The 71840-nt window shown below is 52.4% G+C and overlaps 1 protein-coding gene across 1 annotated transcript; it reads left to right on the forward strand.

Moving 5' to 3' along the window:
* Positions 1-18475: 18475 nt before the first annotated feature.
* On the forward strand, positions 18476-21728 carry LOC121819168 (uncharacterized). The gene is given in 3 exon segments (XM_042247292.1): positions 18476-19468; positions 20150-20326; positions 21639-21728. Coding segments are annotated over 3 exon segments (1260 nt in total).
* Positions 21729-71840: the final 50112 nt, after the last annotated feature.

Genomic DNA, 71840 nt, shown 5'->3' on the forward strand with positions numbered 1-71840 from the left:
CGGGAAAGGAATCCCGGTGTTCCTGCAGCACCTCACGAGGAGGTGGTCTCAACTTGACACTCGAGAGGAACTCCAGGGGTCGTGTCACCATTTCAAAAGATGCCGATTTCCCAATGCACTCCAGATACACCTGACTCCCCTGCACTGACTCGACGGTCACCGCGAGGATCAACTCAAAACACGATGGCAGGTGTGACAGCCCTGTGGCACCTGGAGAGTAAGCCATCGAACCCTATGTCAACTTGTCAGGAAGCCTGACACTGCTTTTCCAGCTCAAGAGGAGAGCGGACTTGCATCTCTCCACACGAGGCGAGGCCTGACTCTCCTTTGGAATTTCCAGAGGAACCCCGAGATCCTTGTTAGCACTGGAGAGGAAACCTGAGGTTCCGGCCTCAAATCCAGATGAGGACCTCTGCCCCGGCAGCTACTGGAGAGGAATCCCGAGAGGCCCTTTGCAACTCGCATGGAGACTGGAGTTTCCTGAGGCAACACGAGCATGTCCCTGAGGTCCCCATCATAATTTGAGAGGAACCCCAAGTTTCCTGCAGCAACTCGAGAAAAACCAGGAGATTCTCCCCTCAAGCAAGATAAGGCCGTTTTCTGCTGTGGCGTCTTGAGAGAAATCCCACCTTCCCTCTTGAGCCTTGAAAGTGTCCTTGATACCTTTGAAGCAACTCAAGGAGTTCCCCAAAATACCCGTCTCCACTTGAGAGGAACACCGCCAGTCCTGCCACAACTCACGAAGAGTCCCGGTTTTCCGTCTCATCTCGAGATGAGAGTCCTTTTCCCTGGTTCGTCGGGAAAGGATTTCTGGCATTCCCATTGCACCTCAAGATGAGGCGGTCTCAACTTGACACTCGAGAAGAACTCCAGGGGTCGTGCCACCATTCCAAAAGACCCCGATGTCCCAGTGCACTCCAAATACACATGACTCTCCTGCACTGACTTGATGGTCATCCCCAGGATCGACTTAAAACACGATGGCAGGTGTGACAGCCCTGTGTCACCTGGAGAGAAAGCCACCAATCCCTATGTCAACTCGACAGGAAGCCTGACACTGCTTTTCCAGCTCGAGAGGAAAGCAGACTTGCAAGTCTGCACACGAGACGAGGCCTGACTCCCCTGTGGAAACCCCAGAGGAACCCCGAGATCCATGTCAGCACTGGAGAGGAATCCTGAGGTTCCAGCCTCAACTCCAGATGAGGACCTCAGTCACGGCAGCGACTAGAGAGGAATCCCAAGAGGCCCTTCACAGCTCGCCTGGAGACTGGACTTTCCTGAGGGCAGATGAGCAGGTCCCTGAGGTCCCCATCGTAACTCGAAAAGAACCCCAAGTTTCCTGCCGCAACTCGAGAAAAACCAGGAGATTCTCACCTCAACGTGAGATTGCCGGGTTCCAGCCCCAGTGGATTCAGGGAAATTCGAGGTGTGAACGGTATAGGTGAGGAAAGCTTATTTATTTAGAAATATAAGATTAGATTAGGAAAAAATAATATAGTAGGAAAATTTGGTGGAGACAAGAGGCTCAATAACTTGGTTTATGTGAAAAACCAATAAAACTTCAGGACAAGAATTTTGCACCATCTACGTTAGGACACATGCGCTCTTTGAATAGCAGAGGGTTCCCTGCCTTGGGCTCCCTGTCTCACGGGACTTAAAAGCCTGGGCAAGTAAGTAGACATGGCGAGCCTCCACACCCCAGATTGCAATTCAGCCTAAAAATAGAATAAAGAGGAGACATGGCGGAAACCAGTCCAGCGACTGGCTCATCCCCTATTGTTCAGAAAGGCTGTTTAAACCTTTTTCTGTACATAGACATCAATGGATAATGTAAAATAATTCAGCATCAGCAGTTCTGACTCTTATGAAAACCAGGCTTTCTTTTTGCATCCCTAATTGTATACACAAATGTTAGGTGATTTACATCATCTTCTGGCCATAGGGCCAATTAATATTAATATTTTACAGCTCTTTTCTGATAAGGGTTTGCCAACCAGAAGACTTATTTGTCTTGTTCTTCCAAAAACCTGGTGCCTCTCTCAGAAAGCACTAAATAAAGTTATATTCTTACATAGCAAGGACACAAGAAGAGTGCAGTGATATATAACAAAGAAAAGTAATTAACTCAAAACTCTGGTTTTGCTAACATCAAAACTACTATATTCCTTTTTCTATATCCCAATTACATTGATTAATATCCCTCAGGTGCCTAAAAGATAAAAAATATGGAGGCCTGGCAGCAGTCATGGACTCAACAGTGAAAACCCATCACCAATATGATTTTTAGCGCTTTAGAAAAGGCTGTGCATCTTTAACAAGCTTTAAACTTCATGCCTCCCGCAGTTACGGGGCTGTAAACAACTCACAAGTTGTAAAAGTCCTCAACTGCTAGGCAAGTTAGAGAGCCATCAAAGGGGTTTGAGCTGAAACATTCATTTTATATGCAGGAGACTGTTAACTGAAGCCCTGATTTAACTTTTTTCCAGAGAAAAGGTGGTAATGTCAAAAGAATATAGTATAACAGAGAGTAAACAGACAGATGTTGGTTCTGGGGTAGATGCTCAGACAGAGGACCCCTTGAGACCTAACTCGCCTTGCCCATCAGGCCTTTCCGCATGACCTTGTCATGGTTGGGGTTTCTCCTGCTGGCTCCCGGCACGAAATGAGACCCTTTTCCACTGTGGCGTCTCGAGAGAAATCCTACCTTCCCTCTTGAGCCTTAAAATGGTCCTTGACAACCTTGAGTCAACTCAAGGAGTTGCCCAATATACACGTCTCCAATCGAGAGGAACACCGAGGTTCCCATCACAATTCAAGAAGAGCCCCGGTTTTCCCTCTTCAACTCAAGATGAGGGTCCATTTCCCTGCTTCGTAGGGAAGGAATCCCAGCATTCCCATTGCATCACAAGAGGAGGCGGTCTCAACTTGAAACTCGAGAGGAACTCCAGGGGTCGTGCCACCATTCCAAAAGACCCCAATGTCCCTATCCACTCCAGATACACTGACTCCCTTGAACTGAATCGACGGTCACCCCGAGGATCAACTCAAAACACGATGGCAGGTGTGATAGCCCTGTGGCACCTCGCGAGAAAGCCACAGATGCCTATGTCAACTCAACAGGAAGCCTGACACTGCTTTTCCAGCTTGAGAGGAAAGCGGACTTGCATGTCTCCACACAAGACGAGGCCTGACTCCCCTCTGGAATCTCCAGAGGAACCCCAAGATCCATATCAGCACTGGAGAGGAAACCTGAGGTTCAGGCCTCAACTCCAGATGAGGAACTCGGCCTTGGCAGCCACTGGATAGGAATCCCGAGAGGCCCTTCACAACTTGCATGGAGACTGGACTTTCCTGAGGCAACACGAAAAAATCCCTGAAGTCCCTGACATAACTCGATGGGAACCCTAAGTTTCCTGCCGCAACTCGAGAGAAACCAGGAGATTCTCCCCTCAATGCGAAGTGAGGCTCTTTTCCGATGTGGCGTCTCGAGAGAAATACCACCTTCCCTCTTGTGCCTCGAAAGGGTACATGACACCCTTGAGGCAACTGAAGAGTACCCTGACATACACGTCTCCACTCGAGAGGAACACTGAGGGTCCCGCCACAATTCAAGAAGTGCCCTGGTTTCCATCCTCATCTCGAGATGAAGGTCCATTTACCTGCTTCGTTGGGAAAGGAATCTCAGCGTTCCTGTCGCACCTGGAGAGGGAGCGGTCTTAACTTGACACTTGAGAGGAACTCCACGGGTCGTGCCACCATTCCAAAAGGCCCCAATCTCCCAATTCACTCCAGATACACCTGATTCCCCTGCACTGACTCGACGGTCACCCTGAGGATCTATTTGAAACACGATGGCAAATGTGAGAGCACTGTGGCACCTCAAGAGAAAGCCACCAATCCCTATGTGAACTCGACAGGAAGCCTGACACTCTTTTTCCTGCTCGAGATGAAAGCGGACTAGCATGTCTCCACACGAGACGAGGCCTGAATCCCTTCTGGAAACTCCAGAGGAACCCTGAGATCCATGTCAGCACTGGAGAGGAACCCTGAGGTTCCAGCCTCAACTCAAGGTGAGGATCTCAGCCCTGGCAGCGACTGGAGAGGAATCCCGAGAAGTCCCTCGCAACTCACATGGAGACTGGACTTTCCTGAGGCCAACCGAGTGGGTCCCTGTGGTCCCCGTTGTAACTCGAGAGGAACCCCAAGTTTTCTGCCGCACTCGAGAAAAACCAGGAGATTCTCCACTCAACGCGAGATGAGGCCCGTTTCTGCTGCTGCGTCTCGAGAGAAATCCCACCTTCCCTCTTGAGCCTGGAAAGGGTCCTTGACACCCTTGAGGCAACTCAAGAAGTTCCCTGACATACACGTCTCCACTCGAGAGGAACACCGAGGGTCCCGCCGCAACTCAAGAAGAGCCCTGGTTTTCCCTCCTCATCTCGAGATGAGGGTCCATTTCCCTGCTTTATAGGGAAGGTAATCCTGGCGTTCCCGTCGCACCTGAAGAGGATGCAGTCTCAACTTGACACTCGAGAGGAACTCTGCCGGTCGTGCCACCATTCCAAAAGACCCCGATGTCCCAATTCACTCCAGATACACCTGACTCCCCTGCAGTGTTTCAACGGTCACCACAAGGATCTACTCAAAACACGATGGCAAGAGTGAGAGCCTTGTGCACCTAGAGAGAAAGCCACCGATCCCTATGTCAACTCGACAGGAAGCCTGACACTCTTTTTCCCGCTCGAGATGTAAGCAGACTTGCATGTCTCCACCAGAGACAAGGCCTGACTCCCCTGTGGAAACTCCAGAGGAACCCTGAGATCCACGTCAGCACTGGAGAGGAACCCCGAAGTTCTGGCCTCAACTCCAGATGAGGATCTCAGCACTGGCAGCGACTGGAGAGGAATCCCAAGAGGCCCTCTGCATCTCGCATGGAGACTGGACTTTCCTGAGGCCACACGAGCAGGTCCCTGTGGTACCCGTCTTAACTCGAGGGGAACCCCAAATTTCCTGTCACAACTCGAGAAAAACCAGGAGATTCTCCCATCAACGCGAGATGATGCCTGTTTTGGCTGCAGTGTCTCGAGAGAAATCCCACCTTTCTTCTTGAGCCTCGAAAGGGTCCCTGAAACCCCTGAGGCAACTCAAGAAGTTCCCCGACAAAGCCATTTCCACTCAAGAGGAACACCGAGGGTCCCACCACAACTCAAGAAGTGCCCCGGTTTTCCCTCCTTGTCTCGAGATGAAGGTTCATTTCCATGCTTTGTTGGGAAAGGAATCCCGGCATTCCTGTTGCAACTGAAGAGGAGGTGGTTTCAACTGGACACTCAAGAGGAACTCCACAGGTCGTGCCACCATTCCAAAAGACCCTGATTTCCCAATGCATTCCAGATACACCTGATTCCCCTGCACTGACTCAATGGTCACCCCCAGGATCGACTCAAAACACCATTGCAGGTGTGACAGCCCAGTGGCACCTCGAGAGAAAGCCACCGATCCCTTTGTCAACTCGACAGGAAGCCTGACACTGCTTTTCCAGCTCGAAAGGAGAGTGGACTTGCATATTTCCACATGAGACGAGGCCTGACTCCCCTGTGGAAACTCCGGAGGAACCCCGAGATCCGTGTCAGCACTGGAGAGGAATCCTGAGGTTCTGGGCTCTACTCCAGATGAGGACCTCGGCCCTGGCAGCGACTGGAGAGGAATGCTGAAAGGCCCCTCGCAACTCGCATGGAGACTGGACTTTCCTTAGGCCAGACGAGCGGGTCCCTCAGGTCTCCGTATAACTCAAGAGGAACCCTAAATTTCCTGCTGCAACTCGAGAAACACCAGGAGATTCTCCCCTCAATGCGAGATGAGATATTTTTCGGCTGCGACGTCTTGGGGGAAATCCCACCTTCCCTCTTGAGCCTCGAAACGGTCCTTGACACACTTGAGGTAACTCAAGAAGCTCCAGGAGATACCCGTCTCCACTCGAGAGAAACAGGGAGGGTTCCGCCACAACTCAAGAAGAGCCCCGGTTTTCCCTCTTCATGTCTAGATGAGGGTCCATTTCCCTGCTTCATCCGGAAATGATTCCCGGCATTCCCGTCGCACCTCAAGTGAAGGCAGTCTCAACTTGACACTAGACACTCGAGAGGAACTCCAGGGGTTGTGTCACCATTCCAAAAGACCCCGACGTCCCTACCCACTCCAGATACACCTGAGTCCCCTTCATTGAGTCGACAGTCACCCCGAGGACGACTCAAAACACTATGGCAGGTGTGACAGCCCTGTGGCACCTGGAGAGAAAACCACCGATTCCTTTGTCAACACGACAGGAAGCCAGACACTGCTTTTCCAGCTTGACAGGAGAGCGGACTTGTGTGTCTTCACACGAGATGAGGCCTGAATTCCCTCTGGAAACTCCAGAGGAACCCCGAGATCCATGTCAGAACTAGAGAGGAACCCTGAGGTTCCAGCATCAACTCCAGATGAGAACGTCTGCCCTGGCAGCAACTGGAGAGGAATCTGGAGAGGAATCCTGAGAGGCCCTTTGCAACTCGCATGGAGACTGGACTTTCCTGAGTCTACACAAGCGGGTTCCTAATGTCCCCGTCTTAACTAGAGAGGAATCCCAAGTTTCCTGCAGCAACTCGAGAAAAACCAGGAGATTCTCCCCTCCACGCGAGATGAGACCCTTGTCTGCTGAGGCGTCTCGAGGGAAATCCCATCTTCCCTCTTGAGCCTCGAAAGGGTTCTTGACACCCTTGAGGCAACTCAAAAAATTCCCCGACATACACGTCTCCACTTGAGAGGAACACCGAGGGTCCCGTCACAACTCAAGAAGAGCAACGGGTTTCCCTCCTCATCTCCACATGAGGGTCCATTTCCCTGCTTCATTGGGCAAGGCATCCTGGCGTGCCTGTCGCACCTCAAGAGGCGGTGTTCTCAACTTGACACTTGAGAGGAACTCCAGGGGTCATGCCACCATTCCAAAAGACCCCAATATCCCAATCCAACCAGAAACACCTGACTCCCATCCACTGACTAGACGGTCACCCCAGGATCAGCTCAAAACATGATGACAGGTTTGGCAGCCCTTTGCACCTCTAGAGAAAGCTACCGATCCCTATATCAACTCAACAGGAAGCCTGACACTGCTTTTCCAGCTCGAGAGGAGAGCGGACTTGTGTGTCTCCACACGAGACGAGGCCTAACTCCCCTGTGGAAACACCAGAGGAACCCCGAGGTCCTTGTCAGCACTGGAGAGGAAGCCTGAGGTTCTGGCATCAACTCCAGATGAGGACCTCGGCCCCAGCAGTGACTGCAGAGGAATCCCGAGAGGCCCCATGCAACTCGCATGGAGACTGGACTTTCCTAAGGTCACACGAGCGGGTCCCTGACGTCCCTGTCGTAACTCAAGAGGAACCCCATGTTTTCTGCCACAACTCGAGAAAAACCAGGAGATTCTCCACTCAACCCGAGATGAGGCCCTTTTTCACTGTGATGTCTCGAGAGAAATCCCACCTTTCTCTTGAGCCTCGAAAGGGTCCTTGACACCCTGGATGCAACTCAAGAATTTCCCCCAAAGACCTGTCTCCACTCAAGAGGAACACCAACGGTCCTGCCACAACTCAAGAAGAACCCCGGTTTTCCCTCCTCATCTCGAGATGTTCGTGCATTTCCATGCTTCATTGGGAATAGATTCCCGGCATTCCCATCACACCTCAAGAGGAGGCAGTCTCAACTTAAAATTCGAGAGGAACTCCACCGGATGTTCCACCATTTCAAAAGACTCCGATGTCCCATTCCACTCCAGATACAACTGATTCCCCTGCAATGACTCACATGTCACCCCAGCAATCGACCTTCAACACGATGGCACGTGTGAGAGAAAGCCACTGATCCCTATGTCAACTCGACAGGAAGCTTGTCAACTGTTACAGCTCGAGAGGAAAGCAGACTTGCATGTCTCCACAGGAGACGAGATCTGATTGCCCTGTTGAAACTACAGAGGAATCCCAAGATCCATGTCAACACTCAAGAGGAACCCTGAGGTTCCAGCCTCAGTTCCAGATGAGGAGCTCGGCCCTGGCAGCGATTGGAGAGCAATCCCGAAAGGCCCCTGGCAACTCGCGTGGAGACTGGCCTTTCCTGAGGCAACACGAGCGAGTCCCAGAGGTCCCCCTCGTAACTCGAGAGCAACTTCAAGTTTCCTGCCGCAACTCGAGAAAAACAAGGAGATTCTCCCCTCAATTTGAGATGAGGTTCTTTTATGCTGCAGCATCTCGAGAGAAATCCCACCTTCTCTCTTGAGCCTCGAAGGGTCCTTGACACCCTCTATGCAATGCAAGAATTTCACCGATATACCCATCTCCACTTGAGAGGAACACCGAAGGTCACCACACAACTCAAGAAGACCCTCGTTTTTCCTTCCTCATCTCGAGATGAGGGTCCATTTCCCTGCTTCGTCGGGAAAGAAATCCTGGCCTTCACATCGCACTGCAACTGGAGGCGATCTCAACTTGAAAGTCGAGATGAATGCCAGGGGTCCTGTCACCATTCCAAAAGATCCCAATTGCTGGGAGCCAGCACAGGAGATCCCACCCTGGAAAAGGTCATGAGGAGAGACCTGACGGGGCAAGGCGAGTCAGGTCTCAAAGGGTCCTTTGCCTGAGCATCTACCCTGAAACCAAAATTTGTCTGTTTACTGTCTGCTATACTATACTGTTCTGACATTACAGGGGCCTATCCCCAACCACCTTTCTCTGGAAAAAGTTAACTTAGAGCTCCAACTGGTCTCCTGCATATGAAAGGAGTGTCTCAGCTCAAATCCCTCTGATGACTCTCTAACTTGCCTGACAGGATCCCCCGGACTTTTACAACTTGTGATACAGGCCCCCCCCCCCCCCAACCATGAGAGGTGATGCTTTCTAAGGCCCACTTGACTTCACTTTCCAAGATGTCTGGCTCTAGATTGGTGATCAAATCATCATGATTATCTGGATCGTGAAGATCTTTTTTGTATAGTTCTTCCATGTATTCTTGCCACCTCTTCTTAGTATCTTCTGCTTCTGTTAGGTCCATACCATTCTGTCCTTTATCGAGCCCATCTTTGCATGAAATGTTCCCTTGGTATCTCTAATTTTCTTGAAGAGATCGCTAGTCTTTCCCATTCTGTTGTTTTCCTCTATTTCTTTGCACTGATCGCTGAAGAAGGCTTTCTTATCTCTTCTTGCTATTCTTTGGAACTCTGCATCCAGGTGCTTATATCTTTCCTTTTCTCCTTTGCTTTTCACCTCTCTTCTTTTCACAGCTATTTGTAAGGTCTTCCCAGACAGCCATTTTGCTTTTTTGCATTTCTTTTGCATGGGGATGGTCTTGATCCCTGTCTCCTGTGCAATATCACTAACCTCATTCCATAGTTCATCAGGCACTCTGTCTATCAGATCTAGGCCTTTAAATCTATTTCTCACTTCCACCATATAATCATCAAGGATTTGATTTAGGTCATACCTGAATGGTCTAGTGGTTTTCCCTACTTTCTTCAATTTTAGTCTGAATTTGGTAATAAGGAGTTCATGATCTGAGCCACAGTCAGCTCCTGGTATTGTTTTTGTTGACTGTCTAGAGCGTCTCCATCTTTGGCATAGACTATAATCAATCTGACTTCGGTGTTGACCATCTGGTGATGTGCATATGTAGAGTCTTCTCTTGTGTTGTTGGAAGAGGGTGTTTACTATGACCAGTGCATTTTCTTGGCAAAATTCTATTAGTCTTTGCCCTGCTTCATTCTGCATTCCAAGGCCAAATTTGCCTGTTACTCCAGGTGTTTCTTGACTTCCTACTTTTGCATTCCAGTCCCCTATAATGAAAAGGACACCTTTTTTGGGTGTCATTGGTCTTCATAACACCGTTCAACTTCGGCTTCTTCATCGTTACTGGTTGGGGCACAGACTTGGATAACTGTGATATTGAATGGTTTGCCATGGAGATGAACAGAGATCATTCTGTCGTTTTTGAGATTGCATCTAAGTACTGCATTTCGGACTCTTTTGTTGACCATGATGGCTACTCCATTTCTTCTGAGGGATTCCTGCCCGCAGTAGTAGATATGATGGTCCTCTGAGTTAAATTCACCCATTCCAGTCCATTCTAGTTCTCTGATTCCTAGAATGTCGACGTTCACTCTTGCCATCTCTTGTTTGACCACTTCCTATTTACTTTGATTCCTGGACCTGACATTCTAGGTTCCTATGCAATATTGCTCTTTACAGCATTGGATCTTGCTTCTTTCACCAGTCACATGCACAACTGGGTATTGTTTTTGCTTTGGCTCCATCCTTTCATTCTTTCTGGAGTTATTTCTCCACTGATCTCCAGTAGCATATTGGGCACGTAATGACCTGAGGAGTTCCTCTTTGGTATCCTATCATTTTGCCTTTTCATACTGTTCATGGGGTTCTCAAGGCAAGAATACTGAAGTGGCTTGCCATTCCCTTCTCCAGTGGACCACACTCTGTCATAAATCACCTAAGACTTGTGTATACAGCTGGGTATGCAGAGAGAAAGCTTGGTCTCGATAAGAGTCAGGGCTGCTGATGCTGCATAGTTTTGTATTATCCATTGATCTCTATGTACAACCAAAAGTATAAAAAGCCTTTCCGGACAATAGAAGATGGCCCAGACACTGGATAGACTGGTTTCTCCCTTGTCGACTCTCTCTCTCTCTCCCTCTCCCTCCCTCTCCTTTTCAGGCTGAATTCGCATCTGGGGCGTGGAGGCTCACCATGTATACTTATTTGCCCTAGCTTCTAAGACCCACATGAGAGGGAGCCCAAGGTGGGTCACCCTCCGTTATGCAAGCAGGTGCTGATGGCCTCGTGGATGGTGCAAACCTCTTGTCTCGGGGTTTATTAGCTCTCCACATACCCCAAGTTATTCAGCCACTTTTCTCCACTAATTTTCCTACTATACTCTTCTATCCTAATCTTTATATATCTAATTAAATAGTTTTTTCTAAGATGCCAACTCCATCTCCCCTTCAAATTCCCTGGATCCACCAGGGCTGGAGATGCCAACTCCATCTCCCCTTCAAATTCCCTGGATCCACCAGGGCTGGAGCTCAGCACCCGATATCCCAATCCACTCTAGATACACTGGATTCCCCTATATTGACTCGACTGTCACTCCGAGTATCGACTCATGACATGATGGCATGTGTGACAGCCCTGTGGCACCTCGAGAGAAAGCCACAGATCCCTATGGCTACTCGACGGCAAGCCTGACACCACTGTTATAGCTCGAGAGGAAAGTGGACTTGCATGTCTCCAAAAAAGACGAGGCCTGACTCCCCGGTTGAAACTCCATAGGAACCCCAAGATCCATGTCAGCACTCGAGAGGAACCCTGAGGTTCCAGCCTCAGCTCCAGATGAGGACCTAGGACCTGACGCCGACTGGAAAGGACTCCCGAGAGGCCCCTCGCAACTCGCATGGAGACTGGACTTTCGTGAGGCAACACGAGCTGGTCCCTGAGGTTCCCATCATAACTTGAGAGAAACCACAAGTTTCCTGCCGCAACTCGAGAAAAATCAGGAGATTCTCCCCTCAACGCGAGATAGGGCCCTTTTCCGTGGTGGCCTCTCGAGAGAAATCCCACCTTCTCTCTTGAGCCTCGAAAGGGTCCTTGACACCCTTGATGTAACCCAAGATGTTCCCTGACATACACGTCTCCACTCCAGAGGAATACCGAGTGTCCCGCCACAACTCAAGAATAGCCGCGTTTCTCACTCCTCATCTCAATATCAAGGTACATTTCCCTGCTTCATCGGGAAAGGAATCCCGGCGTTCCGTCACACCTTAAGAGGAGGCGGTCTCAACTTAAAATTCGAGAGGAACTCCACGGGATGTGCCACCATTCCAAAAGACCCCGATGTCCCAGTTCACTCCAGGTACACCTGATTCACTTGAATTGACTCAAATGTCACCCCGATAATCGACCTTCGACATGATGGCACGTGTGACAGCCCTGTGGCCTCTCGAGAGAAAGACACCGATCCCTATGTCAACTCGACAGGAAGCCTGTCACTACTGTTACAGTTCGAGAGGAAAGCGGACTTGCATGTCTCCACAAGAGATGAGGCCTGATTCCTCAGTTGAAACTACAGAGGAACCCCGAGATCCATGTCAGCACTGGAGAGGAACCCTGAGTTTCTGGCCTCAACTCCAGATGAGGACCTAAGACCCGGCAGGGACTGGAGAGGAATCCATAGAGGGCCCTTGCAACTCGCATGGAGACTGGACCTTCCTGAAGCAACACAAGCCAGTCCTTGAGGACCCCGTCGTAACTTGAGAGGAACCCCAAGTTTCCCTCTGCAACTTGAGAAAAACCAGGAGATTCTCCCCTCAACGTGAGATATGGCTCTTTTCCACGGCAGCATCTCGAGAGAAATCTCACCTTCTCTCTTGAGCCTCGAAAGGGTCCTTTACACCATTGAGGCAACTCAAAATGTTTGCCCACATACCAGTCTCCATTTGAGAGGAGGGTCCATTTCCCTGCTTCGTCGGGAAAGGTATCCCTGCGTTCCTGTCGCACCTCAAGTGGAGGCGGTCTAAACTTGACACTCGAGAGGAACTCTAGGGGTCGTGCCACCATTCCAAAAGACCCCGATGTCCCAATTCATTCCATATACTCCTGCCTTCCCTGTACTGACTTGACAGTCAACCTGAGGATCACCTCAAAACACGATGGCAGGTATGACATCCCTGTGGAAAGACAAGGCCTGACTCCCCCATGGAAACTCCGGAGGAACCCAGAGATCCATATCAGCACTGGAGAGGAACCCTGAGGTTCCGGCTTGACTCCCCATGAGGACCTCGGCCCCAGCAGCAACTGGAGAGGAACCCGGAGAGGCCCCTCGAAACTCGCATGGAGACTGGCCTTTCCTGAGGCCACACGAGCGGATCCCTGAGGTCCCTGTCGTAAATTGAGAGGGACCTGCTGCAACTCGTGAAAAACCAGGAGATTCTCCCCTCCAGGCGAGATGAAGCCCTTCTCCACTGCAGCATCTCAAGGGAAATCACACCTGCCTTCTTGGACCTCGAAAGGGTCTTTCACACCCTTGTTGCAACTCAAGAAGTTCCCCGACATACCTGTCTCCACTCGAGAGGAACATCGAGTGTCCCGCCAAACTCAAGAGGAGCCCCGTTGTCCCCTCCTCATCTCGAGATGAGGGTTCCTTTTCCTGCTTAGTCGGGAAAGGATTCCCGGCATTCCTGTCACATCTCAGGAGGAGGGGCTCTCAACAGGAAAGTCGAGAGGAACCCCAGGGGTCGTGCCACCATTTCAAAAGACCCCCAAATGTCTCAGTTCACTCTAGATGCACATGATTTCCCTGCACTGCCTCAACTGTCACCCTGAGTATCGACTCACACCACGGTGGCACTTGTGACAGCCCTGTGGCACCTCGAGGGAAAGCCACAGATCCCTGTGTCAACTCGACGGGAAGCCTTACCCTGGCAGCATGTCGATGAGGGTCTGGTAATCCTCCTAATGAGGGTGATTCCAGAATGGCCTCAACTGCCGTTCATCTGCACAGGGCCCTAGGGAAAGCCCTGGCATTGTGTGGATGCCAGTGGCAGCCAAGATTTCCTCTAAGAGGCTGGGTGTGCCGGGAAGAGCTGGTTGTTGCACTGCAACTGCAGAGGCCCCCAAGGAAGGCCCCAGCGAGGCCAGGATGCCTGTGGCTGAAAAGGGCTTGTCTAGGAGGCTGGGTGCACCTGGGAGGGCAGGGTCCACCCCTTGGTTGGCAGTGGCCCCCTGGGAAGGCCTCGGCGAGCCCGGGAAGCCCGTGGCCGCCAAGAGCTCATCTAGGAGTCTCATCGAGCTTGGAAGGCTGCGGGATGGAGCTGTGGCTCTAGCGGAGTGGCCGTGCCTTCACAGTAGGGTGACTCCAGCCAGCGCGGGATGTGTGCCTCTGGCTGTCCAGGCGGAAGGATGGCCCCTTGCCCAGGCTGCCTGGGGGCCGTGAAGGCAGGGGAGCATGCGGCCCAGGGATCTGCTACCTGGGGAGGAGGTGGTAGCTTCCCACTTGGCTGGAGAGCCACTGGGCTGGGCTGGACCATGAAGATCATCAACGGCTGGCCCACACAGACCCCAGAGGCAGTCCCTGGCACCCAGAATGTGGGGGCCCCAAAAGAAGCAGCTGCGGCCACCAAGGGTGGCATGCTCTCCTGTGGCGGAGAGGGGCAAAGGGGAGGAGAGGTGCTCTGGACAGCGGGTGAGGCCCTTCAGTCCTCCCGAGCAGGAGTAGTCGTGGCTGCTGTGCCACCTGGCCCTTGGGCCCGGCCACTGCCAGGCCTGCTTGGGCTCTGCTGGGAGTGCTGAGCTCTTCGGTTTTGAAACCATATCTAGGGGAGCAAAAGGCAGACAGACACATCAGAAGTCGTGACCATCCAGATCACTGTGCTGGCACCTCCACGGTGCCCATTTGACAGCCCACCTGGCCGCCCTGTCTGTGGTCTGTCAGGCCCAGTGCAGCTCCTGCAGGGCCGTTTTCTGCAAACGAGTCCCTTGGCCCTGGGAAACGAGGGGGTGCCCGCATGGCCACAAGAGACCCCAAACCCTCCACTCAGCCCACTGACATTTGGCCCCCTCCCCCTAAGCCCCAGCCCCAGCCCCAGACCAAGCCTACGTGTATCCAGCTCCAAAAGCTCGGCAGGGCTGAACCCGCCTGACTCCTGGGCCACATCCTGGGCCCATGTGCTGACTGGAGACCTTACCTGGATTCGAGATTCTGGGATTCCTGTCTGACGAGCCAGTTCTTCCCTGGCGGCAAGCCCCGGGATGCGATCCCTCATGAAGGCTTGCACAAGGATCCTAGTTTGAGAAGGAGAGATGACTGCCCTCTTTCTCCAGGCCTCTCTGGCCGAGTCTCCTACCAAAGAAAGAACACACCGAGAGGAGAGGACGTTATGGCCTGTGGAACGGTCACAGCACACATACCCTAGATGGTGTGGAGGGGAGGGAGATTCCCAAACATCTGAATCAACACAGGTGGCTTTGCAACCAGGGCAGGGCTCTAAGGAATACACCCACAGATGGATCGGGTGCCTGGATCCATCGTGGATGCATGTGTGCGCATGCACATGCACACACTCCGCACACATGTGTGTTTCTGTGTGTCTCTTTCCTCCTCCGGTCTTGCTGCTGAGTGCCCTGAAGCATGCCCCTCGGCCAAGGTTGCCTGGGCAGCTGGAGCCTATAGTTCCTGATGGGGGCTGGGGAGGGGGTGCCAAGGGGACCCAGTGCTGCCTGCCCACGCCAACTGGGGGCGTCGTGCCCCGATCTGGGACACTAATGGGGGCAGCAGCAACCAGATAGCCCTGTTTCCTCCTCTTCCCCGAGCCACGCCCTCCGCCCCCCCACAAACCCCAGCCCCCTTGGTTTTTCTGGGCCTCCTGTGGCCATCCACCAGCAGAGAGAATTCTCTGGCAAGAGGGGGAGGGTTCGAGACCCCCTCTGGGGGATTCACTTTCGGAGAATGCTGGCTAAATTACCTGTAGAGGAAGACCGAGGTCGAGGTGGGGGCGACGGTGGCATGGGCGTGGACGTTGGACCCCCCTTCCCCTTGTTGGTGCACACATTCAGATGGCAATCGGCTCTGCTTTAACCATCTTCTTTGCTGGTTTCGAAACCAGACCTGGGGCAAACAGAGAGAATTCCTTCTCAGGAGAAAGGCCACCAGGTGCTTTCAGCTGACTCGGATTGGCATGGAGAGCCTGAAAGGGAGAGCGGAGGCAGAGATGGGGGCCTACCTGAACTCTGCTTTTGGCAATGCCAAGCTCCCTGGCCAGCCATTCTCTTGTCGCTATCCCAGGATAGGGGTTCTGTTGAAAGAGCACTTGCAGGGCGTCCTTCTGGCTCAGATTCAGAATGAGTCTCTTCCTTCGAGATCCTGTGGCGACAGGGCCTGTGGAATGTTGGGACCTGACCTGAGCCATGACAGGCTCAACAGGCCACACTAGGCCTAAGCCTCAGGTTCTTGTAAGCATGAGTCATAATTCTAGGAAGCCCCAACAAAGTCCCCGATGACACCAAGGTCCCCGATGATGCCAAGGTTAAGTCAGTCACCATGATGACCCAAGATTGAGTCAATCACCACACTCCAACTACACTATTGCTGAGACAAAAGACCGCCTGTATATAAGCAGCTATGATTCAGAGCTTGGGGCTATCGTCAAGACTCCACTGTACTGGATGAGACTTGAGCCCTATCTCGAGCTAGCAATAAACCCCTTTATGCTTTTGCATTGCTGTGGACGTCTTATTCTCTCAGTTTTGGGGACTCGGACACTGGGCATAACATTTGGGGGCTCGTCTGGGATTTCTTTTAACTAAGGGGAATAACACCCTCCCAGCAGAAGGGGTTCCTTAGCCTGAAGGAGGTCAACCTAGCCGGCATAAGGCCAAGGCCCAGCATCGTGGTGGGAAGGCAGCTGGCTTTGTAAGGGGATTAAACCTAGCTGGCATAAGGCCGAGGCCCGGCATTGTGCTGGGAAGGTGGCTGGCTCTGTGGACACCTTGTTGGTAAGATAACCTCAAGGGAAAGGAAGTTTCAAGGGGGGTGCCAAGAAGACCTAGTGCTATGTTCTTGGCCGATGTGTATTTGTTATCCATTTGTTGTGTCTGTGTGAGTGCTGGCATTGTCTTTGCTCTTTGTGTGTTCATTTTGTCTCCTGTGTTCTTCCCTGTAATCATGGGGCAAGCAACTTCTACTCCTTTGTCCCTTATGACTGATCACTTCTGATTTTAAGTCTAGAGCATGAAATCTATTGGTGTTGGTGAAGAAGAACAAACTAATGATTTTTTTGTTCCGCTGAGTGGCCTGCCTTTAATGTCAGCTGGCTGCGAGAGGGAACCTTCAGCCTGCCAATTATTCAAGCAGTTAGAGAGAAAGCGCTCGCTCTTGGCCTGTCTGGCCACCCAGACCAAACTCCCTATATTTTGGTCTGGCAGGATTTGGTAGAAAATCCACTGGCCTGGCTGAGACCTTTTATTCCCCGGCCCTTTACTTCCCCTTCCCCCACTTCACCGATCCCACAGGTACTTGTTGTGGAAACATCCAAAGAGGAAGAATACAAAGAGCGCAACGGCTGAGTGAAGCCGATGTTCCAGGAATCCTCACTATATCCTAACCTAATTGACCTAGAAACCGATCTCTCCCCACCCCGACATGTGCATCCACCTTTGCCCCCTCAGGTACCTCAGATTTCGTCTGGAGGAACACTAAGGGATACTGAACCTTCGGCCCCAACCCAGGAAGGGGGCCCCGCCCAGGGAACTCAAGGAAGAACTAGGGGAGTCCCCAATATGGCAGATGAAGATAACCCGGAAGCACCCACCTCCACAGTCCGGGCACTTCCTGTTCGGGCGGGGCCAGCCCGCCTGGACAGGGAACAAATGTACCAATACTGGCCCTTTTCCACTAGTGATTTATATAATTGGAAAACTCAAACCCCTTCATTCTTGGAAAAGCCTCAGGGCCTCATTGACCTTTTAGAATCCAGTCTTTTCACCCATAATCCCACTTGGGATGATTGTCAGCAGCTATTACAAGTGCTTTTCACCACAGAGGAATGCGAATGGATATTGTCAGAAGCATGGAAAAATGTTCCAGGGGTAGATGGGAGACCTACAACTCAACCTAATCTGATTGATGAGGGATTCCCCCTGATGCGGCCCTGATGGGACTTCTAGCGCACTAAAGGTAGGGAGCATCTCCGAGTGTACCGCCAGACTCTTATTGCTGGTCTCTGAGCAGCTGCCAGGAAACCAACAAATTTGGCTAAGGTAAATCTGGTTAGACAGGAGCCAAATGAGAGCCCAGCAGCCTTCCTTGAGAGATTAACAGAAGCTTTTAGGCAGTATACCCCCATGGACCCACAGGCCAATGAGTCACACGCAGCAGTTGTGCTAGCATTTGTGAATCAGGCAGCCCCGGATATCAGGGAGGAAACTGCAGAAAATAGAGAGGTTAGGGGAACAATCCATACAAGACCTGGTGAGGGCAGCAGAGAGGGTTTTTAACCATAGGGAAACTCCAGAGGAAAGAAAAGAATGTGTTAGATGGGAAGAGAGAGAGTTCAGGGCTGAGGAAAACTGCAGGAATCAGAAAGAATTAGCCCAGATATTCATTGCAGGGGTGAGACAGGGAGCTGATTCTCAGGGAACTAATGAAGTCAGGCCGAGAGACGAAGGAAAGCAAGTCAGACAGAGACTAAGAAAGGACCAATGTGCATATTGTCAGGAGCGAGGGCACTGGAGAAGAGAGTGCCCTAAAAGAAAACTGGGGAAAAACCCACCAGGGAAGAAGCACCTTCCCTGGGGGCCCACGTCTTATATGCAGGAGATGATAGCGATTGGGGGGTCAGGGCTCAGCCCCCCTCCCCGAGTCCTGGGTAACTATACATGTGGAGGGGAAACCAGTCAGCTTCATGGTGGACACGGGGGCCCAATACTCAGTCCTTAACCAGAAAGATGGACCAATGTCCGAGAAGACCAGCTGGGTACAAGGGGCCACCGGAACTAAAAGATACGGATGGACTACTAAACGTCAGGTGGACTTGGGGGCCCAACGAATGTCCCACTCATTTCTTGTGATACCAGAATGCCCGGCTCCCTTACTAGGGAGGGATTTATTATCTAAGGTCAATGCTCAAATCCACTTTGACCATGGAGGGATATCAGTTATGGATGGGACCAGACACCCTATACAGGTTTTGTCCTTGGCACTGAGGGACGAATATAGACTGTACCAGCCGAGGCCTCCCATGGCTATTGATCCTAATGTGCAGCCTTGGGTTCAAAAATACCCTCTGGCCTGGGCAGAAACAGTGGGAGTAGGACTAGCCAAACAGAGACCTCCCATCATTGTTGAACTGAAAGCAGATGCCACCCCTATATGGGTGAAACAGTACCCTCTGAGTCTGGAGGCCTAATGAGGAATCACACCACATATCCAGAGGCTCTTGAAGGCAGGGATTCTCAGAAGGTGTCAATCTCCGTGGAACACTCCCCTGTTACCTGTGAAAAATCCTGGGGGAATGGACTTTAGACCGGTCCAAGATCTTCATGAAGTCAACAAACAGGTGAGTGACATTCATCCCACCGTCGCTAACCCATACACCCTCTTGAGTGGCCTGCCACCAGACTATGTCTGGTATACGGTCCTGGACTTGAAGGATGCCTTTTTCAGTTTGCCGCTGGCCCATTCGAGCCAAGAGATCTTCACTTTTGAGAGGGCCAAGGAGGGCAGCCAGACCACAGGACAACTAACCTGGACTCACCTCCCGCAGGGTTTCAAAAACTCACCAACGCTATTTAATGAGGCTCTGGGTGAAGACCTCCATGAGTACCGGGCTGATCACCCCAACGTTGTCTTGTTGCAGTATGTGGATGATCTTATGCTAGCCGCTGCTACCAAGGAGGCATGCCTAGAGGCGACAGGCAACCTCCTCCAAACTTTGGGGACATTGGGATACCAGGCTAGTGCAAAGAAAGCGCAAATTGCTAGACAGGAGGTCACCTACTTAGGATATAAGATAAAGCAGGGGTGGAGATGGCTGACACAGGCTATTAAAGAGACTATTTTGCAGATCCCTGAGCCAGCAACTCCTCGTCAAGTGAGAGAATTTCTTGGGACAGTTGGGTATTGCAGGCTGTGGATCTTGGGGTTTGCTGAAAAGGCCCGGCCATTGTATGAAGGGAGCCAGGAAAGTAAAAACTGGACTTGGACTGAGCCAATGAGACAGGCATTTCAAGATATTCGGCAGGCTCTGCTGAAAGCCCTGGCCCTTGCTCTCCCTAACCCGTCTAAGCCCTTCCAACGGTTTGTGGATGAAAAACAGGGAGTAGGAAAGGGAGTCTTGATGCAGCAATGGGGGCCTTGGAAGCGACCTGTAGCCTACCTCTCTAAAAGACTGGACCCAGTAGCCACAGGGTGGCCACCCTGCCTCTGAATCATCGAAGCCACTGCTCTCCTGGTCCATGATGCTGACAAGTTAACGTATGGACAACAGCTCCTGGTCTACACTCCCCATGCCATTGAAGGGATTCTCAAGCAGCCACTGGGTAAGTGGATCTCCAATGCCTGCTTAACCCATTACCAGGCCTTGCTGCTGGATACGCCCCGGATACACTTTCAGACGCCCTGCTTCCTGAACCCGGCCACTCTCCTGCCCGTCCCGAAGAAAGATGCCCCCCTCCATGATTGTGGTGAGATATTGGCCGATGTGATGGCCATACGGAAAGACCTAAAAGATGTGCCCTTAAAATACAGTGAACTGGTATGGTTTACAGATGGAAGTAGTTTTGTAAAAGATGGACAAAGAAGGGCAGGGACAACCATTGTAGATGACTCTGGGAGGGTCATCTGGGCTAAAGCTCTGCCCCCTGGGACATCCGTCCAGAAAGTGGAATTAATAGCCTTGATACAGGCACTGGAAAGGGCAAAAGGAAAGAAAATCACCATTTATACCGACATCCGGTATGCATTTGGAACAGTGCATATTCAGGGCCCAATATATAGAGAGTGGGGTTTACGACAGCAGAGGGAAAAGAAGTTAAAAACCTACTTGAGATCCGCAGACTCCTAGCAGCAGTCCACCGACACCGAGCCGTGTCCGTAGTACATGTCCCAGGACACCAAAAAGGAGATGAGGGTCCATTTCCCTGCTTAGTAGGGAAAGGAATCTCTGCGTTCCCTTCACACCTCAAGAGGAGGTGATCTCAACTTGAAAGTCGAGAGGAACTCCAGGGGTTGTACCACCATTCCAAAAGACGGCGATGTCCCAATCCACACCAGATACACCTGATTCTCCTGCACTGCCTCAACTGTCACCCCAAGTATCGACTCAAAACACGATTGCACGTGTGACAGCCCTGTGGCAATTTGAGGGAAAGCCACAGATCGCTATGTCAACTCGACAGTAAGCCTGATACTACTTTTACAGCTCAAGAGGAAAGCGGACTTGCATGTCTCCACACGAGACGAGGACTTTACCCTGTTGAAACTCCATAGGAAGCACGGAATCCAAGTCAGCACTGGAGAGGAAACCTGAAGTTCCGGCCTCAGCTTCAGATGAGGACCTAGGACCCGGCACTGACTGGAGAGGTATCCCCAGAGACCCTTGCTACTCGCATGGAGACTGGACTATCCTGAGGCTACACAAATGGGTCCCTAAAGTCCCCATTGTAACTGGAGGGGAACCCCAAGTTTCCTGCCGCAACTCAAGAGAAACCAGGAGATTCTCTCCTCAACGTGAGATGAGGCCCTTTTCTGCTTCGGTGGCGCAAGAGAAATCCCACCTTCCCTCTTGAACCTCGAAAGGGTCCTTGACACCCTTGATGCAACTCAAGAAGTTCCCAGACATACTCGTCTCCACTCCAGAGGAACACCGAGTGTCCCGCCACAATTCAAAAGTGCCCCGTTTTTCCCTCCTCATCGCGAGATGAGGGTCCATTTCCCTGCTTCGTCAGGAAAGGAATCCTGGCGTTCTATCGCACCACAAGAGGAGGCAGTCTCAACTTGAAAGTCTAGAGGAACTCCAGCAGTCGTGCCACCATTCCAAAAGACCCCTATGTCCCAATCCACTCCAGATAAACCTTATTACCCTGCCTGAGTTGACTGTCATCCCAAGTATCAACTTAAAACACAATGGCAAGTGTAACAGCACTGTGGCACCTTGAGAGAAAGCTTCAGATCCCTATGTCAACTCCACAGGAAGCCTGACACCACTGTTACAGCTTGAGAGGAAAGCGGACTTTCATGTCTCCACACGAGATGAGGCCTGACTCCCCTTTTGAAACTCTGCTGGCATCCAGCCACGGTGGGTCCAGGGTAATTCGAAGGGGTGTAGGCATGGGGAGGAAAAGCTTACTTATTTAGAAATAGAAAAAGAGATTAAGAAGAAATAGTATAGTAGGAAAATTAGTGGAGAAAAATAGGCTGAATAACCTGGTGTATGCAGAAACCTAATAAAACTTTGAGACAAGAGGTTTGCACCATCTATGTTAGGCCACCGGCACCTGCTTGAATAGTGGAAGGTGCCCCTTCTTGGGCTCCATCTTGCATGGGTCTTAGAAGCCATGGCAAGTAAGTACAGATGATGAGACTCCATGCCCCGAATGGAAATTTAACCTGAAAAGGAGACGGAGGGAGAGGGAGAAAGAGGGAGGGAGAGGGAGAAAGAGAGAGAGAGAGATTCGACAAGGGGGAATCCAACCTTTCCAGTGACTGGCCCATCCTTTATTGTTCAGGAACGCTTTTATATTTTTGGTTGTACATAGAGATCAGTGGATAATACAAAATGATGCAGCATCAACAGCCCTGACTCCTATCGAGACCAGGCTTTTTCTCTGCATACCTAGCTATATACACAAGTCTTAGGTGATTTACATCCTCTTCTGGCCAGAAGGCCAATTAACATTTTACGGCCCTTTTCTGATTAAGTGTCTGTCAACCAGGAAACGTAAAAGTGTTGTTCTTTCCAAAGTCTGATACTGCTTTCAGAAAGCACTAAATAAAGTTACATTCTTACATAGCAAGGACAAAACAATTTATAACAATGAAAGAGGAGTACAGTGATTTATAAGAAAGAGAAAATTAACTAGCTCAAAAGTCTAGTGTTGATAACATCAAAACTACTATATTCCTTTTTATATATCCCAATTACATTGGTTAATATCCTTCAGGTGCCTAAAAGATAAACAATAGGGAGGTCTGGCAACAAATATTAACTCAAAAATGAAGCCCTTCACCAAACTAATTCTTAGCTCTAAACTAAGCTCTAAAAAGTTCTATAACTTTAAGATGTTTTAAGCTTTGTGCCTCTCACGGTTGGGGACTGTAAACAATCACAAGTTGTAAAAGTCCAGGCAGAACGGTCAGGTAAGTTAGAAAGCCACTCATGGGGTTTAAACCGAGACGTTCTTTTTATATGCAGGAGATTGTTAACTGGAGCTCTGAGTTAACTCTTTCCAGAGAAAGGTGGTCGGGATAGCCCCTGTTATGTCAGAAGAGTGGAAAGCACAGTACAATAAAGCAGGCAGACTCTGGTTTTTAGGGGAGATGTTCAGGAAAACCCAGGGAAACTCCTGAAGCCAGATCATGTTTTTGCGTATGTCAGGCTTCCTTCCTCATGACCTTTGCCACGGGTGGAATTCCTCAGGCTGGCTTCCAGCAAAACTGCAGAGGAACCCCGAGATCCATGTCAGCACTGGAGAGGAACACTGAGGTTTAGGCCTCACCTCCAGATGAGGATCTAGGACAGGGCACCGATTGGAGAGGAATCCCGAGCGGCCCTCTAATTTTACATGGAGTCTGGACTTTCCTCAGGAAACACGAGCGTGTCCCTGAGAACCCCGTCGTGCCCAAGAGGAACCCCAACTTTCCTGCCACAACTCGAGAAAAACAAGGTGTTTCTCCACTCAACACGAGATGAGGCCCTTATCCAGTTTGTCATCTCAAGACAAATCCTACCTTCCCTCTTGAGCCTTGAAAGGTTCTTAACACTCTTGATACAACTCAGTGAGTTCCCTGACATACCTGTATCCACTCGAAAGGAACACTGAGGGTCCAGCCACAACTCAAGAAGAGCTGCGGTTTTCCATCCTCATCGCGAGATGAGGGTCCATTTACTTGCTTCGTTGGGAAAGATATCCCAGCATTCCCATCGCAACTCAAGAGGAGGTGGTCTCAACTTGAAATCGAGAGGAACTCCAGGGGTCGTGCCAACTTTCCAAAAGACCTCGATGTCCCAATCCACTACAGATACACCGGATTCCCCTGCACTGACTCGACTGTCACCCCGAGTATCGACTCACAACATGATGGCACGTGTGGCAGCTGTATGGCACAATGAGAGAAAGCCACAGATCCCTATGTCAACTAGACAAGAAGCCTGACACTACTGTTACAGCTCGAGAGGAAAGCAGGCTTGCATATCTCCACAACAGACGAGGCCTGACTCCCCTGTTGAAACTCCATAGGAACCCCGAGATCCATGTCAGCGGAGAGGAATCCTGAGGTTCCTGCCTCACCTTCAGATGAAGACATTGAACCCGAAATCGACTGGAAAGGAATCCAGAGAGGCCCCTTGCAACTTGCATGGAGACTGGACTATCCTGAGGCAACACGAGCAGGTCCCTGAGGTCCTCGTCGTAACTCAAGAGGAGCCCCAAGTTTCCTGATGCAACTCGAGAAAAACCAGAAGATTCTCCCCTCAAAGTGAGATGAGGCACTTTTCCACTGTGGCGTCTAGAGAGAAATCCCACCTTCCCTCGTGAGCCTCGAAGGGGTCCTTGAAACCCTTGATGCAACTCAAGAAGTTCCCCGACATACCCCTCTCCACTCTAGAGGAACACCAAGGGTTCAGCCACAACTCAAGAAGAGCCCCGTTTTTCCCTCCTCATCTCGAGATGAGGGTCCATTTACTTGCTTCGTTGGAAAGATATCCCGGCATTCCCGTCACACCTCAAGAAGAGGCAGTCTCAAATTGAACTTTGAGAAGAACTCCAGGGGTTGTGCCACCATTCCAAAAGACTCCAATATCCCAGTCCACTCCAGATGCACCTGATTCCCCTGCACTGACTCGACTGTCACCCCAAGTGTCGACTCACAACACGATGGCACGTGTGACAGCCTTGTGGCACCTCAAGAGAAAGCTACAGATCCCTATGTCAACTAGACAAGAAGCCTGATACTACTGTTACAGCTTGAGAGGAAAGCAGATTCGCGTGTCTCCACATGAGATGAGGCCTGACTCCCCTGTGGAAATGCGATAGGAACCTGAGATCCATGTCAGCACTGGAGAGGAACCCTGAGGTTGCAGCCTGAGTTGTAGATGAGGACCTAGGATCCGGCACTGACTGGACAGTAATCCTGAGAGGCCCCTCGCAACTCGCATGGAGACTGGCCTTTCCTGAAGCCACACGAGCGGGTCCCTGAGGTCCCCATCGTGACTGGAGAGGAACTCCAAGTTTCCTGCCACAACTCGAGAAAAACCAGGAGATTCTCCCCTCAATGCGAGATGAGGCCCTTTTCAATGTGGCGTCTCGAGAGAAATCCCACCTTCTCTCTTGAGCCTCGAATGGTCCTTGACACCCTTGATGCAACTCAAGAAGTATAATTGAATTACTTTGCTATATACCTGAAACTAACAACATTGTAAATTAACTATACTTGTATAAAATAAATTTTAAAGAAAAGAAAAGAAAAAAAAAGAAGTTCCCTGACATACCCGTCTCCACTCAAGAACAGCGAGGTTCTGGCCACAACTCAAGAAGAGCCTCGTTTTTCCTTCCTCATCTCGAGATGAGGGTCCATTTCCCTTCTTCGTCGGGAAAGGAATCCTGGCATTCCTGGCTCATCTCAAGAGGAGGCGGTCTCAACTTGAAAGTCGAAAGGAATTCCACTGGTTGTGCCACCGTTTCAAAAGACTCGGATGTCCCAATCCACTCCAGAGACACCTGATTCTCCTACACTGACTCGACTGTCACCCTGAGTATCGACTCAAAACATGATGGCAATTGTGACAGCCCTGTGGCACCTCAAGAGAAAGCCACAGATCCATATGTGAACTCGTCAAGAAGCCTGATACTACTATTAAAACTCGAGAGGAAAGCAGAATTGCATGTCTCCACATGAGACGAGGCCTGAGTCCCTTGTTGAAACTCCATAGGAACACCGAGATCCCTGTCAATACAGGAGAGGAAACTTGAGGTTCTGGCCTCAACTCCAGGTGAGGACCTACAACCCGTACCGACTGGAGAGGAATCCAGAGAGACCCCTTGCAACTCGCATGGAGACTGGACTTTCCTGAAGCAACACAAGCGGGTCCCTGAAGTCCCCGTTGTAACTCGAGAAAAACCCTAAGTTTCCTGCCACAACTCGAGAAAAACCAGGCGATTTTGCCCTCAACGCGAGATGAGGCCCTTTTCGGCTGCAGCGTCTGGAGAGAAATCCCACCTTCCCTCTTGAGCCCCGAAAGGGTCCTTGAAACGCTTGATGTAACTCAAGAGTCCCCGACATACCTGTATCCACTCGAGAGGAACACTGAGGCTCCTGCCACAACTCAAGTAGAGCCCCGTATTTCCCTCCTCATCTCGAGATGAGGGTGCATTTCCCTGCTTCATCGGGAAAGGAATCCTGGCGTTCCCATCACATCTCCCCTGTGCCACAATTCCAAGAGACCCTGCTGTCCCAGTCCACTGAGATACACCTGATTCCCCTGCACTGACTCGATGGTCAGACTGAGAATCGACTCACAACACGATGGCACTTGTGACAGCCTGCTAGGATCCAGCGTGAGGAATTCCGCCTGTGACAAAGTCATGAGGAAGGAAGTCTGACATACCCAAAGACGTGATCTGGCTGAGCATCTACCCCCAAAAGCCATAGTCTGCCTGCCTTATTGTACTCTGCTTTCCACTCTTCTGACATTAACAGGGGCTGTCCCCCCACCACCTTTCTCTGGAAAATGTTAACTTAGAGCTCCAACCAGTCTCCTGCATATGAAAGGAATGTTTCAGCTCAAATCCCTCTGATGGTTCTCTAACTTGCCTGACAGATTCCACTGGACTTTTACAACTTGTGATTGTTTACAGCCCCCCAACCACGATAGGCACAAAGCTTAAGGCATCTTAAAGATACAGAGCCTTTTCCAAAAAGCTAAAAATTATATTGGTGATGGGTTTCACTCTTGAGTCCATGACTGCTGCCAGGCCTCCATATTCCTTATCTTTAAGGCACCTGAAGTATATTAATCAATGTAATTGGGATATACAAAAAGGAATATAGTAGTTTTGATGTTAGCAACACTAAACTTTTGAGTTAATTAATTTTCTCTTTGTTATAAATCACTGTACTCCTCTTTCTTTGTTATAAATTGTTGTGTCCTTGCTCTGTAAGAATGTAACTTTATTTAGTGCTTTCTGAGAGTGGCACCAGGCTGTGGGAAGAACAACACTTGTAAGGTTTTCTTGTTGACAGACCTTTATTAGAAAATGGCTGTAAAATTTTAATTGGCCCTCTGGCCAGAAGATGATGTAAATCACCTAAGACTTGTGTATACAGCTAAGTATGCAGAGAGAAGGCCTGGTCTCGATAAGAGTCAGGGCAGCTGACCCTGCATAATTTTTTATTATCTATTGATCTCTATGTGCAACCAAAGGTTTAAAAAGATTTTCCAGACAGTAATGGATGGACCAGTTTCTCAGACCAGCTTCTCGAACTGGTTTCTTGGAAATATGGCTCCCGCCATATCGACTTCCTCTCTCTCTCTTTCTCCCTCTACATCCCTCTCCTTCTCAGGCAGAATTCCCATCTGGAGTGCGGAGGCTCACCACTTCTACTTACTTGCAGTGTCTTCTAAGACCCACGCGAGAGGTGGCCCAAGGCAGGGCACCCTCTGCTATTCAAGCGGGCGCCGGTGGCCTAACGTAGATGGTGCAAACCTCTTGTCTCGAGGTTTTATTAATTTTCCACGCAAACCAATTTATTCAGCCTCTTTTCTCCATTAGAGTTTCCTACTACACTATTTTTTCTAATCTCTCATATATTTCTAATTAAATAGTCCTTTCCCAGACTTCAACTCCATCCCCGCTTCGAATTCCCTGGATCCACTGGGCCTGGACCCTGGCAACAAACTCTGTGGCACCTTCAGAGAAAGCCACAGATCCCTATGTCAACTCGACAGGAAGTCTGACACTACTGTTACAGCTCAGGAAGAAAACGGACTTGCATGTCTCCACACGAGATGATGCCTGACTCCCTTGTGGAAACACCATAGGAACCCCGAGATCCATGTCAGCAATGGAGAGGAAAACTAGGGTTCTGGCTTCAGCTCCAGATGAGGACCTAGGACCTGGCACCGAGTAGAGAGGAATCCCGAGAGGCCCCTTGCAACTCGCATGGAGACTGGACTTTCCAGAGGTCACACGAGTTGGTCCCTGAGGTCCCCGTCTTAACTCGAGAGAAACCCCAAGTTTCCTGCTGCAACTCTAGAAAACATGGAGATTCTCCCTCAATGGGAGATGAGGACCTTTTCTGCTGTGGCGTCTCGAGAGAAATCCCAGCTTCCCTCTTGAGCCTCGAAAGGGTCTTTGACACCTGTGATGCTACTCAAGAAGTTACTCGAAACACTCGTCTCCTCTAGAGAGTAACACTGAAGGTCCTGCCACAAAAAATAAGAGCCCCGTTTTTGCCTCCTCATCTCGAGATGAGGGTCTATTTTTTTGCTTTGTCAGGAAAGGAATACTGGCATTCCCGTCGCACCTTGATAAGGGGGGGTCTCAACTTGAATGATGAGAGGAATTCCAGGGGTCGTGCCACCATTCTAAAAGACCAAGATGTCCCAGTCCACTCCAGGTACACATGATTCCCCTGTACTGACTTGATTGTCACCCCGAGTATCGACTCAAAACACGATGGCACGTGTGACAGCCCTGTGGCACCTGGAGAGAAAGCCACAGATACCTATATCAATTCGACAGGAAGCCTGACACTACTGTTACAGTTCAGGAGGAAAGCGGACTTGCATGTCTCCACACTAGATGAGGCCTGACTCTCCTGTGGAAACTCCATAGGAACCCCGAGAACCATGTCAGCACTAGAGAGGAAGCCTGAGGATCCAGGCTCAGCTCCAGATGAAGACTTAGGACCCAGCACCGCCTGGAAAGGAATCCTGAGAGGCCCCTCGCAACACGCATGGAGACTGGACTTTCCTGAGGCCACACGAGTGGGTCCCTTAGGTCCCCATTGTAACTCGAGAGGAACCTCAAGTTTCCTGCCGCAACTCGAGAAAAACCATGAGATTCTCCACTCAATGCAAGATGAGGCCCCTTTCCGCTGTGGCATCTCGAGAGAAATCCCATCTTCCCTCTTGAGCCTCTAAAGGGTCCTTGACACCCTTGAGGCAACTCAGAAGTTCCCTGACATACTAGTCTCCACTAGTGAGGAACACCGAGGGTCCCACCACAACTCAAAAAGAGCCCCATTTTTCCCTCCTCATCTCGTGATGAGGGTCCATTTCCCTTTCCCGACGTTTTCGTGGCAACTCAAGAGGAGGCAGTCTCCACTTGAAAGTTGAGAGGAACTCCAGGGTCGTTTCACCATTCCAAAAGACCCCGATGTCCCACTCCACTCCAGATAAACCTGATTCCCTGGCACTGACTCGACTGTCACCCTGAATATAGATTCAAAACACCACGGCCAGTGTGACAGCCCTGCGGCCCCTCGAGAGAAAGTCACAGATCCCTATGTCAACTCGACAGGAAGCCAGACACTCCTGTTAAAGCTCGAGAGGAATGCAGACTTGCATGTCTCCACAAGAGATGATGCCTGACTCCCCTGTGGAAGCTCCATAGGAACCCTGAGATCCATGTCAGCACTGGAGAGGAAACCTGAGGTTCCGGCCTCAGCTCCAGATGAGGACTTAAGACCCGGCACAGAATGGAGAGGAATCCCAAAAGGCCCCTCGCAACTCGCGGGAAGAATTGACTTTCCTGAGGCAACACAAGCGGGTCCCTGAGGTCCCCGTTGTAACTTGAGAGGAACCCCAGGTTTGATCCCTAACTCTAGAAAAACCAGGAGATTCTCCCCTCAACGTGAGATGAGGCCCTTTTCCGCTGCAGTGTCTCGAGAGAAATCCCACCTTCCCTCTTTAGCCTCGAAAGAGTCCTTGACACCCTTGATGCAGCTCAAGAAGTTCCCCTAAATACCCATCTCCACTCGAGAAGAATACCAAATGTCCTGCCACAGCTCAAGAAGAGCCTTGTTTTTCCCTCCTCATGTCGAGCCTTCTGAACAGTTAAAAAAAATCATTAGAATAAAACTGGTTAAGAGTTTCGTTGTTGAGCCAATACTTGCTGCCAAGTTTTCATATCCTTTATTTGTTGTGTACCCGGGAGTGCATTAATTAATACAGTTTGTATATAGAAAAAACAAGTAGCAACATTAGATCTTTGAGTTAAGTACTTTCTGTGTTGTAACCCACTGCACCTTTGTTCTATAAGGATGTAACTTTATTTAGTACTTTGAGGGTGATGCAGATTAAAGAAAAACACTTCAAGGGAAAATGAGTTTTTTGGTTGATTAACATTTATCAAGGAAAAATACCATAAAATGTTAACATGCCTCCTGGCCAGAAGATAATGTAAATCACTTGAGACCTTTTGGATTCAGAAAGGTATGCAGAAAGAAAGCCTGATATCGATAAGGTCAGGACTGCTGACCCTTCATGATTCTGCATCTTCCATTATGGAAAACTTAGGGTATATAAGGACCTTTTGAAAATAAAGTTATGGGGTTTTTGCACAAGCTTGACCTCCCTCATGTCAATTCTTTCTCTCTTTCTCCCTTTAACTCCCTCTCGTTTTCAGGCTGATCCCTTGGAAGACAGAGGCTCTATGCATTCACTTTTCTGCCCGGGCTTCTAAGACCCACGCGAGAGGGAGGCCAAGGCGGGGCAACCTCCGCTATTCAAGCAGGCGCCTGTGGCCTACGAGAACAGAGCAAGTCTCTTGTCTTGAGACTTTATTAGCTATTTGTGTAAACCAAGGAATATCAGCCTCTTTCTCTCCTCTAATCTCTTAACGGCTGTCTTACCTCCCTCTATAACTCTAAGTCTATAAATCTGTATCTATATACCTCTCTGGCCTAGCCGTCCATGCTTCGGATACCCTGGAACCAACCGGGGCTGGACCCCAGTAGCACAACACATGAGTTGCTCTCGAGTTTCACGTTGAGACTGGCTCCTTTTGAGGTGTGATGGAACGTGGGGATATCTTTCCAAACGACTCAGGGAAATGGACAATCATCTCGAGATGAGGAGGGAAAAACGGGGCTCTTCTTGAGTTGTGGCAGGACCCTAGGTGTTCCTCTCTAGTGGAGACGATTATGTCGGGAAACTTCTTGAGTGGCATCAATGGTGTCAAGGACTATTTCGAGGGTCAAGAGGGAAAGTGGGATTTCTCTCGAGACTCCGCAGTGGAAAAGGGCCTCATGTCATGTTGAGGGGAGAATCTCTTGGATTTTCTCAAGTTGCAGCGGGAAACTTGGGGTTCCTCTTGAGTTGCGACTGGAACCTGAGGGACCCACTCGTGTGGCCTCAAGAAAGTCCAGTCTCCATGCGAGTTGCGAGGGACCTCTTGGGATTCCTCTCCAGTCGGTGCCGGGTCCTAGGTCCTCATCTGGAGTTGAGTCCAGAACCTCAGGTTTCCTCTCCAGTACTGACATGGATCTCTGGGTTCCTATGGAGTTTCCACAGGGGAGTCAGGCCTCATCTCGTGAGGAGACATGCTAGTCCGCTTTCCTCTAGAGCTGTAAAAATAGTGTCAGGCTTCCTGTCGAGTTGACATAGGTATCTGTGGCTTTCTCTCCAGGTGCCACAGGGCTGTCACCTATGCCATCACATTTTGAGTTGGTACTCGGGGTAACAGTCGAGTCAGTGCAGGGGAATCAGGTGTATCTGGAGTGGATTGGGACTTCGGGGTCTTTTTTAATTGTGGCACGACCCCTGGAGTTCCTCTCGAGTTTCACGTTGAGACAGCCTTCTCTTGAATTGGGACAGGAACGCTGGGATACCTTTCCCGATGAAGCAGAGATATGGACCCTTACCAGGATACAGCCTCGGTTGAATCCAGGGCATCTGAAACGTGGATGGCGAGGCGACAGAGATATATAGATATATAGAGAGATAAGGAAATAATTTGCAATTTAGAGAATAGAGGAGAGAACATAGACTGATATTCCTTGGTTTACACAGAAAGCCAATACAGTCCCAAGACAAGGGACTTACCCCATTCACGTAGGCCACTGGCCACCACTTGAATAGCAGAGGGTGCCCCGCTTTGTGCTCCATCTTGCATGGGTCTTATAAGCCCAGGCAGAGAAGTGAGCATGGAGGAACACTGCACCCCAAGGGATCAGCCTGAAAAGAAAGTAAAGATAGAAAGAATGTACGACACAGGAAGGGCAAGCTTGTGCAAGACCCGTAGCTTTATTTGCAAAAGGAGCTTGTATATCCTAAGTTTTACATAATGGAAGATGCAGAGTCATGCAGAGGCAGCCATCCTGACCCTTATCGATACCAGGCTTTCTTTCTGTATACTTTTCCGTATTCAAAAGGTCTCAGGTGATTTACATTATCTTCTGGCCTAGAGGCCTGTTAACATTTTGTGGCTCTTTTCCTTGATGAATGTTAATCAACCAAAAAACTCATTTTCCCTTGAAGTGTTTTTTCTTTAATCTGCATCACCCTCAAAGTACTAAATACAATTAAGTTACATTCATATAGAACAAAGGTGCAGTGGGTTACAACAAAGTACTTAACTCAAAGGTCTAATGTTGGTGATGCCAGGGCTACTAACTGCTTTTTTCTCTATATGGACTATATCAACAAATAAAAGATATGAAAACTTGGCAGCAAGTATTGGCTCAACCATGAAACTCTTAACCGGTTCTATTCTAATCATTTTTAACTCCTCAAAAGGCTCCACATTCCTATAATGTTTTAAGCTTCCTGTGCCTCTTGTCGTTTGGAGGCTGTAAACAATCACATGCTTAGTTGAAAAAGTCTGGATAAACCTGTCAGGCAAGTGAGAAAGCAATCAGAGGGGTTTGAATTGAAACACTCCAATTACATGTCCAGGAGACTTATAAACTAGAGCTATAAGTTAATTTTCTTCAGAGAAAGATGGTCGGGGAGAGTTCCCTGTTGGTAACAGAGGAGTTGGTGAAAAATAGCAGGACAGGCAGATTCTGGTTTTGGGGTAGATGCTTGTGCTCCAGAGGATCCCTCAAGTACTGAGTCGTCTTTACCTGTAAGGACTCGTCCTCTTGACCTTTGTCATGGTTGGGATCTCCCGTGCTGGCTCAAGGCAGACCCTCATGTCGAGATGAGGAGGGAAAAATGGGGCTCTTCTTGAGTTGTGGCGGGACACTTGGGGTTACTCACGAGTGGAGAAGGGGATGTAGGGAAACTGCTTGAGTTGCATCAAGGGTGTCAAAGACACTTTTAAGGCTCAAGAGAGAAGATGGGATTTCTCTCGAGATGCTGCAGCAGAAAAGGGCCTCATCTCACGTGGATGGGAGAATCTCCTGGTTTTTCTCGAGTTGCGGCAGGAAACTTGGGGTTCCTCTGGAGTTACGACAGAGACGTCAGGTACCCGATCATTTTTCCTCAGGAAAGTCAAATCTCCATGCGAGTTGCGAGGGCCTCTCGGGATTTCTCTGCAGTTGGTTCAGGGGCCAATGGCCTCTTTTACTGTTGAGGCTGGAACGTAAGATTTCTCTCCAGTGCTGACATGAATCTTGGAGTTCCTACGGAGTTTCCGCAGGGGAATCAGGCCGTCTTGTGTGGAGACATGCAAGTCCGCCTTCCTCTCGAGCTGTAAAAGTAGTGTCAGGCACGCGGCCGAGTTGACATAGGGATCTGTGGCTCTCTCTTGAGGTGCCACAGGGCTGCCACACGTGCCAATGCGTTTTGAGTTGATTTTCTGCGTGATAGTCGAGTCAGTGCAGGGGAATCAGGTTTATCTGAAGTGGATTTGGACATCATTCCCACATTTTTGAATTGTGGGAAATCCGTTGGAGTTCCTCTCGAGTTTCAAGTTGAGACAGCCTCCTTTCGAAGTGTGATGGGAATGCTGGGATTCCTTCCCTACAAAGCAAGGAAATGGACCCTTATCTTGAGATGAAGAGGGAAAAATGGGGCTCTTCTTGAGTTGAGGCAGGACCCTAAGTGTTACTCTCGAATGGGGGAGGGTATGTTGGGGAAATTCTTGAGTTGAATCAAGGCTGTCAAGGACCATTTTGAGGCTCAAGAGGGAAGGTGGGCTTTCTCTCGAGACACTGCAGGGGAAAGGGCCTCATCTCGCAATGAGGGAGAATCTCCTGCTTTTTCTATAGTTGCAGCAGGAAAATGGTGTTCCTCTCAAGTTATGACAGGGACTTCAGGTACCCTCTCGCGTTGCCTCAGGAAAGTCAAGTCTTCATGTGAGTTGTGAGGGACCTCTTAGGATCCTCTCCAGTTGGTGCTGGGTCCTAGGTCCTTATCTCAAGTTGAAGTCGAACCTCAGAGACGATGCCTGACTCCTCTGTTAAAACTCGATAGGAACCCCAAGATCCATGTCAGCCCTGGAGAGTAAACCTGAGGTTGTGGCCTCAGCTCCAGATGAGGACCTAGGACCTGGCACTGACTGGAGAGGAATCCTGAATGGCCTCTCACAACTCGCATGGAGACTTGACTTTCCTGAGGCAACACAACCGGGTCCCTGAGGTCCAAGTAGTAACTCGAGAAGAACCCCAAGGTTTCTGGAGCAACTCAAGAAAAACCAGGAGATTATCCCCTCAATGTGAGATGAGGCCCTTTCCCACTGTGGCGTTGGAGAGGAATCCCATCTTCTCTCTTGAGCCTTGAAAGGGTCCTTGACAGCCTTGATGCAACCCAAGAATTTCCCTGACACACCCATATCCACTCAAGAGGAACACCGAGGTTTCTGAAACAAGTTAAGAAGAACCACATTTTCCCCTCCTCTTCTCGAGATGCGGGCCCATTTCCTTGCTTTGTTGAGAAAGGAATCCGGGTGTTTCCCTTGCACCTCAAGAGGAGGCGTTCTCAACTTGAAACTTGAGATGAACTCCAGGGGTCATGCCACAAATCAAAAAGAACCCGATGTCCCAATACACTCCAGATCAACCAGATTCACCTGCACTGACTCAACTGTCACCCGGAGTATCGAGTCAAAACACGATGGCAGGTGTGACAGCCCAGTGGCACCTTGAGAGAAAGCCACAGATTACTTTGTCAACTCGAAAGGAAGCCTGACACTACTTTGATAGCTCGAGAGGAGAGCGGACTAGCATGACTCCAGATGAGACAAGGCCTGACTCTCCTGTTGAAACTCCTTAGGAGCCCCGAAATCCATGTCAGCCCTGGAGAGGAACCCTGAGGTTGCGGCCTCAGCTCCAGATGAGGACCTAGCACCCGGCATTGACTAGAGGAATCCCAAAAGGCCCCTCGAAACTCGCATGGAGACTGGACTTTCCTGAGGCAACACAAGTGGGTCCCTGACTTCCCAGACATAACTTTAGAGGAACACCAAGGTTACTCTCGGAACTGGAGAAAAACCAGGAGTTTCTCCCCTCAATGTGAGATGAGGCCTTTTCCCGCTGTGCTGTCTCAAGAGAAATCCCACTTTCCGTTTTCAGCCTTGCAAGGGTCCTTGACACCCTTGATGCAACTCAAGAAATTCCCCCACATATACGTCTCTGCTCGAGAGGAACTCTGAGGGTCCTGCAACAACTCGCAGTGAGCCCCGTTTTTCCCTCCTCATCTCAAGTTGAGGGTCCATTTCACTGCTTCGTTGGGAAAGGAATCATGGTGTTCCTGTCTCACCTCAAGAGGAGGCGCTCTCAACTTCAAAGTTGAGAGGAACTCCAGGGGACGAGCCACAATTCCAACAGACCCCAATGTCCCAACCCACCCCAGATACACCAGATTCCCTTGCAGTGACTCAATTGTCACCTTGAGGATTGACTCAAAACACGATGGAAGGTGTGACAACCCAGTGGCACTTCGAGAGAAAGCCCCAGATCCCTATGTCAACTCGACAGGAAGTTTGACACAACTTTGACAGTTCGTGAGGAGAGCAGACTTGCCTATCTCCACACGAGACGAGACGTGAGTCCTCTCTTGAAATTCCATAGGAACACTGAGATCCATGTCAGCCCCGGAGAGGAAACCTGAAGTACTGGCTTCAACTCCACATAAGGACATAGGCCCCAGCACCGACTGAAGAGGAAGCCTGAGAGGCCCCTTGCAACTCGCATGGAGACTGGACTTTCCTGAGGCAACACGAGCGGGTCCCTCAGGTCCCCATTGTAACTCGAGAGGAACCCCGAGTTTCCTGCCACAACTCGAGAAAAATCAGGAGATTCTCCCCTTAAAGCGAGATGGGGCCATTTTCCGCTGCAGCATCCACCTTCTCTCTTGAGCCTCGAAAGGGTCCTTGACACCCTTGATGCAACTCAAGATGTACCCCGATATGCCCGTCTCCACTCGAGAGGAACACCGAGAGTCCCACCACAACTCAAGAAGAGCCCCGTTTTTCCCTCTTCATCTCAAGATGAGGGTCCCTTGCCCTGCTTCGTCGGGAAAGGAATCCCGGCATTCCCATCGCACTTCAAAAGGAGGTGGCCTCAATTTGAAAGTCGAGAGGAACTCCAGGTGTCGTACCATCATTTCAAAGGACACCAGTGTCCCAATCCACTCCAGATACACCGGTTTCCCCTCCACTGACTCGACTGTCACCCCGAGGATCGACTCAAAACACAACAGCAGTTGTGACAGTGCTGTGGCCCTTCGAGAGAAAGCCACATATCCCTATGTCAACTCGAAAGGAAGTCTGACACTACTTTGACAACTCGAGAGGAAAGCGGACTTGCATGTCTCCACACGAGATGAGGCTTGACTCTCCTGTTGAAACTCCATAGGAACCCCGAGATCCATGTCAGCCCTGGAGGGAAACTTGAGGTTCCAGCCCCAATCCAGATGAGGACCTAGCACACAGCACCAACTGGAGAGGAATCCCGAGAAATCCCTTGCAACTCGCATGGAGACTTGACATTCCTGAGGCAATATGGGCAGGTCCCTGAGGTCCCCGTCGTAACTCAAGAGGAACCCCAGGTTTCCTGCCTTAACTCGAGAATAACCAGGCGATTCTCCCCTCAAAACGACATGAGGCCCTTTTCCACTACAGTGTCTAAAGAGAAATCCCACCTACCGTCTTGAGCCTCGAAAGGGTCCTTGACACCTTTGATGCATCACAAGAAGTTAACTGACATACCCGTCTCCACTGGAGAGGAACACCAAGCATCTGGCCACAACTCAAGACGAGTCGAGTTTTTGCCCCTAATCTCGAGATGACGGTCCATTTCCCTGCTTCATAGGGAAAAGAATCCTGGCGTTCCCTTAGCACCTCAAGAGGAGGGGGTCTCAATTTGAAAGTCGAGAGGAACTCCAGGAGTCATGCCACAATTCCAAAAGACTCCAATGTCCCAATCCACTCCAGATATACCTGATTCCTTCTGAAGTGACTCGACTGTCACCACGAGTTTTGACTCAAAACACGATGGCAGGTATGAAAGCCCTGTGGCACCTCAAGAGAAAGCCACAGATCCCTACATCAACTCGACAGGAAGCCTGACACTACTTTTACAGCTCGAGAGGAAAGCTGACTTCCATGTCCGAACACGAAATGAGGTCTGACTTCCCTGTTGAAACTCCATAGGAACCCCGAGATCCATGTCAGCACTGGAGAAGAATACTGAGGTTCCCGCCTCAACTCCAAATGAGGTACTAGGCCCTGGGCCCGACTGGAGAGGAATCCCGAGAGGCTCATCACAACACACATGGAGACTTGACTTTTGTGAGGCAACACGAGAGGGTCCCTGAGATACCAGTCATAACTCGAGAGGAACACCTAGTTTCCTGGCACAACTCAAGAAAAACCAGGAGATTCTCCCCTCAAAGCGAGATGAGGCCCTTTTCCGCTGTGGCATCTCGAGAGAAATCCCACCTTCCCCCTTGAACCTCGAAAGTGTCTTTGGCACCCCTGATGCAACTCAAGAAGTTCCCCAACATACTGGTCTCCCCTCGAGAGGAACACCAAGTGTCCCACCACAACTCAAGAAGAGCCCCGTTTTCCCTCCTCATCTCGAGATGTGGGTCTGCCTGGAGTCAGCATGGCAGATCCCACCCATGACAAAGGTCACAAGGACGAGGCCTTACAGGCAAAGATGATTCAGGGCTTGAGGGACCCTCTGGACCTGCTTGAGCATCTACCCCAAAACCAGAATCTGCCTGTCCTGCTATTTTCACTAACTCCTCTCTTACCAACGTGGGGCTGTCCCCGACCTCCTTTCTCTGAAGAAAATTAACTTATAGCTCTAGTTTATAAGTCTCCTGGGCATGTAATTGGAGTGTTTCAATTCAAAGCCCTCTGATAGCTTTCTACCTTGCCCGACAGGTTTATCCATACTTTTCATCTAAGCATGTGATTGTTTACAGCCTCCAAACTGTGAAAGGCACAGGAAACTTAAAACATTATAGGAGTGTAGAGCCTTTTGACAAGTTAAAAATGATTAGAATAGAATTGGTTAAAGGTTTCATTGTTGAGCTAATACTTGCTGCCAAGTTTTCATCTTTTATTTGCTGATATAGTTGGTATAGAGAAAAACAGGTAGTAGCCCTGGCATCACCAACATTAGATCTTTGAGTTAAGTACTTTGTTGTAACCCACTGCACCTTTGCCCTATAGGAATGTAACTTTATTTAGTACTTTGAGGGTGATGCAGATTAAAGAAAAAACACTTCAAGGGAAAATGAGTTTTTAGTTGATTAACATTCATTAAGGAAAAGAGCCATAAAATGTTAACAGGCCTCTAGGCCAGAAGATAATGTAAATCACCTGAGACCTTTTGAATACGGAAAAGTATACAGAAAGAAAGCCTGGTATCGATAAGGGTCAGGACTGCGGCTCCTGCATGACTCTGCATCTTCCATTATGTAAAACTTAGGGTACATAAGCTCCTTTTGCAAATAAAGCTACAGGTCTTGCACAAGCTTGACCTCCCTTGTTGTACTTTCTTTCTCTCCTTACTTATTGTCAGGCTGATCTCTTGGGGTGCAGGGGTCCTCCGTGTTAACTTCTCTGCCAGGGCTTCTGAGACCCACGCGAGAGTGAGCCCAACGCGGGACACCCTCTGCTATTCAAGCGAGCACCTGTGGCCTACAGGAATGGTGTAAGTCCCTTGTCTTGGGACTTTATTGTCTTTCAGTGTAATCCAAGTATTATCAGCCTCTTTTCTCTCCTCTATTCTCTTAAGTGCAAAATCTTTCCGTATCTCTCTCTATATCTATATATCTCTCTCATCTCACCATCCACGCTTCGGATACCTTGGATCCAACGGGGGCTGGACCTCGATAAGCGTCCATTTCTCTGTTTCGTCGAGAAAAGAATCCCTGAGTTCCCGTCGCAACTCAAGATAAGGCGGTCTCAACTTGAAACTCGAGAGTTATTCCAGGGGTCGTGCCACAATTCCAAAATACCCCGATGCCCCAATCCACTCCAGATAAACTTGATTCCCCTGCATTGACTCAGCTGTCACCCCAAGTATTAACTCAAAACATGATGGCAACTGTGACAGCCTGGTGGCACCTCAAGAGGAAGCCACAGTTCCCTATGTCAACTCGATAGGAAGCCTGACACTATTTTTACAGCTCGAGAGGAAAGCGGACTTCCATGATTCCACATGAGACGAGGCCTGACCCCCCTATTAAAACGCCATAGGAACCCTGAGATTCATGTCAGCACTGGAGAGGAACCCTGAGGTTCCAGCCTCAATACCAACTGAGGACCTAGGACTGGGTACCGACTGGAGAGAAATCTCGAGAGGCTCCTCGCAAATCGCATGGAGACTTGACTTTCCTGAGGCAACATAATCGGGTCCCTGAGTTCCTGTCGTAACTCTAGAGGAACCCCAAGTTTCCTGCCACAACTAGAGAAAACCAGGAGATTCTCCCCTCAATGAGAGATGAGGCCCTTTACCACTGCAGCATCTCAGGAGAAATCCCACCATCCCTCATGAGTCTCGAAAGGGTCCTTGACACCCTTGATGCCACTAAAGAAGTTCCCGACATACCCACCTCCACTCGAGAGGAACAACGAGGTCCTGCCACAACTCAAGAAGAGCCCCGTTTTCCCACTTCATCTTAAGACGAGGTCCCTTTCCTTGCTTCATCAGGAAAGGAATCCTGGCATTTCAGTGGCACCTCAAGAGGAGACGGTCTCAATTTGGAACTCCAGAGGACCTCGAGGGGTCGTGCCACAATTCAAAAAGACCCCATGTTCCAATCCATTCCAGATAAACCTGACTCCCCTGCACTGACTCGAATGTCACCCCGAATATCGTGTCAAAACACGATGGCAGGTGTGACAGCCCTGTGGCACCTCGACTGAAATCCACAGATCCCTATGTCAGCTCGACAGGAAGACTGACACTTCTTAGACAGCTCGAGAGGAAAGCGGACTTGGATGTCTCCACACGAGATGATGCCTGACTCCCCTGTTGAAACTCCATAGGAACCCCGAGATTCATTTCAGCACTGGAGGCGAACACTGAGCTTCTGGCCTTAACTCGAGATGAGGACCGAGGACCCTGCACCGACGGGAGAGGAATCCTGAGAGGCCCCTCTCAACTCGCATGGAGACTTGACTTTCCTGAGGCAACATGAGCGGGTCCCTCAGGTCCCCGTCGTAACTTGAGAGGAACCCCAATTTTCCTGCCACAACTCTAGAAAAACCAGGAGATTCTCCCCTCAACGCGAGATGAGGCCCTTTTCCGCTGTGGTGTCTCGAGGGAAATCGAACCTTCCCTCTTGAGCCTCGAAAGGGTCCTTGACACCCTTGATGCAACTCAAGAAGTTCCCCGATATACCTGTCTCCACTTGAGAGGAACACCGAGTGTCCCACCACAACTCAAGAAGAGCCCCATTTTCCCCTCCTTATCTCGAGATGAGGGTCCATTTCCTTGCTTCTTCAGGAAAGGAATCCCGGCGTTCCTGTCGCACCTCAAGATGAGTTGATCTCATCTTGAAACTCGTGAGGAACTCCAGGTGTCATGCCACAATTCCAAAAGATCAAGATGTCCCAATACACTCCAGATAAACCTGATTCCCCTGCACTGATTCACCTGATTCACGCCGAGTATCGACTCAAAACGCAGTGGACGGTGTGACAACTCTGTGGCACCTCAAGAGAAAGCTACGGATCCCTATGGCAACTCGACAGCACTCCCTTTGCTACCTATTTTGGGAATCCGCCCCCCCCCCCCGCAATAGAGAACTGAAAGGGAGACTGGAAGATCACCTTCTCTTATTTACAAGAGGACCCAACTTTCTGGTCCTCTTTTTTCCATTGAGATTCTGGTTCAAGTGCCCCATCTTGGCTTCTGTGGGTGGCTGAGCCTATAATGGCTTCCTGCATTCTACTCCTTTACTCTCATATGCTTGGGTTATTTGCCCACTTTTGTAGTGGATGAGCGCTGTCATTGCTTCACACTTCCAGATAGATTTATGAAGAGGTCTGTAAAATCTACTCATTTCCTCTCTCTTATACAGTGTCTCTCTCTAGACATATCTTTCTTTTCCTTTCAAAAGAAAGGAAATTATGTCTCTGTCTTCCTTTTTCTCTTTCTATCTCTCCTGTGAATGGATGGATGCCTTTGAACGCACATAGATATTGTTAGCTTAGGGTTAGATTTTAGGGATAAGTTAGAGTGAGATCAAGTGTTTAGGTTGGAGTTGGTGTTGGGGGATGGGACAAGGATGGTGTGTTTTTTCTTGGAGACTTGTGTGCTGTTTGTTCTTAGTCTATTTTACATGGGAACGGCTTATCAGATACATCACGTGCATGTTATCTCTTATGTTCAGTTTACTATCTTTTTGACTTGTGAAAGCTTGATTCCCTGGTGGCTCAGTTGGTAAGCATCTGCCCCCAATGTGGGATCCTGGTTTGATCCCTGGAACGGGAAGATCCCTGGAGAAGGAAACCATTCCAGTACACTTGCCTTGAAAATTCCATGGATGGAGGAGCCTCGTGGGTTACAGTCCATGGAGTCACAAAGAGTCGGACACGACTGAGCCACTTCATTTTACCTGTGGTTGGCACACAGATTTGTAGTTTCAACACAACTAAAGGTTGTGTGCGGGTGCAGGAGGGCTGAGAGGAGCTACTCCACGTTCAAGGTCAGGAGGGGCGGCTCTGATGAGATACCCCTCGTCCAAGGTAAGGGTCAGTGGTAGCGCTTTGCTGGAGCAGCTGTGAATAGATACCCCATGACCAAGGTAAGAGAAACCCAAGAAAGACAGTTGATGTTGTGAGACGGCATCAGAGGGCAGACACACTGAGACCATAATCACAGACAACTAGCCAACTGATCATATGGACCACAGCCTTGTCTAACTCAATGAAACTAGGCCATGCTGTGAGGGGCCACCCAAGGCGGCCAGGTCATGATGGAGAGGGCTGACAGAATGTGGTCCACTGGAGAAGGGAATGGCAAACCACTTCAGTATTCTTGCCTTGAGAACCCCATGAACAATATGAAAAGGCAAAATGAGAGGATACTGAAAGAGGAACTGCCAGGTCGGTAAGTGCCCAATATGCTACTGGAGATCAGTGGAGAAATAACTCCAGAAAGAAGAAAGGGATGGAGTCAAAGAAAACACAATACCTAGTTGTGGTTGTGACTGGTGAAACAAGCAAGGTCTGATGCTGTAAAGAGCAATATTGCATAGGAACCTGGAATGCTAGGTTCAGGAATCAAGGCAAAGTGGAAGTGGTCAAACAGGGGATGGCAAGAGTGAACATTGACATTCTAGGAATCAGAGAACTAAAATGGACTGGGATGGATGAATTTAACTCAGATGACCATGATATCTCTTACTGTGGGCAGGAATCACTTAGAAGAAATGAAGTAGCCATCATGGTCAACGAAAGAACCTGAAATGCAGTACCTGGATACCCTCTCAAAAACGACAGAATTATCTCTGTTCCTTTCCAAGGTAAGCCACTCAATATCAGGTAATCCAGGCCTATGCCCCAACCAGTAATGCTGAAGAAGTTGATGTTGAACAGTTCTATGAAGACTTTCAAGACCTTTCGAACTAACACCTAATAAAGTTGTCCTTTTCATTCTAGGGGACTGGAATGCAAACGTAGGAAGTCAAGAAACACCTGGAATAATAGGCAAATTTGGCCTTGGAGTAAGGAATGAAGCAGGGCAAATAATAGAATTTTGCCAAGAGAACGCACTGGTCATAGCAAACAGCCTCTTCCCACAACACAAGAGAAGACTCTACACATGTACATCATCAGATGGTCAACACTGAAATCAGACTGATTATATTCTTTGCAGCCAAGGCACAGCCACACACTATCCATACAGTGTGCAGAAACAAGATGGGGAGCTGACTGGCTCATCCCATGAACTTCTTATTGCTAAATTTAGACTTAAATTGAAGAAAGAAGGAAAAACCACTAGACAATTCAGGTATGACCTAAATCAAATCCCTGATGATTATACAGTGGAAGTGAGAAATAGATTTAACGGATTAGATCTGATAGAGTGCCTGATGAACTATGGATGGAGGTTTGTGACATTGTATAAGAACAGGGATCAAGATCATCCCCAAGAAAAAAAAGGCGAAAAAGCAAAATGGCTGTCTGAGGAGGCCTTACAAATACCTGTGAACAGAAAAGAAGAGAAAAGCAAAGGAAAAAGGAAAGATATAAGCATCTGAACGCACCGTTAAAAAGAATAGTAAGGAGCGATAAGAAAGCGTTCAGGAGCGAACAATGCAAAGAAATAGAGAAAAACAACAGAGAGGAAAAGACTAGAGACCTTGACAAGAAAATTAAAGATACCAAGAGACAATTTCATGCAAAGATGGGCTCGATAAAGACAGAAACGGTATGGACCTAAAAGAAGCAGAATATATTAAGAAGTGGCAAGAATTCACAGAAGAACTGTACCAGAAAGATTTTCTTTTCCTATTTTTATTTTATTTTATTTTTCCTAATCCTGAACCCCCTGTTTTCTATTGACTGCCTTGACTATCACAACGAGGATCGACTAACACCACGGTGGCACGGGTGACAGCCTTGTGGGAGAGCTTCATGGGAAAGCCCCAAGGGAAAGCCAAGATACCTATATCCACGCAGTGAGAAGCATGACACTGCTGCTACAGCACAGGAAGAAAGCTGATGTGCAAGTCTCCACTCAAGACGAGGACTGACTCCCCTGTGGAGACTCTAGAAATACCACTAGATCGATGTCAGCAACGGAGAGGAATCCTCAGGTTCTGGCCCCGACTCCACACAAGGACTTAGGCCCCGGCATCGACAGGAGAGGAATCCCAAGAGAAACCTAGCACCTTGCATGGAGACTGGCCTTTCCTGAGGCCACAAGAGCAGGTCCCTGAGGTCCCCGTCGGAACTCGACAGAGACCTGCCACAAATCGAGAAAATCCAGGAGGTTCTCCCCTCCAGGCGAGATGAGGCCCTTTTCCTGTGAGGCATCTCGAGGCTAATCACACCTTCCCTCTTGAACTTTGAAAGGGTCCTTCACACCCTTGCTGCAACTCTGGAAGTTCCCCGACATAGGCGTCTCCACTAGAGAGGAAGAACGTGGGTCCCGCCCACATCCAGAGGAGCCCAGGTTCTGCCTCGTAGCTCGAGACGAGGGATCCTATCCCTGCATCCTCGGGAAAGAATTCCTGGCTTTCTCGTCGCATCTCAAGAGGAGGCGCTCTCAACAGGAAAGGTGAGAGGAACTCCAGGGTCATGCCAACATTCCAAGAGTCCCCAGATGTCTCAGTCCATTGCAGAGGAAACTGTTTTCCCTGCACTGCCTGGACTTTCACGCCGAGGATCTACTCACACCACGCAGGCACGTGGGACAGCCCTGTGGGAAAGCCTCAATAGAAAGCCACAGATCCCTTGATCCAGGCAATGGGAAGCGTGACACTGCTGCTACAGCTCGGGAGAAAGTGCACGTGCATGCCCCCACTGGGGACGAGGCCTGACTCCCCTGGGGAGACTCCAGAAGTACACAAGATTCATGTCAGCACTGGAGAAGAATCCTCAGGTTCCGGCCCCGACTCCACACAAGGTCTTAGGCCCCGGCATCGAAGGGAGAGGAATCCCGAGAGGCCCCCGAAAAACTCGCATGGGGACTGGCCTTTCCTGAGGCCACCAGAGCGTGTCCCTGAGGTCCCCGTCGTAAGTCGAGAGCACCTGCCGCAACTCGAGAAAATCCACCAGGTTCTCCCTCCAGGCGAGATGAGGCCCATTTCTGCTGAGGCGTCTCGAGGCTAATCACACTTAACCTCTGGAACTTCCAAAGGGTCCTTCCCACCCTTGCTGCACCTCAAGAAGTTCCCCGACATACCCGTCTCCACTCGAGAGGAAGCACGAGGGTCCCGCCCACATCCAGAGGAGCCCCGTTTCCGTATCATAGCTCGAGATGAGGGATCCTTTCCCTGCAACATTGAAAGAGTTCCCGGCATTCCCGTCCCATCTCAAGAGGAGGCGCTCTCCACAGGAAAGGCGAGAGGAACTCCAGGGTTGTGCAACCATGCCAGGAGTCCCCCAGATGTCTCAGTCTTTTCCAGAGGAACCTGTTTTCCCTGTACTGCCTCGACTTTCAGGCCGAATATCGACTCACACCAGGGTGGCACGTTGGACAGCCCTGTGGGAAAGCCTCGTGGGAAGGCCTCGAGGGAAAGCCAGAGATCCATTGTTCCACGCCTCAGGAAGCATGACACTGCTGCTACAGGTGGGGAGGAATGCGCACGTGCATTTCCCCACTGGAGGCGAGGACTGACTCCCCTGGGAAGACTCCAGAAGTACCTCAAGATCCATGTCTGCACTGGAGAGGAATTCTCAGCTTTCGGCCCCGACTCCATACAAGGTCTTAGGCCCCGGCATCGACGGGAGAGGAATCCCGAGAGGCCCCCTAGCAACTCGCATGGGGACTGGCCTCTCCTGAGGTCACCAGAGCGGGTCCCTGAGGTCCCCGTTGTAAGTCGAGAGCACCTGCCGCAACGGAAGAAAATCCAGGATGTTCTCCCCTCCAGGCGAGATGAGGCCCATTTCCGGTGAGGCGTCTCGAGGCTAATCACACCAAACCTCTGAAACTTCGATAGGGTCCTTCACACCCTTGCTGCAACTCAAGAATTTCCCTGACATACCCGTCTCCACTCGAGAGGAAGCACGAGGATCCCGAACACATCCAGAGGAGCCCGGTTTCCGACTCGTAGCTTGAGATGAGGGACCTTTCCCTGCTTGGTCGGAAAAGAATTTCCGGTGTTCCCATCGCATTTCAAGAGGAGGCGCTCTCCACAGGAAAGGCGAGAGGAACTCCAGGTTCGTGCCACCATTCCAACAGTCCCCCAGATGTCTTAGTCCATTCAAGAGGAACCTGTTTTCCCTGCACTGCCTCGAGTTTCACGCCGAGGACCGACACACACCACGGTGGCACGTGGGACAGCCCTGTGGGAAAGCCTCGTGGGAAAGCCTCCAGGGAAAACCACAGATCAGTTGATCCAACCGATGGGAAGGGTGACTCTGCTGCTACAGGTCGCGAGGAAAGCACTCGTGTATGCCCCCACTTGAGCCGAGGACTGACTCCCCTGGGGAGACTCCAGAAGTACCCCAAGATCCATGTCTGCACTGGAGAGAAATCCTCAGGTTCCGGCCCCGACTCCACACAATGTCTTAGGCCCCGGCATCGACGGGAGAGGAATCCCGAGAGGCCCCCTAGCAACTCGCATGGGGACTGGCCTCTCCTGAGGCCACCAGAGCGGGTCCCTGAGTTCCCCGTGGTAAGTCGAGAGCACCTGCCGCAACTCGAGAAAATCCAGGAGGTTCTCCCCTCCAGGCGAGATGAGGCCCATTTCCACTGAGGCGTCTCGAGGCTCATTACACCTAACTTTGGAACTTCTAAAGGGTCCTTCACACCCTTGCTGTAACTCACGAAGTTCCCTGACATACCCGTCTCCACTCGGGAGGAAGCACGAGGGTTCTGCCCACATCCAGAGGAGCCCTGATTCCGCCTCGTTGCTCAAGTTGAGGGATCCTTTCCCTGCTATGTCGGAAAGAATTCCCGGCGTTCCCGTCGCATCTCAAGAGGAGGCGCTCTCCACAGGAAAGGCGAGAGGAACTCCAGGGTCGTGCCACCATTCCAGGAGTCCCCCAGATGTGTCAGTCCATTCCAGAGGAACCTGTTTTCCCTGCACTGCCTCGACGTTCATGCCGAGGATCGACTCACACCACGGTGGCACGTGCGACAGCCCTGTGGGAAAGCCTCGTGGGAAAGCCTCGTGGGAAAGCCTGGAGGGAAAGCGACAGATCCCTTGATTCACGCGACGGGAAGCGTGACACTGCTGCTACAGGTCGGGAGGTAGGCGCACGTGCATATCCCCACTCGAGACGAGGACTGACTCCCCTGGGGAGACTCCAGAAGTACCCCAAGATCCATGTCAGCACTGGAGAGGAATCCTCAGATTCCGGCCCAGACTTCACACAAGGTCTTAGGCCCTGGTATCGATGGGAGAGGAATCCCGAGAGGCCCCCTGTCAACTCGCATGGGGACTGGCCTTTCCTGAGTGTACCAGAGCGGGTCCCTGAGGTCCCTGTCATAAGTCGAGAGCACCTGCGGCAACTCGAGAAAATCCAGGACGTTCTCCCCTCCCAGCTAGATGAGGCCCATTTCCGCTGAGGCGTCTCGAGGCTAAGCACACCTAAACTCTGGAATTTCCAAAGGGTCTGTCACACCCTTGCTGAAACTCAAGAAGTTCCCCGACTTACCCGTCTGCACTCGAGAGGAAGCACGAGGTTCCCGCTGACATCCAGAGGAGCCCCGTTTCTGCCTGGTAGCTGGAGGGGAGGGATCCTTTCCCTGCTTTTTCGGAAAGAATTCCCGGCGTTCCCGTCGCATTTCCAGAGGAGGCGCTCTCCACAGGAAAGGCGAGAGGAACTCCAGGGTCCTGTCACCATTCCAAGAGTGCCCCAGTTGTCTCAGTCCATTCCCGAGGAACCTGTTTTCCCTGCACTGCCTCGACTTTCACGCCGAGGATCGCCTCACACCATGGTGGCACGTGGGACAGCCCTGTGGGAAAGCCTCGTGGGAAAGCCTCGTGGGAAAGCCTCCAGGGAAAGCCACAGATCCCTTGATCCACGCGAAGGGAAGCGTGACACTGCTGCTACAGCTCGGGAGAAAAGCGCACTTGCATGCCCCCACTCGAGACGAGGACTGACTCCCCTGGGGAGACTCCAGAAGTACCCCAAGATCCATGTCTGCACTGGAGAGGAAACTCGGATTCCGGCCCCGACTCCACACAAGGTCTTAGGCCCCGGCATCGACGGGAGAGGAATCCCGAGAGGCCCCCTAGCAACTCGCATGGGGACTGGCCTTTCCTGAGGCCACCAGAGCGGGTCCCTGAAGTCCCCGTCGTAAGTCGAGAGCAGCTGCCGCAACTCGAGTAAATCCAGGAGGTTCTCCCCTCCATCGAGATGAGGCCCATTTCCGCTGAGGCGTCTCTAGGCTGAGAACATCTAACCACGGGAACTTCAAAAGGGTTCTTCACACCGTTGCTGCAGCTCAAGAAGTTCCCCGACATACCCGACTCCACACAAGTGGAAGCACGAGGGTCCCGCCCACATCCAGAGGAGCACCGTTTCCGCCTTGTAGCTTGAGATGAGGGATCCTTTCCCTGCTTGGTCGGGAAAGAATTCCCGGCGTTTCCGTCGCATCTCAAGAGGAGGCTCTCTCCACAGGAAAGGCGAGAGGAACTCCAGGGTCGTGCCACCATTCCAAGAGTCCCCCAGATGTCTCAGTCCATTCCAGAGGAACCTGTTTTCCCTGCATTGCCTCGACTTTCACGCCGAGCATCAACTCACTCCACGGTGGCACGTGGGACAACCCTGTGGGAAAGCCTCGTGGGAACCCTCGAGGGAAAGACACAGATCCCTTGATCCATGGGACAGGAAGCGTGACACTTCTGCTACAGTTCGGTAGGAAAGTGCATGTGCATGCCCCCACACAAGAGGAGCACTGACTCCCCTGGTGAGACTCCAGAAGTACCCCAAGATCCATGTCAGCACTGGAGAGGAGTTCTCAGGTTCCGTCCCCGACTCCACACAAGGTCTAAGGCTCCCACATCGACGGGAGAGGAATCCCGAGAGTCCCCTAGCAACTCGCATAGTGACTGGCCTTTCGTGAGACCACCAGAGCGGGTCTCTGATGTTCCCGTCGTAAGGCGAAAGAACCTGCCACAACTCGAGACAATCCAGAAGGTTGTCCCCTCCAGGTGAGATGAGGCCCATTTCCGCTGAAGCGTCTCGAAGCTAATCACACGTAACGTCTGGAACTTCCAAAGGTTCTTCCACACGCTTGCTGCAATCAAGAAGATCTCGACATACCCGTCTCCACTCGAGAGGAAGCACGATGGTCCCGCAAACATCCAGAGGAGCCCCGCTTCTGCCTCGTAGCTCGAGTTGAGGGATCCTTTCCCTGCTTGGTCGGGAAAGAATTCCCGGTGTTCCCGTTGCATCTCAAGAGGAGGCGCTCTTCACAGGAAAGGCGAGAGGAACTCCAGGGTCGTGCCACCATTCCAAGAGTCCCCCAGATGTCTCAGTCCATTCCAGAAGAACCTGTTTTCCCTGCACTGACTCGCCTTTCAAGCCGAAGATCGACTCACACCACGGTGGCACGTGGCACAGCCATGTGGGAAAGCCTCGTGTGAAAGCCTCACGGAAAGCCTCGAGGGAAAGCCACAGATCCCTTGATCCACGCGACAGGAAGTGCGACACTGCTGCTACAGCTCCGGAGGAAATCGCACGTGCATGCCCCCACTCGAGCCTAGGACTGACTCCCCTGGGGAGACTCCAGAAGTACCCCAAGATCCATGTCAGCACTGGAGAGGAATCCTCAGGTTCCGGCCCCGACTCCACACAAGGTCTTAGGCCCGGGCATGGACGGGAGAGGAATCCGGAGAGGCCCCCTAGCAACTCGCATGAGGACTGGCCTTTCCTGAGTCCACCAGAGCGGGCCCCTGATGTTCCCGTCGTAAGTCGAGAGCACCTGTCGCAACTCGAGAAAATCCAGGAGGTTCTCCCCTCCAGGCGAGATGAGGATCATTTCCACTGAGGCGTCTCGAGGCTAATCACACCTAACCTCTGGAATTCCAAAGGGTCCTTCCCACCCTTGCTGGAACTCAAAAAGTTCCCCGACATACCCGTCTCCACTCGAGAGGAAGCACGAGGGTCCCGCCCACATCCAGAGGAGCCCCGTTCCCGCCTCGTAGCTCGAGATGAGGGATCCGTTCCCTGCTTGGTCGGGAAAGAATTCCCGGCATTTCCGTCGCATCTCAAGAGGAGGCACTCTCCACAGGAAAGGCGAGAGGAACTCCAGGGTCGTGCCACCATTCCAAGAGTCCCCCAGATGTCTCAGTCCATTCCAGAGGAACCTGTTTTCCCTGCACTGACTCGACTTTCAAGCCGAAGATCGACTCACACCGCGGTGGCACGTGGGACAACCCTGTGGGAAAGCCTCGTGGGAACCCTCGAGGGAAAGCCACAGATCCCTTGATCCATGCGACGGGAAGCCTGACACTGTGGCTACAGCTCCGGAGGAAAGCGCACGTGCATGCCCCCACTAGAGACGAGGACTGACTCCCCTGGGGAGACTCCAGAAGTACCCCAAGATCCATGTCAGCACTGGAGAGGAATCCTCAGATTCCGGCCCAGACTTCACACAAGGTCTTAGGCCCTGGTATCGATGGGAGAGGAATCCCGAGAGGCCCCCTGTCAACTCGCATGGGGACTGGCCTTTCCTGAGTGTACCAGAGCGGGTCCCTGAGGTCCCTGTCATATGTTGAGAGCACCTGCCGCAACTCGAGAAAATCCAGGACCATCTCCCCTCCCAGCAAGATGAGGCCCATTTCCCCTGAGGCGTCTCCAGGCTAAGCACACCTAAACTCTGGAATTTCCAAAGGGTCCGTCACACCCTTGCTGAAACTCAAGAAGTTGCCCGACTTACCCGTCTGCACTCGAGAGGAATCACGAGGTTCACGCCGACATCCAGAGGAGCTCCGATTCTGACTAGTAGCTGGAGGGGAGGGATCCTTTCCCTGCTTTTTCGGAAAGAATTCCCGGCGTTCCCGTCGCATTTCCAGAGGAGGCACTCTCCACAGGAAAGGCGAGAGGAACTCCAGGGTCCTGTCACCATTCCAAGAGTACCCCAGTTGTCTCAGTCCATTCCCGAGGAACCTGTTTTCCCTGCACTGCCTCGACTTTCACGCCGAGGATCGACTCACACCATGGTGGCACGTGGGACAGCCCTGTGGGAAAGCCTCGTGGGAAAGCCTCCAGGGAAAGCCACAGATCCCTTGATCCACGCAAAGGGAAGCGTGACACTGCTGCTACAGCTCGGGAGAAAAGAGCACGTGCATGCCCCCACTCGAGACGAGGACTGACTCCCCTGGGGAGACTCCAGAAGTACCCCAAGATCCATGTCTGCACTGGAGAGGAAACTTAGATTCCGGCCCATACTCCACACATGGTCTTAGGCCCCGGCATCGACGGGAGAGGAATCCCGAGAGGCCCCCTAGCAACTCGCATGGGGACCGGCCTTTCCTGAGGCCACCAGAGCGGGTCCCTGAAGTCCCCGTCGTAAGTAGAGAGCAGCTGCCTCAACTCGAGTAAATCCAGGAGGTTCTCACCTCAGGAGAGATGAGGCCCATTTCCGCTGAGGCAACTCGAGGCTAATAGCACCTAACCTCTGGAACTTCCAAAGGGTCCTTCACACCCTTGATGCAACTCAAGAAGTTCCCCGACATACCGTCTCCACTCAAGAGGAAGCACGAGGGTCCCGCCCACATCCAGAGGAGCCCGGTTCCGCCTCGTAGCTCGAGAGGAGGGATCCTTTCCCTGCTTCTTCGGGAAAGAATTCCCGGTGTTTCCGACGCATCTCAAGAGGAGGTGCTCCTCACAGGAAAGGCGAGAGGAACTCCAGGTTCGTGTCACCATTCCAAGAGTCCCCCAGATGTCTCAGTCCATTCCAGAGGAACCTGTTTTCCCTGCACTGCCTCGACTTTCATGCCGAGGATCGACTCACACCACGGTGGCACGTGCGACAGCCCTGTGGGAAAGCCTCGTGGGAAAGCCTCGTGGGAAAGCCTCGAGGGAAAACCACAGATCCCTTGATTCACGCGACGGGAAGCATGACACTGCTGCTACAGGTCGGGAGGTAGGCGCACGTGCATACCCCGACTCAAGACGAGGACTGACTCCCCTATGGATTCTCCAGAAGTACCTCAAGATACATGTCAGCACTGGAGAGGAATTCTCAGGTTCCGGCCCCGACTCCACACAAGGTCTTAGGCCCCGGCATCGTCGGGAGGGGAATCCTGAGAGGCCCCCTTGCGGCTTCCAGTGGACTGGCCTTTCCTGAGGACACCAGAGCGGGTCCCTGTGGTGCCCGTCGTAGACTAGAGCACCTGCCGCAACTCGAGAAAATCCAAGAGGTTTTGCCCTCCAGGCGAGATGAGGCCCATTTCCGCTGAGGCGTCTCGAGGCTAGTCACACCTAACCTCTGGAACTTCCAAAGGGTCCTTCACACCCTTGCTGCAACTCAAGAAGTTCCCCGACATAGCCGTCTCCACTCGAGAGGAAGCACGAGGGTCCTTCCCACATCTAGAGGAGCCCCGTTTCCGACTCGTAGCTCGAGATGAGGGATCCTTTCCCTGCTTGTTCTGGAAAGAATTCCCGGCGTTCGTGTCGCATCTCAAGAGGAGACGCTCTCCACAGGAAAGGCGAGAGGAACTCTAGGGTCGTGCCTCCATTCAAAGAGTCCCCCAGATGTCTCAGTCCATTCCAGAGGAACCTGTTGTCCATGCACCGCCTCGAATTTTATGCCGAGGATCTGCTGACACCACCGTCGCATGTTGGACAGCCCGGTGGGAAAGCCTTGTGGGAAAGCCTCGTGAGAAAGCCTAGAGGGAAAGCCGCAGATCCCTGGATCCACGTGACGGGAAGCGTGACACTGCTGCTACAGCTCGGGAGGAAAGCGCAGGTGCATGCCCCCACTCGAGACGAGGACTGACGCCCCTGGGGAGACTCCAGAAGTACCCCAAGATCCATGTCAGCAGTGGAGAGGAATCCTCAGGTTTCGACCCGACTCCACACAAGGTCTTAGGCCCCGGCATCGACGGGAGAGGGATCCCGAGAGGCCCCCTAGCAACTCGCATGGGGACTGGCCTTTCCTGAGGCCACCAGAGCAGGTCCCTGAGGTCCCTGTCGTAAATCGAGAGCACCTGCTGCAACTCGAGGAAATCCAGGAGGTTCTCCCCTCCAGGCGAGATGAGGCCCATTTCCGCCCAGGCGTCTTGAGGCTAATCACACCTAACCTTTGCAACTTCCAAAGGGTCCTTCACACCCTTGCTGCAACTCAAGAAGTTCCCTGACATACCCGTCTCCACTGGAGAGGAAGCACGAGGATCCCGCCCACATCTAGAGGAGACCTGTTATCGCCTTGCCGGGGTAGCCCCGGTGGATCCAGGGAATTCGAAGGGTGGACGGCGTTGCCGTGTAAAGACTTGTTTATTTATTAATGTAAGATCAGATTAAGAAACTATAGTGTAGTAAGAAGATTAAGTGGAGGAAGAGGGCTGAATAGCTTGGTTTACGCGGAAGACCAGTAAAATTCCTGACAAGGAATTTGCACCATCTGCGTTGGGCCACCGGCGCCCGCTTGAATATCTAAAGGTGCCTCGCCTTAAGCTCCCTTTCGTGCATGTCTTAACAGCCAGGGCAAGTAAGTAGACCTGCCGAGCCTCCACGCCCCAGGCGGAGATTCAGCCTGAAGTTAAAGTAAAGAGCAGAGAGAAAGAAAGGGAGAGAAGAAGAAAGAGAGAGAAAGACATGGGGGGAGCTAGAGTCCCAAGAAACCAGGCCAAGAGACTAGTTTGAGAAACTGGTCCGAGAAACTGGTCCCAGAATCTGGCCCCATCCTTTATTGTTCAGAAGGCCTTTTATACTTTTGATAAAACATGGAGATCAATGGGTAACACAAAATTATGTAGCGTTCGCAGCTCAGACTCTTTCTCTACATCATTTTGTATACAAAAGGTCTCAGGTGATTTACATTATCTTCGGCCAAGAGGCTTGTTAACACTTTTTGGCTCTCTTCCTTAATGAATGTTAATTTTGTTTCCCCTGAAGTGTTTTTCTTTAATCTGCATCTCCTTAAAGCATTGAAGTTACATCTCTATAGAACAAAGGTGCAGTGGGTTATAACAAAGAAGGTACTTAACTCAAAGATCTAATGTTGCTAATACCAGGTCTACTACTTGTTTTTCTATATACCAACTATATCTAAAAATAAAGGATATGAAAATTTGGCAGCAAGCACTGACTCAACAAATGAAACCTTTAATCAGTCCTATTCTAAAGATTTTGACTCCTCGGAAGCCCCTACATTCCTAGGATGTTTTAAGCTTCCTGTGCCTCCTGCGGTCAGGAGGCCTCAAACAATCACAGAGCGCAGCTGTACGAGTGCTGCAGGCAGGCTAGAAAGCCATCAGAGGGGTAATTGGATTGAAACACTCTTTCAAATGCAGAAGACTAAAGCCCTGAATTGACTTTTTCCAGAAAATGTCAGAAGAGTAGAAAAGCAGAGCACAAAAACCGGCAGATTTTTGTTGCGGTACATGCTTAGGAATTTCCAGAGGGGCCCCTGAAGTCTGAGCACGCCTTGCGTATGTCAGCTTCCTTCCTCATGACCTTGTCATGGGCAGGATTCCTCACACTGGCTCCCGGCAGCGCCTCGTAGCTCGAGATGAGGGATCCTTTCCCTGCTTGGTCGGGAAAGAATTTCAGGCGTTCCCGTCGCATTTCAAGAGGAGGCGCTCTCCACAGGAAAGGCGAGAGGAACTCTAGGGTCGTGCCACCATTCCAAGAGTCCCCCAGATGTCTCAGTCCATTCCAGAGGAACCTGTTGTCCCTGCACTGCCTCGAATTTCACGCCGAGGATCTACTCACACCACCGTGGCACGTTGGACAGCCTTGTGGGAAAGCCTCGTGGGAAAGCCTCGTGAGAAATCCTAGAGGGAAAGCCGCAGATTCCTGGATCCACGCGATGGGAAGCGTGACACTGCTGCTACAACTCGGGAGGAAAGTGCAGGTGCATGCCCCCACTCGAGACGAGGACTGACGCCCCTGGGGAGACTCCAGAAGTACCCCAAGATCCATGTCAGCACTGGAGAGGAATCCTCAGGTTCCGGCCCCGACTCCACACAGGGTCTTAGGCCCAGGAATGGTCGGGAGAGGAATCCCGAGATGCCCGCTAGCAGCTCCCATGCGAACTGGCCTTTCCTGAGGCCACCAGAGCGGGTCCCTGAGGTCCCCGTTGTAAGTCGAAAACACCTGCCGCAACTCGAGAAAATTCAGGAAGTTCTGCCCTCCAGGCGAGAAGAGGCCCATTTCTGCTCAGGTGTCTGGAGAGTAATCACACCTAAGTTCTGGAACTTGCAAAGGGTCCTTCACACCCTTGCTGCAACTCATGAAGTTCCCCGACATACCTGTCTCCACTGGAGAGGAAGCACGAGGGTCCCGCCACATCCAGAAGAGTCCCGTTTCCGCCTCGTAGCTCCAGATGAGGGATCGTTTCCTTGCTTGGTTGGGAAAGAATTCCCGGCATTCCCGTCGCATCTCAAGTGCAGGCGTTCTCCACAGGAAAGGCGAGAGGAACTCCAGCGTCGTACCACCATTCCAAGAAGCGCCCAGATGTCTCAGTCCAGTCCAGAGGAACCTGTTTTCCCTGCACTGCCTCGACTTTCACGTCGAGGATCGACTCACATCACTGTGCCACGTGGGACAATCCAGTGGGAAAGCCTCGTGGGAAAGCCTCGTGGGAAAGCCTTGAGGGAAAGCCACAGATCCCTTCATCCACGCGACGGGAAGCGTGACACTGCTGTTACAGATCCGGAGGAAAGCGCACGTGCATGCCCCCACTCGAGACGAGGACTGACTGCCCTGGGGAGACTCCAGAAGTACCCCAAGATCCATGTCAGCACTGGAGAGGAATCCTCAGGTTCCGGCCCCAACTCCACACAGGGTCTTAGGCCCAGGCATCGTCAGGAGAGGAATCCCCACAGGCCCCCTAGCAACTCGCATGGGGACTGGCCTTTCCTGAGGCCACCAGAGCAGGTCTCTGATGTACCCGTCGTAAGTCGAGAACAACTTCCGCAACTCTAGAAAATCTAGGAAGTTCTGCCCTCCAGGCGAGATGAGGTCCATTTCTGCTGAGGCGTTTGGAGGCTAATCACACCTAAATTCTGGAACTTCCAAAGGGTCCTTCACACCCTTGATGCAACTCAAGAAGTTCCCCGACATCCCCGTCTCCACTGGAGAGGAAGCACGAGGGTCCCGCCCATATCCACAATAGCCCAGTTTCCGCCTCGGAGCTCCAGATGAGGGATCCTTTCCCTGCTTGGTCGGGAAAGAATTCCCGGCGTTCCCGTCGCATCTCAAGAGCAGACGCTCTTCACAGGAAAGGCGAGAGGAACTCCATGTTCGTGCCACCATTCCAAGAGTCCTCCAGATGTCTCAGTCCATTCCAGAGGCACCTGTTTTCCCTGCACTGCCTCGACTTTCACGCCGAGGATCGACTCATACCACTGTGGCACGTGGGACAATCCAGTGGGAAAGCCTCGTGGGAAAGACTCCAGGGAAAGCCACAGATCCCTTGATCCACGCGACGGGAAGCGTGACACTGCTGCTACAGTTCGGGAGGAAAGCGCACGTGCATGCCCCCACTCGAGACGAGGACTGACTCCCCTGTGGAGCCTCCAGAAGTACCACAAGATCCATGTCAGCACTGGAGAGGAATCCTCAGGTTCCGGCCCCAACTCCACACAGGGTCTTAGGCCCAGGCATCGTCGGGAGAGGAATCCCGAGATGCTCTCTAGCAGCTCGCATGCGAACTGGCCTTTCCTGAGGCCACCAGAGCGGGTCCCTGAGGTCCCCGTCGTAAGTCGAAAACACCTGCCGCAACTCGAGAAAATTCAGGAAGTTCTGCCCTCCAGGCGAGAAGAGGCCCATTTCTGCTCAGGTGTCTGAAGGCTAATCACACCTAAATTCTGGAGCTTGCAAAGGGTCCTTCACACCCTTCCTGCAACTCAAGAAGTTCCCGGACGTACCCGTCTTCACTCGAGAGCTAGCACGAGGGTCCCGCCCACATCCAGAGGAGCCCTGTTTCCGCCTCGTTACTCGAGATGAGGGATCCATTCCCTGCTTGGTCAGGAAAGAATTCCCGGCATTCCCGTCGCATCTCAAGAAGAGGCGCTCTCCACAGGAAAGGCGAGAGAAACTCCAGTGTCGTGCCACCATTCCAAGAGTCCCCTACATGTCTCAGTCCATTTAGAGGAACCTTTTTTCCTGCACTGCCTCGCTTTCAGCCCGAGGATCGACTCACACCACGGTGGCACGTGGGACAGCCCTGTGGGAAAGCCTCGTGGGAAAGCCTCGTGGGAAAACCTCGAGGGAAAGCCACAGATCCCTTGATCCACGTGACGGGAAGCGTGACACTGCTGCTACAGCTCGGGAGGAAAGCGCACGAGCATGCCCCCACTCAAGACGAGGACTGACTCCCCTGGGGAGACTCCAGAAGTACCCGAAGACCCATGTCAGCAGTGGAGAGGAATCCTCAGTTTCCGGCCCCGACTCCACACAACATATTAGGCCCTGGCATCGACGGGAGAGGAATCCCGAGAGGCCCCCTAGCAACTCGCATGGGGACTGGCGTTTCCTGAGGCCACCAGAGCGGGTCCCTGATGTCCCAGTCATAAGTTGAGAGCACCTGCCGAAACTCGAGAAAATCCGGGAGCTTCTCCCCTCCAGGCGAGATGAGGCCCATTTCCGCTGAGGCGTCTCGAGGCTAATCACACCTAACCTCTGGAACTTCCAAAGGGTCCTTCACACCCTTGCTGCAACTGAAGAAGTTCCCCGACATACCCGTCTCAACTCGAGAGGAAGCAAGAGGGTCCCGCCCACATCCAGAGGAGCCCCGTTTCTGCCTCGTAGCTCGAGATGAGGGATCCTTTCCCTGCTTGGTCGGGAAAGAATTCCCGGCGTTCCCGTCCCATCTGAAGAGGAGGCACTCTCCACAGGAAAGGCGAGAGGAACTCCAGGGTCGTGCCACGATTCCAAGAGTCCCCAGATGTCTCAGTCCATTCCAGAGGAACCTGTTTTCCCTGCAGTGCCTCGACTTTCAGCCCGAGGATCGACTCACACCACGGTGGCACTTGTGACAGCCCTGTGGAAAAGCCTCGTCGGAAACCTCATGGGAAAGCATCCAGGGGAAGTCACAGATTCCTTGATCCACGCGACGGGAAGGGTGAAACTGCTGCTACAGCGGGGGATTAAAACGCACGTGCATGCCCCATTCGATACGAGGACTGACTCCCCTGGGGAGACTCCGGAAGAAACCCAAGATGAATGTCAGCACTGGAGAGGAATCATTAAGTTCCGACCCCGACTGCACACAAGGTCTTAGGCCCCGGCATCGATGGGAGAGGAATCCTGAAAGACCCCACAGCAACGGGCATGAGGACTGGTTTTTCCTGAGGCCACCAGATCGGGTCCTGAGGTACCCGTCGTAAGTCGAGAGCACCCGCTGCAACACGAGAAAATCCAGGAAGTTCTCCCCTCCAGGCGAGATGAGGCCCATTTCCACTAAGGCATCTCTAGGGTAATCACACCTAACATCTTGAACTTCGAATTTGTCCTTCACACCCTTGCTGCAACTCAAGAAGTTCCCGGACAAACCCGTCTCCACTCGAGAGGAGGCACGTGGGTCTCGACCACATCCGGAGGAGCCCCGTTTCCGCCTCGTAGCTCGAGATGAGTGATTCTTTCTTTGCTTGGTAGGCAATGAATTCCCAGCGTTCCCGTCTCATCTCAAGAGGAGGCGCTCTCCACAGGAAAGGCGAGAGAAAATTCAGGGTCGTTCCACCATTCCAAGGGTCCCCCAGATATCTCAGTCCAATCCAGAGGAACCTGTTTTCCCTGCACTGCCTCGACTTTCACGCCTGGGATCGACTCACACCACGGTGGCACCTGGGACAGCCCTGTGGGAAAGCCTCGAGGGAAAGCCTCAGATCCCTTGATCCACGGGACAGGAATCCTGACACTGCAGCTACAGCTCGGGAGGAAAGCGCACGTGCATGCCACCACTCGAGACGAGGACAGACTCCCCTGGGGAGACTCCAGATGTGCCCCAAGATCCATATCAGCACTGGAGAGGAATGCTCAGCTTCTGGCCCCGACTCCACACAAGGTCTTAGGGCCTGGCATTGACGGGAGAGGAATCCCGAGAGGACCCTAGCAACTCGCATAGGGACCGGCCTTTCCTGATGCCACCAGAGTGGGTCCCTGAGGTCCCCGTTGTGAGTGGAGAACACTTGCCGCACCTCGAGAAAATCCAGGAGGTTCTCCCCATCAGGCGAGATGAGGCCCATTTCCTCCGAGGCGTCACGAGGCTAATCACACCTAACCTCTGGAACTTCCAAAGGGTACTTCACACCCTTGCTGCAACTCAAGAAGTTCCCCGACAGACTCATCTCCACTCAAGAGGAAGCACGAGGGTCCCGCTCACATCCAGAGAAGCCCAGGTACTGCCTCCTAGCTCGAGATGAGAGATCCTTTCCCTGTTTCATCGGGAAAGAATTCCCGTCATTCCCATCGCATCTCAAGAAGAGGCGTTCTCCACAGGAAAGGCGAGAGGAACTTCAGGGTCGTGCCACCATTCCAAGAGTCCCCCAGATGTCTCAGTCCATTCCAGAGGAATCTGTTTTCCCTGCACTGCCTCGACTTTCACGTCGAGGATCGACTCACACCACGGTGGCACGTGGGACAGCGCTGTGGGAAAGCCTCATTGTAAAAATTCATGGGAAAGCCTCGAGGGAATGCCACAGATCCCTTGATCCACACTATGGGAAGCGTGACACTGCTACTACAGCTCGGGAGGAAAGCGCACGTGGAAGCCACCACTCAAGACGAGGACTGACTCCCCTGAGGATACTCCAGAAGTACCCCAAAATCCATGTCAGCACGGGAGAGGAATTCTCAGGTTCCGGCCCGGACTCTACACAAGGTCTTAGGCCCCGGCATCGAGGGGAGAGGGAACCCGAGAGGCCCCCTAGCAACTCGTATGAGGACTAGCCTTTCCTGAGGCCAACAGACAAGGTCCCTGAAGTTCCCCTTGTAACTCGAGAGCACCTGCCCCAACTCGAGAAAATCCAGGACGTTCTCCCCTTCAGGTGTGATGAGGCCCATTTCCCCTGAGGCGTCTCAAAGCTAATCACACCTAACCTCTGAAACTTCGAAGGCTCGTTCACACCCTTGCTGCAACTCAAGTAGTTCCCCGACATACCCGCCTCCACTAGAGAAGAAGCACGAGGGTCACGCCCACATCCAGAGGAACCCCCTTTCCCCCTCGTAGCTCGAGATGAGGGATCGTTTCCCTGTTTCATCGGGAAAGAATTCCCGGCATTCCCGTCACATCTCAAGAGGAGGCCTTCTCAACAGGAAAGGCGAGAGTAACTCCAGGGTCGTGCCATCATTCCAAGAATCCCCCAGATGTCTCAGTCCATTCCAGAGGAAACTGTTTTTCATGCACTGCCTCAACTTTCACGCCGAGGATCGACTCCCACCATGGTGGCACATGGAACAGCCCTGTGGGAGAGCCTCGAGGGAAAGACTAGAGGGAAAGCCACATATCCCTTGACCAACGCGACGGGAAGCATGACACTGCTGCTACATCTCGGGAGGAAAGTGCACATTCATGTCCCCACTGGAGAAGAGGACTGACTCCCCCGGGGAGTTTCCAGAAATACCCCAAGAACCAAGTCAGCACTGGAGAGGAATCCTCAGGTTCCGGCCCCGAATCCACACAAGGTCTTACGCCCTGGCATCGAGTTAGAGGAATCCCGAGAGACCACCTAGCAACTCGCATGGGGAATGGCCTTTCCTGAGGCCACCAGAGCGGGTCCCTGAGGTCCCCGTCTTAAGTCGAGAGCACCTGCTGCAACTCGAGAAAATCCAGGAGGTTTTCCCCTCCAGGCGAGATGAGGCCCATTTCCGCTGAGGCGTCTCAAGGCTAATCACAGCTAACCTCTGGAACTTCCAAAGGGTCCTTCACACCCTTGCTGCAACTCAAGAAGGTCCCCGACATACCCGTCTCCACTAGAGAGGAAGCACGAGGGTCCCGCCCACATCTAGAGGAGCCCCGGTTCAGCCTCATAGCTCTAGAGGAGGGATCCTTTCCCTGCTTGTTCGGGAAAGAATTCCCGGCATCCCGTCGCATCTCAAGAGGAGGTGCTCTCCACAGGAAAGGCGAGAGGAAGTCCAGGGTCGTGCCACCATTCCCAGAGTCCCCCGATGTCTCAGTCCATTCCTGAGGAACCTGTTTTCCCTGCACTGCCTCGACTTTCACGCCGAGGTTCGACTCACACAACTGTGGCACGTGGGACAGCGCTGTGGGAAAGCCTCGTGGGTAAGCCTCGAGGGATAGCCACAGATCCCTTGATCGACATACCGGAAGCGTGACACAGCTGCTACAGCTCGGGAGGATGGAGAACGTGCATGCTCCCACTCGAGACGAGGACTGACTCCCCTGCGGAGGCTCCAGAAGTACCCCAAGATCCACGTCAGCACTGGAGAGGAATCCTCAAGTTCCGGCCCCGAATCCACACAAGGTCTTAGGCCCTGGCATCGAATATAGAGGAATCCCGAGAGACCACCTAGCAACTCCCATGGGGACTGGCCTTTCCTGAGGCCACCAGAGCGGGTCCCTGAGGTCCCCGTCATAAGTCGAGAGCACCTGCCGCAACTCGAGAAAATACAGGAGGTTCTCCCCTCCAGGCTAGATGAGGCCCATTTCCAATGAGGTGTCTCGAGGCTAATCACACCTAACCTCTGGAAATTCCAAAGGGTCCTTCACACCGTGGCTGCAACTCAAGACGTTCCCCGACATACCCGTCTCCACTGGAGAGGAAGCCCGAGGGACCCGCCCACATCCGGAGGAGCCCGGTTTCCGCCTTGTAGCTCGAGATGAGGGATCCTTTCCCTGCTTGGTCGGGAATGAATTCCCGGTGTTCCCGTCGCATCTCAAGTGGAGGTGCTCTCCCCAGGAAAGGCGAGAGGAACTCCAGGGTCGTGCCACCATTCCCAGAGTCCCCCAGATGTCTCAGTCTATTCCAGAGGAACCTGTTTACCCTGCACTGCCTCGACTTTCACGCGTAGGATTGACACACACCACGGTGGCACGTGGGACAGCCCTGTTGGAAAGCCTCGTGGGAAAGCCTCGTGGGAAAGTCTGGAGGGAAAGCCACATATCCCTTGATCGACTCGACGGGAATGGTGAAACTGCTGCTACAGCTGGGGAGGACAGGGCACGTGCATGCCCCCACTCGAGACGAGGAATGACTCCCCTGGGGAGACTCCAGAAGTACCCCAAGATCCATGTCAGCACTGGAGAGGAAACCTCAGCTTCCAGCCCCACCCCACACAAGGTCTTAGGACGAGGCTTTCACTGGAAAAGAATCCCGAGAGGCCCCCTAGCAACTCGCATGGGGACAGGCCTTTCCTGAGGCCATCAGAGCGGATCCCTGAGGTCCCTGTCGTAAGTCGAGAGCACCTGCCGCAACTCGAGAAAATCCAGGAGGTTCTCTTCTCCAGGCGAGATGAGGCCCATTTCTGCTGAGGTGTCTGGAGGCTAATCACACCTAACCTCTGGAACTTCCAAAGGGTCCTTCACACCCTTGCTGCAACTCAAGAAGTTCTCCGACATACCCGTCTCCACTCGACAGGAAGCACGAGGGTCCCGCCCACATCCAGAGGATCCCAGTTTCTGCCTCGAAGCTCGAGATGAGGGATCCTTTCCCTGCTTGATCGGGAAAGAATTCCCGGCATTCCTGTCGCATCTCAAGAGGAGGCACTCTCCACAGGAAAGGCGAGAGGAACTCCAGGGTCGTGCCACCATTCCAAGAGTCCCCCAGATGTCTCAGTCTATTCCAGAGGAACCTGTTTACCCTGCACTGCCTCGACTTTCTCGCCGAGGATCGACTCACACCACTGTGGCACATGGGACATCCATGTGGGAAAGCCTCGTGGGAAAGCCTCATGGGAAAGCCACAGATCCCTTGATCGATGGGTCGGGAAGCGGGACACTGCTGCTACAGCTTGGGAGGAAAACGCACATGCATGCTCCCACTGGAGACCAGGACTGACTCCCCTGGGGAGACTCCAGAATTACCCCAAGATCCATGTCAGCAGTGGAGAGGAATCCTCAGGTTTCTGCCTCGACTCCACACAAAGTCTTAGGCCCCTGCATCGACGGGAGAGCAATCCCGAGAGGACCCCTAGCAACTCACATGGGGACTGGAATTTTCTGAGTCCAAAAGAGCGGGTCCCTGAAGTCCCTGTCCTAAGTCGAGAGCACCTGCCACAACTCGAGAAAATCCAGGAGGTTATCCCCTCCAGGCGAGATGAGGCCCATTTCTGCTGAGGCATCTCGAGGTTAATCACAGCAAACATCTGGAACTTCCAAAGGGTCCTTCACACCCTTGCTGCAACTCAAGAAGTTCCCCGACATACCTTGTCTTCACTTGCGAGGAAGCAGGAGGGTCCCGCCCACATCCAGAGGAGCCCCTTTTCTGCCTGGTAGCTCGAAATGAGGGATCCTTTCCCAGCTTGGTTGGGAAAGAATTCCCGGCGTTCCCGTCGCATCTCGAGAGGAGGCGCTCTCCACAGGAAAGGCGAGAGGAACTCCAGGGTCGTGCCACCATTCCAAGAGTCCCCTAGATGTCTCAGTCCATTCCAGAGGAACCTGCTTTCCCTGCACTGCCTCGACTTTCACGCTGAGGACGGACTCACACCACGGTGGCACGTGGGACAGCCCTGTGGGAAAACCTCGAGGGAAAGCCTCGTGGGAAAGCGTCGTGGGAAAGACACAGATCCCTTGATCCAGGCGATGGGAAGCGTGACACTGCTGCTACAGCTCTGGTGGAAAGCGCACGTGCATGCCCCCGTTGGAGACGAGGCCTTAATCCCCTGGAAAGGCTCCAGAAGTACCCCAAGAACCATGTCATCACCTGAGAGGAATCCTCAGGTTTCGGGCCTGACTCCACACAAGGTCTTAGGCCCCTGCATCGAAGGGAGAGGAATCCCGAGAGGCCCCCGAGCAACTCGCATGGGGACTGGCCTTTCCTGAGGCCAGCAGAGCGGCTCCATGTGGTCCTCGATGTAAGTCGAGAGCACCTGCCACAACTCGAGAAAATCCATGAGGTTTTGCCCTCCAGGCGAGATGAGGCCGATTTCCGCTGAGGATTCTCGAACTAATCACACCTAACGTCTGGAACTTCCAAAAGGTCCTTCACACCCTTGCTGCAACTCTAGAAGTTCCCCGACATCCCCGTGTCCACTCTAGAGGAAGCAAGAGGGTCCTGCCCACATCCAGAGGAGCCCGTTTCCGGCTCGTTCCTCGAGATGAGGGACATTTCCTTGCTTAATCGGGAAAGTATTCCCGGCTTTCCCCTCTCACCTCACTAGGAGGCGCTCTCCACAGGAAAGGCGAGAGGAACTCCAGCGTCGTGCCACCATTCCAAGTGTCTCCCAGATGTCTCAGTCCATTCCAGCGGATCCTGATTTCCCTGCACTGCCTCGACTTTCACGCTGAGGATCGACTCCCACCACGGTGGCACGTGGGACAGCCCTGTGGGCAAACCTCGTGGGAAAGCCTCGAGGGAAAGCCACAGATCCCTTGATCCACGCGATGGGAAGCTTGACACTGCTGCTACCGCTCTGGAGGAAAGCGCACGTGCATGCCCACATTCGAGACGAGGACTTACTCCCTGGGGAGACTCCAGAAGTACCCCAAGATCCATGTCAGCACTGGAGAGGAATCCTCAGGTTCCGGCCCCGCCTCCACACAAGGTCTTAGGCACCGGCATCGAAGGGAGAGGAATCCCGAGAGGCCCGCGAGCAACTCGCATGGGGACTGGCCTTTCCTGAGGCCATCAGAGCGGGTCCCTGAGGTCCCCGTCGTAAGTCGAGAGCACCTGCCGCAACTCGAGGAAATCCAGGATGTTTTGCCCTCCTGGCGAGATGAGGCCCATTTCCACTGAGGCTTCTCAAGGCTAATCACATCTAAGCTCTGGAATTTCCAAAAGGTCCTTCACACCCTTGCTGCAACTGAAGAAGTTCCCCGACATCCCGTCTCCACTCTAGAGGAAACACGAGGGTCCCGCCCACATCCAGAGGAGCCCCATTTCCGCCTCGCCGCTCGAGATGAGGGATCCTTTCCCTGCTTGGTCGGGAAAGAATTCCCGTCGTTCCCGTTGCATCTCAAGAGGAGGCGCTCTCCACAGGAAAGGCGAGAGGAACTCCAGCGTCATGCCACCATTCCAAGAGTCCCCAGATGTCTCAGTCCATTCCAGAGGAACCTGTTTTCCCTGCACTGCCTCGACTTTCACGCCGAGGATCGAAGCCCACCACGGTGGCACGTGGGAGAACCCTGTGGAAAGCCTCGTGGGAAAGCCTCGAGGGAAAGCCACAGATCCCTTGATCCGCGGGACAGGAAGCTTGACATTGCTGCTACCGCTCTGGAGGAAAGCGCACGTGCATGCCCCCATTCGAGACGAGGACTTACTCCCTGGGGAGACTCCAAAAGTACCCCAAGATCCATGTCAGCACTTGAGAGGAATCCTCAGGTTCAGGCCGCGACTCCACACAAGGTCTTAGGCCCAGGCATCGACTTGAGAGGAATCCCAGGAGGCCCCTGAGCAACTCCAATGGGGACGGGCCTTTCCTGAGGCCACCAGAGCGGGTCCCAGAGGTCCCCGTCATAAGTCGAGAGCACCTGCCGCAACTCGAGAAAATCCAGGAGGTTCTTCCCTCCAGGCGAGATGAGGCCCATTTCCGCTGAGGTGTCTCGAGGCTAATTACACCTAACTTCTGGATCTTCCAAAGGATCCTTCACACCCTTGCTGCAACTCAAGAAGTTAACCCACATACCTGTCTCCACTGGAGAGGAAGCACGATGGTCCCGCCCACATCCAGAGGATCCCCGTTTCCGCCTTGAAGCTCTAGAGGAGGGATAGTTTCCCTGCTTGGTAGGGAAAGAATTCCCGGCGTTCCCGTCGCATCTCAAGAGGAGGCGCTCTCCACAGGAAAGGCGAGAGGAACTCCAGGGTGGTGCCACCATTCCAAGAGTCCCCAGATGTCTCAGTCCATTCCAGAGGAACCTGTTTTTCCTGCATTGCCTCGACTTTCACCCCGAGGATTGACTCACACCATAGTGGCACGTGGGACAGCCCTGTGGGAAAGCCACGAGGGAATGCCACAGATCCCTTGATCCACGCGAAGTGAAGAGTGACACTGCTGCTAGCGATTGGGAGGAAAGCCCACGTGCAAGCCCCCACTCGAGACGAGTACGGATTCCCCTTGGGAGACTCCAGAAGTATCCCAAGATCCATGACAGCACTGGACAGGAATCCTTAGTTCCGGCCCCAACTCCACACAATGTCTTAGGCTCCGGCATCGACGGGAGAGGAATCGTGAGAGGACCCATAGCAACTCGCATGGGGACTGGCCTTTCCTGAGGCCACCAGATCGGGTCCAGGACGTCCCGGTCGTGAGTCGAGAGCACCTGCCGCAACTCGAGAAAATCCAGGATGTTCTCCCTTCCAGGCAAGTAGAGCCCCATTTCCGCTGAGGCGTCTCGAGGCTAATCACACCTTACTTTGGAAATTCCTAAGGGTCCTTCACACCCTTGCTGCACCTCAAGAAGTTCCCTGACATACCCGTCTCCACCCCAGAGGAAGCACGAGGGTCCCGCCCACATCCAGAGGTGCCCCGTTTGCGCCTCATAGCTGGAGATGTGGAATCCCTTCCCTGCTTGTTCGAGAAAAAATTCCCGGCGTTTCTGTCGCATCTCAAGAGGAGGCGCGCTCCACCGGAAACGCGAGAGGGACTCCAGGGCCCTACCTCCATCCCAAAAGTCCCCCTGATGTCTCAGTCCATTCCAGAGGAAACTGTTTTCCCTCCCTTGCCTCGATTTCACGCCGAGGATAGACTCCCACCACGGTGGCACGTGGGACAGCCCTGTGGGCAAGCCTCGTGGGAAAGCCTTGAGGGAAAGCCACAGATCCCTTGATCCACGGGAAGGGAAGCGTGACACTCCTGCTACCGCTCTGGAGGAAAGCGCACGTGGATGCCCCCATTCGAGACGAGGACTTACTCCCCTGGGGAGACTCCAGAAGTACCCCAAGATACATGTCAGCACTGGAGAGGAATCCTCAGTTTCCGGCGCCTCCTCAACACAAGGTCTTAGGCCCCGGCATCAAAGGGAGAGGAATCCAGAGAGGCCGGCGAGCAACTCGCATGGGGATTGGCCTTTCCTGAGGCCACCAGAGCGGGTCCCTGTGGTCCCCGTCTCAAGTCGAGAGCACCTGCCGCAACTCGAGAAAATCCAGGAGGTTTTGCCCTCCAGGCCAGATAAGGCCCATTTCCGCTGAGGCTTCTCAAGGCTAATCACATCTAAGCTCTGGAATTTCCAAAAGGTCCTTCAAACGCTTGTTGCAACTCAAGAAGTTACCCGACATCCCCGTCTCCACTCTAGAGAATGTACGAGGGTCCCACCCACATCCAGAGGAGCTCCGTTTCCGCCTTGTAGCTCGAGATGAGGGATTTCCCTGTTTGTTTCCCTGTTTGTTCGGGAAAGAATTCCCGGCGTTCCCGTCGCATCTCAAGAGGAGGCGCTCTCCACAGGAAAGGCGAGAGGAACTCCAGCGTCGTGCCACCATTCCAAGAGTCCCCCAGGTGTCTCGGTCGATACCAGAGGAACCCGTTTTCCCTGCACTGCCTCGACTTTCACGCCGAGGATCGACTCACACCACGGTGGCACGTGGGACAGCCCCGTGGGAAAGCCTCGAGGGAAAGCCTCGAGGGAAAGCCACATATCCCACGATCGACACGAAGGGAAGTGTGACACTGCTGCTACAGGTCGGAAGAAAAACGCACGTGCATGCCCCCTCTCGAGACGAGGACTTACTCCCCTGGGGAGACTCTTGAAATACCCCAAGATCCATGTCAGCACTGGAGAGGAATCCTCAGGTTTCGGTCCCGACTGCACACAAGGTCATAGGCCCCGGCATCGAAGGGAGAGGAATCGAGAGGCCACCCAGCAACTCTCAGGGGGACTGGCCTTTCCTGAGGCCACCAGAGCGGGTCCCTGAGATCCCCGTCGTAAGTCGAGAGCACCTGCTGCAACTCGAGAAAATCCAGGAGGCTTTGCCCTCCTGGCGAGATGAGGCCCATTTCCACTGAGGCTTCTCAAGGCTAATCACACCTAACCTTTGGAACTTCGAAAAGGTCCTTCACACCCTTGCTGCAATTCAAGAAGTTCCCCGACATCCCCGTCTCCACTCTAGAGGAAGCACGAGAGTCCCGCCCACATCCAGGGGATCCCCGTTTCTGCCTCGTAGCTCGAGATGTGGGATCCTTTCGCTGCTTTGTCGGGAGAGAATTCTGGGCATTCCCATCGCATCTCAAGATGATTCCCTCTCCACGGGAAAGCCGAGAGGAACTCCATGGTCCTGCCACCGTTCCCAGAGTCCCCCAGATGTCTCAGTCCATTTCAGAGGAACATTTTTTTCCTTCACTGCCTCGACTTTCACGTCGAGGATCGACTCACACGACGGTTGCAAGTGGGACAGCCCTGTGGGAAAGCCTCATGGGAAAGCCTCGTGGGAAAGGCTCGAGGGAAAGCCACAGATCCCATGATCGACGCGATGGGAGCTTGACACTGCTGCTACCCATCTGGAGGAAAGCGCACGTGCATGCCCCCATTCGAGACGAGGACTGACTCCCCTGGGGAGACTCCTGAAGTACCCCAAGATACATGTCAGCACTGGAGAGGAATCCTCAGGTTCCTTCCTCGACTCCACACAAGGTCTTAGGCCTCGGCATCGAAAGGAGAGGAATCCCGAAAGGCCCTTGAACACCTCGCATGGGGACTGGCCTTTCCTGAGTCCACCAGAGCGGGTCCCTGAGGTCCCCGTCGTAAGTCGAGAGCACCTGCTGCAACTCGAGAAAATCCAGGAGGTTTTGCCCTCCAGGCGAGATGAGGCCCATTTCCGCTGAGACTTCTCGAGGCTAATCACACCTAACCTCTGGAACTTCCAAATGGTCTTTCACACCCTTGCTGCAACTCAAGAAGTACCCCGACATCCCCGTCTCCACTCTAGAGGAAGCACGAGGGTCCCGCCCACAACCAGACGAACCCCGTTTCCGCCTCGTAGCTCAAGATGAGGGATCCTTTCCCTGGTGTTCTGGAAAAAATCCCGGCGTTCCCGTCGCAACTCAAGAGGAGGTGCTCTCCACAGAAAAGACGAGAGGAACTCCAGGGTCGTGCCACGATCCCCAGAGTCCCCCAGATGTCTCAGTCGATTCCAGAGGAACATGTTTTCCCTGCACTGCCTCGACTTTCACGCTGAAGACCGACTCCCACCACGTTGGCACGTGGGACAGCCCTGCGGGAAAGCCTCTTGGTAAAGCCTCGTGGGAAAGCCACAGATCCCTTGATGCAGGTGACGGGAAGGGTGACACTGCTGCTACAGCTCTGCAGGAAAGCGTACGTGCATGCCCCCATTCGAGACTAAGACTTACTCCCCTGGGGAGACTTCAGAAGTACCCCAAGATCCTTGTCAGCACTGGAGAGGAATCCTCAGGTTCCGGACCTGACTCTACACAAGGTCTTAGGCCCCGGGATCGAAGGGAGAGGAATCCGAGAAGGCCCGCGAGCAACTCGCATGGGGACTGGCCTTTCCTGATGCCACCAGAGCGGGTCCCTGAGGTCCCCATCATAAGTCGAGAGCACCTGTCGCAACTCGAGAAAATCCAGGAGGTTTTGCCCTCCAGGCGAATTGAGGCCCATTTCCGCTGAGGCTTCTCGAGGCTAATCACACCTAAACTCTGGAACTTCCAAAATGTCTTTCAAACCATTGCTGCAACTCAAGAAGTTCACTGACATACCCGCCTGCACTCTGAAGGTATCACGAGGGTCCCGGCCACATCTAGAGGAGCCCCGTTTCCGCCTCCTAGCTCGAGATGAGGGATCCTTTTGCTGCTTTGTCGGGAAAGAATTCCCAGCGATCCCGTCGCATCTCAAGAGGTGGCGCTCTCCACAGGAAAGGCGAGAGGAACTCCAGCGTCGTACCACCATTCCAAGAGACCCCCAGATGTCTCAGTCCCTTCCAGAGGAACCTGTTTTCCCTGCACTGCCTCGACTTTCACGCCGCGGATCGACTCACACCATGGTGGCACGTGGGACAGCCCTGTGGGAAAGCCTCGTGGGAAAGCCTCGTCGTAAAGCCTCGAGGGAAAGCCACAGATCCCTTGATCCAGGCGATGGGAAGCGTGACACTGCTGCTACAGCTCTTGAGGAAAGCTCACGTGCATGCCCCAATGCCAGACGTGGACTTACTCCCCTGGGGAGACTCCAGAAGTACCCCGACATCCATGTCAGCACGGACAGGAATCCTCAGGTTCCGGGCCCGACCCCACGCAAGGTCTTAGGACCTGGCATCGAAGGCAGAGGAATCCCGAGAGGCCCCCAAGCAACTCGCATGGTGACTGTCCTTTCCTGAGGCCACCAGAGCGGGTCGCTGAGGTCCCCATCGTAAGTTGAGAGCACCTGCCACAACTCGAGAAAATCCAGGAGATTTTGCCCTCCAGGCGAGATGAGGCCCATTTCCACTGAGACTTCTCGAGGCTAATCACACCTAATCTCTGGAATTTCCAAAAGGTCCTTCACACCCTTGCTGCAACTCAAGAAGTTCCCTGACATACCCGTCTCCACTCTAGAGGAAGGACGAGGGTCCCGGCCACATCCAGAGGAGCCCCGTTTCCGCCTCCTAACTCCAGATGAGGGATCCTTTGGCTGCTTGGTGGGGGAAGAATTCTGGGCATTCCCGTCCCATCTGAAGAGGAGGCGCTCTCCACAGGAAAGGCGAGAGGAACTCCAGCATCGTGCCGCAATTCCAAGAGTCCCCCAGATATCTCAGTCCATTCCAGAGGAACCTGTTTTCCCTGCACTGCCTCGACTTTCACGCCGAGGATCGCCTCCCACCACGGTGGCACGTGGGACAGCCCTGTGGGAAAGCCTTGAGGGAAAGACATAGATCCCTTGATCCAGGCGATGGGAAGAGTAACACTGCTGCTACAGCTCTTGAGGAAAGCGCACGTGCATGCCCCCATTGGAGACGAGGCCGTACTCCCCTGGGGAGACTCCAGAAGTACCCCAAGATCCATGTCAGCACTGGAGAGGAATCCTCAGGTTCTGGGCCCAACTCCACACAAGGTCTTAGGCCCCGGCATCCAAGGGAGAGGAATCCTGAGAGGCCCCCGAGCAACTCGCATGGGGACTGGCCTTTCCTGAGGCCACCAGAGCGGGTCCCTGAGGTCCCCGTCGTAAGTCGAGAGCACCTGCCACAACTCGAGAAAATTCAGGAGGTTTTGCCCTCCAGGCGAGTTGAGGCCCATTTCCGATGAGGCTTCTCTTGGCTAATCACACCTAAACTCTGGATCTTCTAAAAGGTCTTTCACACCCTTGCTGCAACTCAAGAAGTTCCCCGACATACCGGTCTCCCCTCGGTAGGAAGCACGAGGGTAGCGCCCACATCCAGAGGAGCCCCGTTTCCGCCTCGTAGCTCGAGATGAGGGATCCTTTCGCTGCTTTTTCGGGAAAGAATTCTGGGCATTCCCGTCGCATCTGAAGAGGAGGCGCTCTCCACAGGAAACACGAGAGGAATTCCAGGGTCGTGCCACCATTCCCAGAGTCCCCCAGACGTCTCCGTCCATTCCTGAGGAACCTGTTCTCCTTGCACTGCCTCGACTTTCACGCTGAGTATCGACTCCCACCACGGTGGCACTTGGGACAGCCCTGTTGGAAAGCCTCGTGGGAAAGCCTCGTGGGAAAGGCTCGAGGGAAAGCCGCAGATCCCTTGATCCACGCGACGGGATTCGTGACATTGCTGCTACCGCTCTGGAGAAAAGCGCACCTGCATGCCGCCATTCGAGACCAGGACTTACTCCCCTGGGGAGACTCTAAAT

Source organism: Ovis aries, chromosome 3, assembly GCF_016772045.2.
Source record: "Ovis aries strain OAR_USU_Benz2616 breed Rambouillet chromosome 3, ARS-UI_Ramb_v3.0, whole genome shotgun sequence".
Lineage (NCBI taxonomy): Eukaryota > Metazoa > Chordata > Mammalia > Artiodactyla > Bovidae > Ovis > Ovis aries.